Genomic DNA, 72,089 nt, shown 5'->3' with positions numbered 1-72,089 from the left:
TGGTGGCATAGTGGTTAAGCGCTATGGCTGCTAACCTACAGTTTGGCAGTTCAAATCCGCCAGGCGCTCCTTGGAAAATCTATGGGGCAGTTCTACTCTGTCCTATAGGGTTGTTATGAGTCAGAATCAGCTTCACGGCAAAGGGTTGGCCAAAAGAATGAACAAATCTGTCTTAGAAGAAGTAAAGCCAGCATGCTCCTTAGAGGCAAGGATGGCGAGACTGCGTCTTATATGCTTTGGACATGTTGTCAGGAGGGATCAGACCCTGGAAAAGGACATCATGCTTGGCAGAGTACAGGGTGAGCGGAAAAGAGGAAGACCCTCAATGAGGTGGATTGACACAGTGGCTGCAACAATGAGCTCAAGCATAATAACCATTGTAAGGATGGCTCAGTATGGGGCAATGTTTTGTTCTGTTGCGCATAGGGTCGCTATGAGTCAGAACCGACTTGACGGCACCTAACAACAAACAACAAGCCAAAAGAATGAACAAATCTATCTTGGAAGAAGTACAGCCAGAATGCTCCTTAGAAGCAAAGATGGCGAGACTACATCTCAAATACTTTAGATATACAATCTGGAGGGATCGTTCCCTGGAGAAGAAGTAGAGGATCAGCGAAAAAGAGGAACACCGTCTATGAAATGACTTGATAGTGGCTGCAACAATGGGTTCAAGCATAACAACAACTGTGAGGATGGTGGAGGACTGGGCAGTGTTTCGTTCTATTGTACCTAGGGTCTCTAGAATTCGGAATCAACTGGACAGCACCTAACAACAGCAACAAATGCCAGGTGCTCTGTTCGGTCCTTTACACACACTGCCTCACAACAACCCTGTAAGGGAACCAAAAAAATCAAACCCATTGCCGTTGAGTTAATTCTGACTCATAACAACCCTATAGTACAGAGTAGAACTGCCCCATAGGGTTTCCAAGGAGCACCAGGTGGATTTGAACTGCCCACCTTTTGGTTAGCAGCCATAGCTCTTAACCACTCCACCACCAGGGTTAGGTACTATGATTATCTCCACTTTACCGATGAGGAGACAGGAACAGGTAAAGTTACTTCCCAAGATTTTACAGGGTCAAAGTCTCTCTGACTCCAAACCCACACCCTAATTCTCTATTTTTTTATGGTTTTTGTTTGCTTTTACTTCATATCTTCATTTATGAACAAATCCAGGACCAACTATATGAAAATCACTGTGCTCACAACTGTGAGAATTACCAAAATGAGTAAGACATGGTCTTGCCTTCAATGAATTTACAATCTAGTAAGGCTAGGAGATTAAAAGAAGCACTAAAATTACTATAATTCTTAGTAAGATGTAGAAAGTATCCTAAGAGTAAGTGTGGGAATTCAGCACGGTGTATTCTACTTCTCACACTAACTGAATGGAATGGGCAGAATTCAATTCCAGTTCAGACCTGTTCAATTCTGACATCATCTAAAATGCAGTTCTTGCTCCTCTGATTCTAACCACCAAAGCTGGGTGAGATCTCACAAATTAAAAGGGCATGGTCTATCGATTACCACACCTGTCTAAGACTTCAGACTCCAATTGCAAGCTTGGGGGTCTCCAGGTCCTCTGTCTTCTGACCTGCTGGCTTACTACTCTCTGGGATCCAATAATTGGCTAGAATGATTCACAAAATCCACAAAAGCACTATAATTATAATTACAGTTTTTTTTTTTATAGCAAAAAGGGTACAAATGAAGAGACATATAGGATGAGGACTGGGAGGGTTCCCAATGTGGAGTTTCTGTGTTCCAAAAAGGGAAGTAGCACCCTCCCACATTCATGAATGTCTTTACCAACCAGAAAGTCCATGGAGCTTCTATGTCAGAGTCTTCACTGGGGCCTCACTGCATAGGCATGATTGATTGAATCATGCCTCCTTCCCTGAGGTCTGCTGATATCATGTGGTGTGTTTTTCTGGCTTGGCCAACCAAGTAGGTGAGGTCTAGAGCCCTTACAGATAACAAAACCACTTGTATCACTGGGGAAATTCCAAGGTTTTAGAGGTTATCTTTCAGGAACCAAGGACAAAGACCAAATTCATTGGGCTAACTTAATTGTTAAGTCCCACAAACTGGTAAAACATGTCCTTGTGAGTAGCCCCAGAGAGAGGGCAGTATAGCCTGAGGAGATCAAGGAAATCTCCAGTGGGAAGTAGAAGTTGCCAGAGCCTTGACCAAATGGTGGAGGTGGAGGGGTTGGGAAGAAGGGCAGGAGGAAAGGCCCAGAAGTGAATACTCATGGGTGAGCTAAGAGCAGAGAGATGTATAAGTTAGGTTGGGGGCCAGGTTGCTTAGAAACCAAAATGACCCTTCAGAGGTGCTTTCCATTCAAAATGTTCACCTTCTCTGCCATATGAATTGAAATTGTCCAACCTCTGGTCTTTAAAATGGAAAGACACTAATATCTAAAACACTTAAGATAATTAAGAACCTGTAAAATAGCCCTTACTACGTGCCAGACACTGATGTAAGCACGTTAATCTTTACAACAACCCTACAAAACAGGTATTATTATTATACCCATTCTACATATGGGAAAAGTGAAGTACAGAGAGGTTAAATAACTTGCCCAGGGTCACCCAGGTAGTCAGGGGCTAAAATGGGATTTGAACCCACCTTGTCTGGTGGTCTTATATATATACATTATCTACAGCCCTTTAAAAAAAAAAAAAAAGCTATGAAAAGAAAAAGAAAACCCCTTCTGAAAATTTTCCCTAATGCAATTGTACCTAATGGTGCTCCAGAAACTTCTCTCCTAGGCGCTCCCCAACTCCACCTCCCAGGCCTTCAGGTCCTTTCTCTCTGCTCCCTGGCACCTTGTGCTGCTTACCCGAGCTGAGGCTTCCCTGTTGTGAACTTGTCACTCCACAGACTGTCAGACCTTGAGGCTGGGCCTGCATCTTACTTATCAGCATGTATTCCATGTCTAGTGAATGCCTAGCACACGAAGAGCACCCCCAGTGTACCTCCTGAACAACCGTGTTCTCTCTAGGAAGGGATAAACATCTTAAATGGTTGCACTCAGCTCTCTATTATAAAAGATGTCACCTATAATATGATTTTGGGTTTAAGGAAACTTTTTAACCCAAATTGGGTCAGTTCTTTTAAGAGCCAAAGAAATAAAGCTGTTGGTAACACTTTTCTTGATGTGTGGTGACCTGGCTGGATTCTGCACTGTGTCTGATTTTAGTAAAACAACTATTATGTCTTTTCTGGGTGCCCAGAATAACTGATGGGAATGAGGCCAGGGGAAATGAAAGAGTTTTACTTACAAATGGGGGAGATGGGGGGAAATCAATGTAAACCGCTAGCCTCACTGCTGAGGTTTAGAGAACCTGGTGGTATAACGGAAGATGCTCTGTATTTTCTCAGTCACTGAACTGCTGTGACTGGCCTCTCATTTCCTGAGATTTCCTACAAGAGAGTTAGAACACAACATAACCCAGAAAACCAAATTGAGCAGAAAATCATCTCTTCTTGATGACTCTGAAGGCAATTTAAGATCATTTAAAACATGGTGACCATTATTATAAACATCACATAGTTTCATAAAAACTGCTCTGATTACATGAACTTTTGGGATATTTAGATTCTAGGCAAAAAGTGATTTATTGTGTTCAGGTTTTGCACAGAACTTTTAAAGATAAAGTTTACTGCAGATTTTAAGATAAAAAGGAATAAATAAGGAAAATGGTTTAGAGTTAAAAGGATGTCTAGAGATCACTTACTCTCTGCGTCCTTTTCTTTTCTAGATTCACACAGGAGAAATTGCTTGTCTAAATGAGTGGGGCTGCGTAGCTTAGGACCTAAGCCTCAGACTGTCTGTTCTGTGCTCTTTTTCAACATCCGAATATATCTACCTAAACTATCAAGGCTTTTCATCCGCTTGTATCTGCTTGGCCCTGATACTAACTCATTCTAAATGAGATGGCTTACTCTTTTCAGGTGACAAGAGACATAAAACCAAAAAACCATGCCATTTGCCATTGAGTTCATTTCGACACATGGTGACCCCATGTGTTTCAGAGTAGAACTGCTCCATAGTGTTTTCAAGGGCTGTGATCTTTTGGAAATAGATTGCCAGACCTTTCTTCTGAGGCACCTCTGGGTGGATTCAAACCTCCAACTTTTGGGTTAGCAGCTGAGTTCTTAACCATTCATGCCACCCAGGGCCTCTGGCCAAAGACTTAAAAGGCTTACTGTCATCGAGTTGATTCCGACCCATTGTCAGAATTGCCGCATAGAGTTTCCTAGGCTATAAGCCCTGTGGTGTAGTGATTAAGAGCTTGTCTGCTAACCCAAAAGATCGGCAGTTCGAATCCACCAGCCGCTCCCTCGAAACCCTGTGGGGCAATTCTATTCTGTCCCATAGGGTTGCTATGAGTCGGAAGGCAATAGGCTTGGTTTTTTTTTGGTTAACCTTGACAGAAGCAAATTGCCACATCTTTCTCCCTCAGAGAGCCTGGGTTGAACCACTGACCTTTTGGTTGCAGCTGAGAGCTTAACCACTGTGCCACTAGGGTTCCTCGACCAGAGACTTAGAGGAGACAAAACCTGACTCTATTTTCTTTAATATTCCATCTTTCCACCCTAATATCATAATGAAAAAGTGAAAAAATATGTGGATGTCAGATACACGCACAAAAAAAACCCGAACCCCAAACCCGTTACTGTTGAGTGGAGTCTGACTCATAGAGACCCTGTAGGACAGAGTAGAATTGCCCCATAGGGTTTCTAAGGAGTAACTGGATTTGAACTGGCCACCTTCTGGTTAGCAGCCAAACACTTAACCGCTGTGCCACCAGAGCCCCAATATCATAATGAAGAAGTGAAAAAATTCTTCGATGTCAGACACAATACTACTTACATTCAAATCAGGAATTAGAAAGTCATTTGCATTTTGATTTGTCCATATGCTGTGGTAAAAATGCGAAGGTTTTGGAGCTTATTTTGCATCTGTACAGCCATTCTAAATCTAAATCCAATTTTCCCTCATTGAATTAAGTTAGCAATATTTTTAGGTAAAGTTAATTTAATACATCTGAACAGAAAACCAATTAAGAGCACCATTAGCCATCTGAAGTAGACACTGGAGGGTCACAAAAATATTCTCTTGGTCACCCATGCTTGGTACCACCTAGAGATGAGAGGGCCGCCACTGAAGTCCTTTAGGCATGTGTGCAAATCAGTCCCCTTCACTGGTGACCATGACAGATCTGCCTTTCCCACCGTTCTGCTGAGTAGTCAATAGGCCACAGGAAGACTCCAGGGCACCGCAAGTGCTGCCTCACAGCTAGCTGTATTTGTTATTTTCTAATTTCTGGCCAGTACATTCAGTCTTCTCAAATGAAAGAGCAGGTAAAGGACTTCTCTCTTAGTTCAAGCAAAGGCAGGAATTAAGATTTAAATTGGGAGCCCTGGTGACACAGTAGTTAAGAACTATGGCTGCTAACCAAGAGGCCAGCAGTTGGAATCCATCAGCCACCCCTTGGAAACCTTATGGGGCAGTTCTACTCTGTCTTATGGGGTCACTAAGATTTAAATTGATGATGTGTAACTCTACTTGCAAGCTTCGATCTATCTCATACTACTCTTCTTTTGAGTGTTATTTTACCTACCAACCTAATGATCTGGTATTACGTGAACTTCAAGATCTACTCAGAAGGGAGGTAATTTAGGAATACTGGACTGACCTAACCTGAAATGTGAATCAGTTAGCTAGATCTGGTGGGCATGAGGGAGACTTAGTACCTTTTTAGTGTCCAGCGGCACTAGGCAATTTGAGAGGGAGTTTATTAAGTAACAGTTATTTCACAATCCCTTTGGCTTTATGCCAGTGCATCCATCCCACTAAATACCTAAGTGTGGCTTTTCTCTCTGGCCACTAGTTTTTGCATGGTCACCTTAGAAAGTCGATAGTTCTATGCTGGTGAATCTAAGGAAAATGTGAGCAAAATGGGAAATACTCCAACCTTACCGGTAGTTGAGAAAAAGCAGCAGAGAAAATGGTCAATGAAGAGAGAAGTACATTCAGATAAAAGAAATAGGTGTGGAGTGAAAAGACAGGCTTAAAATTCAGAGTGGAAGAGACTAGGAAAATTATATTAGTTATGGTTCTTTGAAGAACCAAAGACAGTGATTGGTTAGTTAAAAAAAAAAAAAAGTTAAATTAAAAATATATATGCATTGAAAGGATACTAGAATATGCAACTAGCATCCAAGGAAGACTTGCTTAAGACAGTTGCCTCTACTAGAACCTCTCCCTCTAATAGAAAGGATGGCTTTCCCTCTTTGCATTTCTCAGTTTTTCTTCGTGCTTTGTTCTGGATGGAACCCTGGTGGCAAAGCGGTTAAGAACTCCACTGTCAACCAAAAGGTCAGCACTCAGCATTCAAATTCATCAGCTGCTCCTTGGAAACCCTATGGGGAAGTTCTAGTTTGTCCTATGGGGTCACTGTGAGTTGGAATTGACTCGATGGCAATGAGTTTTTTTGTTTTTCTGAATGGACCCAGTTGGGTCAGGTGCCCTGGATCCATCAGTAGGGCCAAGGTGCAATAAAATCCCTAGATATGGCTGCTGAGGCCCACCTCTGCGGCCAGGGTAGATCCCCGAAAGTATCTAAGACACATCTTTTCTTGTTAGCTTGAGCTTTGAGTATTCATAGCCCTTTTCTGGAAGAGCTTATCAGTTGGGCATCAGGGACTAGAGGAAAAGGCCTGAGAGTCAGCTTCAATGATAAAGCATTGCCAGTTGCTGACTTCGTGACCTCGACTTTGCTTTGCCTCAGTTTCCTTATCTGTAAAATGTCTGTACTGCTTGCTTTACAAAGGCATCGTGAGGATGAAACAAGATAACAGATGTGAAGTGTAGCTTGTAGAGCACCCAGACAGGCCTAAGCCTTGTTATGGTGCAACTCTGTAAGGAGTGCTGGTCATCTGGGATGTCCAGCCTGGGCACTAGAAGCCTTACTTCAGTTGTCAGTGGGGTCTACCTAATTCAGGTATCTATCTAGAAAAAGGCTGAAAGGATTCTTTACATTGAAGGTTATGAAAATAAAACATTTTTATTAATTCAGAATTAATGAACCTAAGCTCTGGAGTAAGCACCATATCAAGTTTGTTAAATAGTATCTTGGATGTTGGTGCAAACAGTTAATACTCTCCTGCTAGCTGAAAGGTTAGAGGTTCGAGTCCCTCTCAGAAGAAAGGCATCTTCTATCTACTCCTGAAACATTGAAAACCCTACGAGCACAGTTCTATTCTGAAACACATGGGGTCACCATGAGTCAGAACGAACTTGAAAAAAACTGGTTTTAAATGGTATCTTAAGTATGAAGATAATGTGTACCCACCAACATGAGCGGCATGCTCCTTGGGGCTCCCTCTCATTAAGGAGATAATAAGAGTATCTTTGATTTGGTTCTGTTTATTTCCTTATGTTACCCATCATCGAGTTCACTGATGCTCTTTTCCTGTACCCCATGCCGCTCTTAAGTTCTTTTTTTTTTTTAAATTAGGGCTTTGTGTAACAACCGCAGAGAATTTTCAATTTCTTTATTTCACTGTGTAAAGTGTGGAATCTTCACGAACTTTTTGTTTTTCTAGCTGCTTCTGTGCTTAATTTCACTGGACTTAAGGAGGTTCCTGTTTCTGTGTTAAGCTTCATGAAATGTGTTGCTGATAACTCATTGTACTGGGTATGACTTCTCCGTCTGGGTGGTGTCCAGTTCTCTCTCCCAGGCTTATCTGAGCCAACTCTGATTTATATGTCTGTGAATCTCTGCTGAGCTCTGGAGGTTGAGATGGAGGAAAGTTGGAGCAGAAATGCTGTTGGAAATGGTACAGTTTGCTCTGACTTCAAACTTAAGAGAGAGTCAAATTTTGGCTGCTGTTCAATGTCAAAATTTGGGCAGAGGAGCAGAATTAGGTCTTGTGATACACAAATGTGATCCTAACTAGAATCTCTCAGTACTCATTGCAGGCTAAGTCTAAGGCTGTGACGATGGTCTCAAAGTTGGGAAGATGAAAATCTGAGCATTTTCCAGGGCCTCAGTGGCATCTCTTAGGGTTGTTGGTACAGGAATTCCCACTTTGCCTTGTTGGGGAAGTAGACAGACCACTCCCAGATGGAGAAAGAGCATTAAAAGAGCCTTCTCCTGACAATCCCTTCTGACTTTTTGCATTTAATCATTTCAGGCCCAGTGGTATTTAAATCGCAATGCCACCTTTGAGTATGTTCAATGCCTTACCAAGGGCTGTGACGCAGCAGCTTCTCCAGGAATGCTTGGATTCGTGAAGAATCAACAGCATCCACAGGCTGAAAGAAATGGGATTATGGCAAATTTTTACTGGCTTCCCACTTCTCTGCCTTTCCACATTTCCTTTGGTCACTTCCGTTCTTCACTTTCTCGCATCACTTTTGGCAACCCAGTGCTACCAATTGATATGGAACTTTGAGTCAGGCCAAAACTGAGGAATTGACATGGAGTGATGACCACAGGGAAACCCTGGTGGCGTAGAGGTTAAGAGCTAACCAAAGTTGCTAACCAAAGGGCCAGCAGTTTGAATCCACCAGGTGCTCCTTGGAAACTCTATGGGGCTGTTCTACTCTGTCCTGTAGGGTCACTATGAGTTGGAATCGACTCGACGGCACTGGGTTTGGGTTTTTTTTTTTTTTTTTTTTGATGACCATAGGTAAGATGGCGATGCAGACAACTCCATGAGAACCCTTTCTGTTGCTAGGGCTCTTGTACTAATGGAGAAAAGATAAAGCTAAAACCCTAAAATTGAGTGCTTTCAAGACAGTTTTAATGCAAATCTGCTTTTCTGCTATTTAACCCCCTTTTTAGTCTCCATGGCTTGCCACTCTGCATTCTGGAATGCTGAATGTGGGAGGAAAAGAACAAACAAGTAAAATCTTTGAGGGGTTGGGTGAGGTATATATGCCTCTTAATTTGTTTCCTCAAGACTTTCACAGCAGGGGTTATGCCTATTTTGAGTTTTAGTCGAGTGAGGCTAGGTAATTAAGAATGAAGATTCTGTGTTTTTAATACAAGAATTGATAAAAAGAGAGGTCAGAAACATAACCCAGTTGAGATAGGCTGGGTTATGCTGTGGTAACAAACATTTCTAAATCTCAGTAGTTTACTACAACAAAGGTTTATTTATTGCCCAAGCTATACATATATATCCACCATGGGTCAGCTGGGTGGTCTTCCATGTTGCCTTCATTCTGGAGCCCAAGGCTGTTGATGCAATGTGTATCTGGAAACATTGATGGTCTTGTTGCAGAGGAGAAAAAAAAACAAACATGACAGGCCAGTCTTAAAGCTTCTGATCATAAGTGATAAACGCCACTTCAGCTTGCATTTCATTGACCAAGACAAGTTATATGGTCACACCTGAGTTCAACAGGATGTATGTTGTGCTCCTACAGGAAGGGCACCACAGGGAGAGGCTCTGGAATATTTGGTAAGTATGTGGTAACACAGTCTACCATACCCAAAGGTTTTAGTTACTTAGTTACTTAATGCTGCTATAACAAAATATACCACAAGTGGGTGGCTTTTAAGAACAGGTATTTATTTTTTCACTGTCTGAGAGGCTAAGAATCCAAATCAGGGCATCAGCTTGAGGGGAGGGTCATTCTTTGACAGTACCCCCAGGAGTTACCAGGAGTTTTTAGGAGTTTCTTAGAGTTCTTTGGCATTCCTTGGGATCTGTGCTCCCTGTGTGTGTCTTTGTGTCTATTCCCCTCTTTTTGTAACTCTGATACAACCTCAGTAATGTAACGAAATAAAAGCCTTATTTCCAAACAGGGCCAAATATGGATATTTTGGGAAGATACATTTTACTCTATAACACCAAGCATATAAAAATATTTAGTATATGATGATACTGTTGTTAGTTGCTTTGAGTCGATTTTGACTCATGGCTACCCCATGATGATACATTTTAAATTATTGAAAGAATCGATAAAACAAAGTGGTCCTGGAAAATTTGATTATTTGGGAAAATAAAATGAGATCTTTTTCTCACATCAGACACAAAAGTAAATTCTAGGTGGATTAGAATTAAAGAACTAGAAGAAATATAGATCAATAATTTATAATATTGGTATGTTGAAGGCCTCTTTATGTGTAAAATCAAAGGTGGAATCTATAAAGACTAAGACTAGTAGAGCTAATTATGAAAACAAAATCCTTCTTTAACCAGAAAGAGCATAAACAGAACTAAAAGGTAACAACAAACAGGGTGAAAGTAATTGCAATTTAAATGACAAAGAGTCAATATTATTTCATTCAAAGAGTTCTTATTCTTCAGAAAGATGAAGAGGTATGTTCTGGCCAGTTGTTGTAGCTGGCTGGTCTTATGAGGGAGCTCTGAACCCAGAACCTCCCACCCTTCCCTGTCACTCAAGGCTCATTGGTTTTTCCAAAGTGCCACAAATTAAATATCCACAGAGAAAGGGACTCCTGGAGCTTCCAATCCTCATTCCTAGAAAATATTTTAATGGCAGCTTTCTAGAGACCTTGTCCACATCTCTATAATAAGACTCAGAGGAGCAATTCTAACTCAACAGGAAAGGTGGAGCCTTTACCAGAAACTTTCCTTGTTTTCTTCTCCTTTCTATTCAAGTATCTCTTTCACCCTTGAATACCCACAGGTTTTCCACTTTGTATATCTGGGATAAGTCTTTTTAATATTGGGTGGATGAGGGAGAAGAGTTTTCATGGCCCTGGAGTTCTCAGTTTCCCAACTTTCCTCCTGCTCTCCCAAGACAGACATTATTGATAAATGACCTCTAACCAACTTTTGTCCACTACCTAATAAAGAGTTCTTAAGAGCAGCCAGATTTCAGCCTGGAAGCTTCCAAAGAACATATTTTCCTTGCAATTAAATTTACTCTCCATCTCTCCCAGGCATAATAGAAGTCATAAGTAAAATGGCTTCCTGTATTAACATTAGCCTCATCTAGCAGATGGCAAGAGCTTTTCAGCCCCAGAAGAGGACAATGGCCTCAGGCAGAATTATAGCCAAATGCTACCTTTTCCAATGAAGTTCGTGAACTCCTTAGAAGTACTCCAAGCTTCTCCATAATGGCCTGAAATAATTTCCCTCTTTCTTAAATCCTTCTCTTCCTAACTGCTCCAACCTGCATGGATTCTATGTTGTGGTTTCTGTTCAGCTAGTGCATTTCTCTTCTATGCCCCAGATTTGTCACTTGAATATGTACATACATATTTTGCTTTAATTCTCTCCTTTTATGAATTTTAGCGGGTTTACTTGTTTGTATTCCCCACTAACCAGTAAGAATCATGAAGGGGAGGAGTGGCTTTTCTCCCTATCATCTCCAGTGCCTGGTACAGTGCTCATTACTTAGGTCAATATTCATTCATTGCTGAAGGAACTTGTTGCTCATGAGAGTAAACAATGCCGTGGTTAGAGCTGGGCCGTGGTTTGAATGGACCAGTGATTCCTAATTGTTGAAGCCCCCCTCTTCCCTTCTCTGTTGGGCTTTTCTGGCAGCCAGGAGAGAACAGCAATGCCTGTAGTGGGAAAGTTCACTTCCACGATGACTGCACCAGCGCTGTGGCTGTAAGTCTTACAAGAGCCCTCTCAGAATGGCTCGGGTGCCCTCATATACAGGTCATCCTTGGGTTTCTGCGTGAGGGATCAGTGGAGCCCTGGTGCTGCAGTGGTTAAGTATTCGGCTGCTAACGAAAAGTTTGGCAGTTTGGATCCACCAGCTGCTCCTTGGATACCCTTTGGGGCAGTTCTATTCTGTCCTGTAGGGTCCCTATGAGTCGGAATGGCAATTTTTTTTCTTTTTTTAATCCATATTTAGCAGAGGAAAGCCTTCAAAGTGAGAGTTCTCAGGTTCTATAACTTAGCCTCTCAGTGCCTCAGCTTCCTCATCTGCAAAATGGGGATAATAGTAGTATCTACAGTGTAGGTTATTGGGAGGGTTAAATGAGACAATAAAGATAAAAATGTTTAACGTCAGCTACATAACAAGTACTCTGTAATCTTTAGCTATTATTGGTATTAGTATTGTTATGGATATATAACTTACCAGTGTGCTCTGCAGTGTCTCCAGGGGCATGCAGCCACAGTTCATCACCAGAAAGAACATAATCTCATTGGTGGTAGATCCTGAGCCCACCCAGAGTCCAAAGAATGTAGTTTAATAGGTTTTTGCTTTTTAGATCACATTTCCCATCAACCAGTCAAGGTGGGGCCACCCTGTTGGTTTTCTTTTCTCTATTTAGTTAGGATTCCCCTCAGGTCCAGCTGCATCCTACTAATGTCATATATGATCAGGGCTGAGTGACCATTATTTCAGCCCTCATCTTGGGTAGATGAGGTTGAATTTCTACAGGCTCCTGTAGGTACAGGCCAGGGACATCTAGAGTCCAATCACATCAAATCACATCTCACCACTTGGTCCACTGCCACCGTCATCTCCCTCTGAACCATCTCAGTCACCTCCCGACAGCCTCTCTGCTTCTGTTCTTGCCTCCCACAATGCATCCTTCCCACAGCAGTAAATCAAATCTGAGCACTACTGTGTCCTGTGTAAGCTGGCCCCTACCTACCTCTCTTACTCATGACTTTCTCATGTGCTCTGCAGACTTCAGCCACACACCCTCATTCCAGTACTTCAAGTACGAGGCGATCGTTCCTCTCTCTGCAGTGCAGTCCTTCCTCCTCATGGTTCTTCTGTCTATAATGCTCTTCCCCTGCATCCTCGTGTGGCTGGAGCCTTTCTTACATTCCCATGCTTAGAAGTCTGCCCTAGCCCTCTTATTTAAGTGCCACCCCTTCCCCCATCACTCTCGAGTTCCTCGGGCCACTTTATAGTCTTCATAGTAGTTACAGCTATTCAACACTATTTTGTTTGTAGTTTTTTGCCTTTCTCCTACCACTAGAGGGTAAACTTCATGATAATAGGGCCTAGTCTGGCCCCAGGTTGTCCACTGCATCTCCAGTTCCCGGGACATCATAGGTGCCCAATAAGTATTTGCAGAGGGGATAAATTATTCAGAGAATGTCATCTGTTTCACAAACCCTTCTTTTGTTATTAGCACAACTCTGATAGATTATTTGGCCACGAAACCACTTCCTTAGGAAGATTAGAAAGAGGAGGGTGAATGAGGCAGAAAAGTTTATCATTGCCACACCTAGAAGCTGGTATTTCTGTTTTTTGTCTTATGGCATCAACTTCTGAAAAAGGTATTTTATAGGGCATGATGCTGTGTCTCCAACAAGAATGAAAGTCCTATTTCAGAGATGCCTGGAGCACAAAGGGCCCTGGTTACCTTTCAGGGATATTGTGTTTTCTCCTGGCTCAAGCCCATACCCAGAAACTTGGATAAAATTCTACACCGGACAGCCCAGGAGTTGGCGAAACTCACCAAAGTGTAAGCAAGCTGACTACAACACATGAGAAAGAGGCCTTAAAAAAAAATTTTTTTTTTTTTTAAACAAATAAATTCCAATAATCTAAAACTATACAATGGGAATATATGACACTGGAGTTAGGAAATTTAGAAGGCATTGAACATTGGACAGAGAACTGGACACAGAGAACTGTTGCTGTGTATGCAATAAATTGAGAATGCTTCAGCTAGCTAAACATATTTATTAGAACATGATTGAAACTGTAGGGATTGACAGCACTGTGGAAAAATCAGGGGACTTTGGAACCAAATCACTACCACCGCCACTAGTTGCCATCAGCCGATTCTGACTCACTGTGACTTCATGTGTGTCAGAGCAGAAACTTTTGACCGAAGCAACTAAAAGCATGGATTGCCCTTTCATGAGACGGGGTGATGAAACCGATTGGGGGCCTGAAGAGCTTGATTTTGTAAGTGTTAAGTTTGCAAATTACATTAAGATGCCTACTTAATAGAAATCTGAGTGAAGATGTAATGGAGGCAGTTGGATATAGGAAAATATATACGAATTGGTCAAGAGAGATATCCAGGCATGAGATATAGATTTGAGAACCATTAATATAGGTGAGGCAGTGATGGTTCAGTGGTAAAATTCTCACCTCCCACGCGGGAGACCAGAGTTTGATTCCAGCCAACCCACCTCGCACACAGCCACCACCCATCTGTCAGTGGGGGCTTGCATGTTGCTATGTTGCTGAATAGGTTTCAGAGAGCTTCCAGACTAAAAAGGACTGGGAAGAAATGCCGCTCGATCTACTTCCAACAATCGGCCAAAGAAAGCACTACGGATCACAACAGTCCGATCCCCAACCCATTATGGGGATGGGCAGCTTTTTATTATGTTGTGCATTGGGGTTGCCATGAGTTGGAGGCTGAGTCAAGGGCAGCTAACAACAACATACCACAGAAGAGTGGGCCCTGATCCCATCTGAGTGGTGCCCTTAAAAAGAGGTGGAGAGACACAGAGAGACAGAGAGGAAAGGTGGCTGTGCGATGATGGAGTTATGCTCCAGCTCCAAGCCAAGGAACACTTGGGGCTACTAGAAGCTGGGAGAGACGAGAAAGGATTTCCCCCTAGAGTCTTCAGAGTGAACATGGCCTTGCTAACATCCTGAATTTCGACTTCTAGATTCCAAAACTGTGAGATAACACATTTCTATTCTTCTAAACCACCCAGTTTGTGGTGGTTTGTCCCAGCAGCTGTAGGAAACTATACAGAGGGGGAAAGGAAAAGTCTGCCCTAAAGTACATATGCTTGGGGGACCCGGCATGAGCTTTGGACCTGGCACAGGAGCCAGCGAACACCCCAAACCTGGGATCCTTTGATTTAGGCAAATTTAGCTTTTTTTTGTACGTTTTATGATATATTTCTTTTTCAGTGATTTTTTTTAAGAGTGATTTCTTTTTTTCAGTTCTGGGATAAAATGTCCAATGTGAAAAAAATCTAAAAATCTGGTTAAGTTTTGGAGGTGTTCAGGAGAAATTACATAAACATATACTTACCAGCACTTATCCCCAAATTACAGTACCCAGGTTTAAAAATGACCCCACATGCAAACAGCTGACCTTGTCTGGGAGCCATTCCTTGTTCCCACCTTGGGAACCCTGTGGCTGATGACATGACAACAGCAGTGAAAAATCTCTAGGTGTTGAGAGACATTTCAAAGTTCTGAGGTAAAGGAAGGGTGAAGGCAGTGAAAATCAAGGGTAGCTTAGGACAGTTTTTTCTGGTGCAGGAGGGGTAGTTAGCTCCCTGGAGCACACCCTCATATGTCTCTGCCCACACTGCTGAAGGTGTTCTCTCACTTGCAGCCTTCTGGAAATATCACTCCTACTACTGTTTAAAGAGCCAGCCATGTTCTCACCTCGGTGTAATTAAGTAGGTTAGATATGACTTTTTCTTACGGCTTAGTTGAGGTCAGCAGCCCTGATGGATGGGATTGGGGAAGGCGGAAGGAAAGAAGAAGGTCTTTTTTAAACAAGGTGCTCTGGATAAGCCAGGCCTGGTTGGGGGATACAGACTTGAGGCCTCGGGGCAGCATGGAGGTACACAGGGTGTTTGGAGGATGCAAGCTTCTCAGAGGTGAGAAAGACCTACGGGATGGAGTAGGTGAAGGGGGTAAAGATGAATTTCATATTTCTTAAATTTATTCTAAGGGCAGGATCTGTGGCAAAAAAAGAAAAACATGTGTGTATGGGGCTGGCAGTGAGTGGGCGGGGAGGAACGAAGGAGTTTGGGATAAAGAGAGAAGACTTACATTCCAGTACAGAATTAATAAATAATATAATGACAGATTGTGATGATGTTCTGAAGGGAGTCATCAGAGAGTATGGCAGAGGGAGAAGCCCTGGCGGCACAGTGGTTAAGAGCTCAGCTGCTAACCAAAAGTTGGCAGTGTGAATCCACCAGCCGCTTCTTGGAACCCTTGTGGGGCAGTTGTACTCTGTCTTATAGGGTCACTATGAGTCGGAATGGGTTTGGGTGTTTTGGTTTACTGCAGAGGAAGGGGTACAGGCACTTCAGATAAGATGGTCAAGAAAGCCTCTTAGGGGTGAACTAAAATCTAAAGGATAAGAACCATCAGATTAGGGGAAGAGTTGGGGGTGGGCCTTTCCAACCTAAGAGAACAGCGTGTACAAAAGTCCTGTGGAGGGAGGAAGCACTTCTCCTTTGATGAACTGAAGGAAGCCAGTGTTACTGGAGCAATGAAAGCAAGGGCAAGGTTCTTACAAGATGTGCCCAGAGGGCTGAGGTAGGGGTTAAACCACACAGACCTCTCTAGGCAAGTATAAGGGTTTTTTCTCTTGTCTAAGAGGGCTGGGAGGTCATTGGGGCTTGTGACTTGGTCAGACTGGTGTTTGAGAAGATTCACTCTGGTTACACTTCAGAGAGGAAGAAGTAAAGGCAGGGAGATGCTTAGGAGGCTATTGGAGCGTAGAGGTGATAATTTGGACTAGGGTTGGCAATGGAGATGGAGAGAAGTGGAGAGACTTGAAATGTTTAAGAAGTCCCATCCATAGGCCAGGTGATCCAGACGTGGGGGATGTGGGACTAGGCAGTGCCATGACTCATGGGTGTCTGAACTGGGTAACTGAAGGGAAATGGCTGTACATCTCTAGCCACACTTAATCTCTCTTTTCAGGTGTGTTCGGTCCCTTTGTTTTTAATGTCTGAAACATTTTGCTTCAGTATCCCAAGTGGTTCTACATCCATCATTCAGCAGGTCTGGCTGTTCCTAACACCATTCCCAGTGCCACTCTTTGGCTGGGGTAAAACTGAGGAGGGGTTGAGGCAACAGTCAGTCATACTCTGATGACCTTCCCTGAGCATTTTTATGAGAATAAACATCAAGGGCAGAATAAGCAGAAGGGTATTGAATGAGGGTGGAAATCCCATGTGTACTTCCTAAAGGGAAGGAGTTTCCATTTTTATGCGTATGAACCATAGCCTTTATAAAGAGTTTCTTTGTTTTATTCCCACTTCCTCTGTGCTAACCCATCATTTTCTCCCAGCTGGTAAGAAGAAGGAAGAAGACAAAATTCATGACCATATATACTCTGACCATTCCTAATATTCTGACTCGAGGGCACTGGGTTTTTTTTTTTTTTTTTAATATTCAGGCTAAACCTTCCACATAACCCACATAACCCTCCTATTACCTCCATACATGCCCTCCATATCATATAAGGAAACCTGGTGGCATAGTGGTTGAGAATTTGGCTGCTAACCAAAAGGTCAGCAGTTCAAATTCACGAGGGGGAAAGACCATGGCTCGGGTCTGGCACACCTTAGTTATTAAAATGATATCTTTGCTTTTTAACACTTTGAAGAGCTCTCTTACTGCAGATTTACCCAATGCAATACATCATTTGATTTCTTGACTGCTGCTTCCATGGGCATTGTTGATTTTTGATCCAAGAAGAATGAGTTCCTTGACAACTTCAATTTCTTTGCTGGTTATCATGTTGCTTATTGGTCCAGTTGTAAGGATGTTTGTTTTCTTTATATTCAGATGTAATCTATATATCTAAGTCCTTATCAGATCTTCCCTATGGCTTCTGTCCAAGCCACCTCCCACAGGAATGGGGCCATGAATCCTGTGACCTCTCAGGGTGCTCAGGGATGTGGGCCCTTGCAAAGATCTGGCCTGGGATCCCCAAAATCTAGCCCATATGGCCTGGTATTCATCAGTGCTCTGGTACTGGTTTCTTGTCTCTGCTAGTCTTCCAACTTCCTGAAATGCCAACACAGGCAATGGTGTGCTGGAACCAGTTGGTAAGAGCTCTCGAGAGCTGATGTGGCATCCCTTCCCAACTCTGTGTTCAGTGATGTTATATGGTCAGTTGAAATCGGCCATGGTGCAAGTATTTACACCAGAGTGGTTTTTCTATTTTTGGTTTTTCTACCATTAACGATAGTTAATAGAGACCCACTGGGTCTGATTTAATGCTACCACACCACTGGCATTATCTGCTTGTAGCCCATAAAAGCAAAATTCTGGGATTCTTCAACATGGAAAGCATCTCACTTTTAGGCATACTCTCTTGGCTGGTAAGTGAAGTAGTATGTGAGGAGATGAGAGAAGAAGGGCAGTGAAGGGTACTGAGTACCAAGACAGCAGTGTCTTGGGCATCTCTTTCAACCAGCATTTATCAAGCATCCTTCATGGAGACAGGTTCTTGTTAGCTTTTAAAGGGTGAAGGAAAAATGTTTCATACGAACCTGACCTTCAGAGGATTTATAGTTGAGTTGAGCAGCTATTTGAAACAATCCTGTCTCTATCTCTTTCCTGGTTCTTGAGGAGCATACTCATAGCGTTCTGGGCCCTGCCACAGAACTGTGTGGTGTGCTGCAGGTGCTATGAGCATCGATCTCAGAACGCCCGAGGAAGATTGGCAGGCCAGGTCCGGGAGACTGCCCAGAGGTGCCTGCCTTCTCCACAGCCAGAGTCCACAGAAAGCTGACAAGTTTGTCCTTCCCCAGGCAAGAAACTATATGCTGCTTAGAAAGTTGATGCTAGTGTCACAGCAACCCCAGATAATGTTAATCAGGTTTCACACTCAACAAAGAAGTGGGATAAGAGGCTGTGACTGACAGAAAACCCTACTTAATAAGGCAGCTGCTTTATTTATTTATTTTTTACTGCAAAAGTAGGATAGCATCAATATGGGTGGGCATCAATATATTTTGCATCATCGTAAGACTGCAGAGGTAACCTGTACCCTGAGCCCCACTTATTATTCCCACCTGGTATTTATTTTAGGTATAACCTATATGTATATACATACATACATACATATATATATATATATATGAAACAAAAAAACCTGTTGCCGTCTAGTTGATTCCGACTCATAGTGACCCTAAAAGACAGAGTAGAACTGTTCCATAGGATTTCCAAGGAGTGCCTGGTGGATTCAAATTGCTGACCTTTTGGTTAGCAGCCGTAGATCTTAACCATTAAACCACCAGGGTTTCCATGTATATATATACACACACACACACACACACACATATTGTTGCTGTGTGCCATTGAGTCAATTCTGACTCCTATATGACAGACTAGAATTGCCCCATTGGGTGTCTTAGGCTGTAATCTTTATGGGAGTAGAACACCAGTTCTTTTCACCAGAGGAGTGGCTGGTAGGTTCCAACAGACTTTTCTGTTAGTGGCTGAAAACTTAATAATTCCACCACCAGGGCCCCTTCATTTTATATATAATTACTTTTAATTTGGACATTCATAGGCAGGGGGACCAAAGAAAAAAACAAAGTGCTACTTTTCTATCTCCCTACCTGTTCCTCTAAGTGCTTGCAGGTATCATTTAAAAATAACCAGAGACTCTATAGCAGGAATCTGCAAGCTCTATCCTACATGCCAAACCTGGACCATCACCTATTTTTGCAAATAAAATTTTATTGGAACAAACCATGCACATGTGTTAATGTATTGTCTAGGACTACTTTCATGCTGAGGTGAGTAATTGTAGTGGAGACTTGTATGACCTGCAAAGTCTAACATTTTTACTATCTGGTCCTTTACAGAATAAAGTTTGTCAACCCCTACTCTTTAGAAATGTAATTTCTTGGTGCAATAATTCAACTCCAATTAAAAACAAGATCTTCCCTCTTAAAAGTCAGCTTTCTAATTCCTCACTATTTCTTGGCAAAAAAAAAAAAAAAAAAAAGCCTCTTTGACATTGATTTTGACCAGACTTGGGTTCTGATCACAGACTTTCATAGACCATCTGACAACAGGTGAACAAAATTTAAAAATAGAATTTTTACTTGTAGAATCTACAGTGCTACTTCCCCCAATGTGTGCTGACTATTGAGATTTTAAGTGTGTTGAATTTTTAACTCACAAGGAGATGAATCAGAGTAATTCTAAACCAAAGAAATGGTAGTTATGTCACATGTAAATCTTATATACATGACCGAGTCACAATGGAAAGAATTCATTTCACAGCAGGGAACATGACTCCAAATTGTAATTAAGCTAATTGATTATTTCAAATGTTTAGTCTACTCTGCTTGATACAAATAGTAATGGGGAAGATTATCTAGCAGATTTGTAAGTTAATCATAAACATCTTCTAGCTTCCTATTTTCTAAGGGCCAAATGTGTCTTTCTGGTCTGAGTACGGAAGGACTCTGTGATTTCTTCCAATCTGCAGCCAGAACATGTAGATCTCTTCTGAGAACATGCAAGCATAAAGTGCCTTTCTGTTTGAAAGCTAGCCCAATGCTGTCGCATAGACACTAGCCCCAAGGGGTATTTTGTGACAGCGGGGTAGGTGGACGTGGCCCACGCGTGTTCTGACCCTGCAGTATCTGTGGCCTCATTTCCCACCACTCTCTCCGTGACTCACTGTAGCCACTGCTCTCCATGGTGTTCCTCAAACTCTACCCAGTATGCTGATGTCTTTGCTTAGAATTCCCACTGCTTGTTACTTCCTTTCCCTAAATATCTACTTGGCTTCTGTATTAGTTTCCTAGGGTGCTGTAAAAAAATACCACAAGCTGGGTGACTTATAAGAAAAACTTATTGTCCCACAGTCTGAAAGGTAGGAGTCTAAATTCAGGGTGTTGGCCATGTTGATTCCTTCTGAAGGCTCTGACGGAGAATCTGTTCCCTGCCTCTCTCTCAGCTTCTGGTGACAGCTGGCGATCCTTGGTTTGCAGCTCTGCCTCCAGAAATCTCTGCCTCCATTGTCACATGACCATCTTCCCTTGGTGTCCGTGTCTTTGATCATATTTTCGATCAAAGTCATGTTCATAGGCATCAGGGGTTAGCACTTGAACATACCTTTTTTGGGGACACGTTTCAAACTAGTAACAGCTCTCTAACTTGCTTCAGGGATCTACTTAAATGGCACCTTAACAGAAAAGCTTTTCCTAACCATCTTTTATAACAGAGCACCACCATACCTTAGCTCCATCGCTCTCTATTCTTCTTAATTTCTTATTTTAAAATAATTGCATTTATTGCTGCCTGGCACATTATGGGAAACCCTGGTGGCTTAGTGGTTAAGTGGTACCTCTGCTAACCAAAGGGTCAGCAGTTCAAATCTGCCAGGTGCTCCTTGGAAACTCTATGGGGCAGCTCTACTCTGTCCTATAGGGTTGCTATGAGTTGGAATTGACTTGACGGCACTGGGTTTGGTTTTTTCGTTTTGGTTGGCACATTATGTATTTATTTGTTTTGGGCTGTCTCTTTCCACCTTAGAGGGCAGGCACTTTAACACTTTGATTTATTCACTGCCGGATTCCCACCTCCTACAACTGATGCCTGGCATACACAGTAGGCAGGTGGTCAATAAAGGCTTTGAGTAGATGAATGTGTATTTGTGTATGTAGTGAAGTTTGCTTTTCATATAGAAGGGGGAAACCATAGGAAGCGTTTTGGCTAGGCTTAGTAAGCCTTCCAAATGTACCTTATGTCTCCATTTCATTAACAGCAGTGAAATGAAGCCATTAAGAATACATATTTAGTTCACAAACAAAATGGAGTTCGTGTCTTAACTTCCATTTAATAGCTATGTTTGTACCACTTCTCCAACCCTCAATTTCTTCATCTGAAAATGGATATAATAGTACTTATTTCACAGACCTGTTAAAAGTAAATGAGACAATAAATGTAAAACACTTAACTTGGCATATAATGTGTACTTAAAAAATATTATCTTTGTTATTTTGAAAATATTTCAATAATGTACATGTTTCAGTCCAAGGTGACTATCATCAGATTCCTGAACCTGGACCAGCATGCAACTAACTGCTGTCCTAGAACTTTTGCTGGGATTCAGGATAAATGATTAAAGTGGGTAAATGGTACACAGGAAATTAGGTTGTAGTAATGCTAGGAGAAAACTGGAGATCAGTTCAGTTGAAGAGACATGTGTTTGGTATTTTTGCTATACAGAGACTTTTAAAAATTTTATTTAGTCAAATTAATGAGTCTTTTCCAGTATGGTTTTTAGGTTTTTGTACCACTCTTCGGAAGGCTTTTTTCACCCCAAGGAAAATACATTAATACATCACTTTCTTCTAAAATTTTTATGGTTTATTTTTCACATCCAAATCTTTGATCTGTTTAGAATTTACTTTGATATAAGGGTGATTTTTTTCAAAAATATTTATCCATGTATTCTTAACTAAATAACCCATTTTTTCCCCAACTAATCTGAAATACTATCTTATACTAATTTTTGTTGTTGCTGTTGTTCTTGGGTTTTGTCTTTCTTTTCCAGTATTACAGTGTTGATAACTTATGGCACCATAATACTGTTTAATATGTAGTAGAGCTCTGGTGGCCCAGTGCTAAGAACTCAGGCTGCTTACCAAAATGCTGGCAGTTCAAATCCACAGCCATTCCTTGGAAACCCTATGGGGCAGTTCTATTCTGTCTTATAGGGTCACTATGAGGCCAAACCGACTTGACGACAGTGGGTTTGGTTTTAGAATTATTCTCTGTCTTATTAGTCTTTTTCAGAAATTTCATGAATTTCTCACTTGTTATTCTAGTGGAATGAAGTCTTTTGATGGTTTAATCATTATCACATTGAGTTTATAGACAAAAATGTCATGATCATACCAAATCTTTCTGCCTATGAACAAGGTATATATTTCTTTTTATTTAAAACTCACAGCCATCGAGTCACTTATGATTCATAGTGACCCCATAAGGTTCCTGAGGCTGTAAATCTCTACGGAAGCTGACTGCCACATCTATCTTGGAGCTGCTGGTAGTTTCGAACTGCCAACCTTGCGGTTAACAGTCCATCACTTTAACCTCTTTTTATTTGGCTACTTTTATGTGCTTCAGTAAAATGTAAAATTGTAAAGCCTTAAAAGTATGTATTTCATTAAGTTTATCCCTAGATGTTTTATCTTTTTTTCCCAGATGTTATCATAAATGAGGTGTTGTCTTCTATTACATTTTTGTAACTGGTTATTATTTTTATTTAGAAAAGTTTTTTATTTCTAAAGTATTTATTAAACTTAATTATCTTATTACCAACAACAGTTATTTCAGTTTATTCTTTTGCATTTTCTGGCATGGAAAAAAAAATTCCTACTTCTTTTTCATTTCTACAGTGGATAGTGTTTTCAGAAAAATTAAATAATCTTGGGAATACTGGATATACTTGTTATGTTTCCAACCTAAATGTTTCTACTTCTTCCCCATTAGGCATGAGGTTTCTTATGTGTACTTTACTAAGACTTTGTATTTTAAAAAATCAGAAACTGACTTTGAATCTTGCCGAATGTTTTTTTTAATATCTAGGGTATTCAGCTTTTTATTTTATTTCTTATTTGATGTATAAATATGACAAATTATATATCTTAATATGGCAGTTTTTTGAATAGACCAAGGGAATACTGCATGGTTTAAAGTCAGTGAAGGCGTGCTTCAGGGTTATATCCTTTCACCATACCTATTCGATCTGTATCTGAGCAAATAATCTGAGAAGCTGGACTCTATGAAGAAGAATGGGGCATCAGGATTGAAGGAAGACTCATTAACAACCTTCGTTATGCGGATGACACAACCTTGCTCGCTGAAAGCGAAGAGGGGCTGAAGCACTTACTGATGAAGATCAAAGACCACAGCCTTCAGTATGGATTATACTTCAACATAAAGAAAACGAAAATCCTCACAACTAGAGAAAAGATTGAAGTTGTCAAGGATTTCATTTTACTTGGAGCCATGGTTAACACCTATGAAAGCAGCAGTCAAGAAATCAAAAGATGCGTTGCATTGGGCAAATCTGCTGCAAAAGACTTCTTTAAAGTGTTGAAAAGCAAGGATGTCACCTTGAGGACTAGGGGGCACCTGGTGTTTTTCATAGCCTTGTATGCATACAAAAGCTGGACGATGAATAAGGAAGACCAAAGAAGAATTGATGCCTTTGAATTGTGGTGTTGATGATGAATATCGACTATACCATGGACTGCCAAAAGAATGAACAAATCTGTCTCAGAAAAAGTACAACCAGAATGCTCCTTAGAAGCAGAGATGGTGAGACTACGTCTCACATACCCTGGACTGTAATCAGGAGAGATCAGTCCCTGGAGAAGGACATCATGCTTGGTAATGTAGAGTGTCAGCAAAAAAGAGGGAAGCCCTCAATCAGATGGATTGACACAGTGGCTGCAACAATGGGCTCAACTGTAACAACAATTGTGAGAATGTCGCAGGACTGGGCAGTGTTTTGTTTTGTTGTGCATAGGGTCGCTATGAGTTGGAACTGACTTGATGGCACCTAACAACAACAATAATATCTTAATACTGAACCATCTTTGTATTCTGGAATATTCTCCACTTGGTTATGATGCAGTGCTCTTTATATTATTTTATTTTATTTTATTTTTTTTCTATATTTAGTTTATATTTTATTTGATCCAAAAATGTGATAAATCAATTTGCAAATATTCATGTAGAAAGAATAAAATATTAGAAAACACCATTCAATAAGTGATACCACATTTTTTTGTACACAATAAGCTAAAAAAAGTTTCAAAATGAGCAGAAACCTAACAGACAATATGTAAAACACCATAATAAATCAAATTAGAAATTATAAAATTTCATGCCTATCCCCCCAAAAAAGCCTTTTCAAGCCCCCAAGCTTGTATACTTAAGCATATTTTCATTTTAATAACTCATATATATTTAAGGTTTGCGTTTAAACCAAAACCCAGTGCTGTTGAGTCGATTCCAACTCACAGCAACCCTATTAGAGGCTGTAAAACCAAAAACCAAACCAAACCTATTGCTTTTCAGTCAATTCTGACTCATAGCAACACTATAGGACAGAGTAGAAGGGCATCACAGGGTTTCCAAGGAACAGTGGTGAAATCAAACAGCCAGCATTTTGGTTAACTTAGCATCCTAAAAAAAGCTTCCTCCCACCCAATACTTCTTTTTAGAGAATAATTATTGAGATTTTAACCATAACATTAGCTGAAAAATGTTTTCACTACCTGATTATTATTTTTTATTTTATTTTATTTTTACTTCATTTTATTATTTACTATTTCCAAAGTTGTATAGATTATGGACATGTATATTATAGGTAAAAGGTCATTTCTATCTTAAAAAATAAAGTTAACAAACAAAAAAAGCAAACTGCTGTCGAATCAATTCCGACTCATAGCAATGCTATAGGACAGAGTAGAACTGCCTCATAGGGTTTCCAAGGAGCAGCTGGTAGATTCAAACTGCTGACCTTTTGGTTAGCAGCCAAGCTCTTAACCACTGTACCACCAGGGAACCCTAAAAATTTGACTATTACCCCAAAAAACTATAAGTATAAAAATGACATTAATTGATACAATAATTTAGATTTTTTTTCAGTTTTTTTTAGTGTACTTTAGATGAAGGTTTACAGAACAAACTAGTTTCTCATTAAGCAGTTAGTACACATATTGTTCTATGACATTGGTTAACAACCCCACACTCTCCTTTCTCAATCTTGGGTTCCCCATTACCAGCTTTGCTGTCCCGTCCGGCCTCCTAGCCCTTGCTCCTGGGTTGGTGTGCCCCTTCAATCTCATTTTGTTTTTTGTTTTTTTAATAACTTTTATTAAGCTTCAAGTGAACGTTTACAAATCCAATCAGTCTGTCACATATAAGTTTACATACATCTCACTCCCTACTCCCACTTGCTCTCCCCTTCTTGAGTCAGCCCTTTCACTCTCTCCTTTCTTGACAATTTTGCCTGCTTCCCTCTCTCTCTATCCTCCCATCCCCCCTCCAGACAAGAGTTGCCAACACAATCTCAAGTGTCCACCTGATATAATTAGCTCACTCTTCATCAGCGTCTCTCTCCCACCCGCTGACCAGTCCCTTTCATGTCTGATGAGTTGTCTTCGGGGATGGTTCCTGTCCTGTGCCAACAGAAGGTCTGGGGAGCATGGCCGCCGGGATTCCTCCAGTCTCAGTCAGACCATTAAGTTTGGTCTTTTTATGAGAATTTGGGGTCTGTATCCCACTGATCTCCTGCTCCCTCAGGGGTCCTCTGCTGTGCTCCCTGTCAGGGCAGTCATCGATTGTGGCCGGGCACCAACTAGTTCATCTGGTCTCAGGATAATGTAGGTCTCTGGTTCATGTGGCCCTTTCTGTCTCTTGGGCTCTTAGTTGTCGTGTGGCCTTGGTGTTCTTCATTTTCCTTTGCTCCAGGTGGGTTGAGACCAATTGATGCATCTTAGATGGCCGCTTGTTAGCATTTAAGACCCCAGATGCCACATTTCAAAGTGGGATGCAGAATGATTTCATGATAGAATTATTTTGCCAATTGACTTAGAAGTCCCCGCAAACCATGTTCCTTCCCCAGACCCCTGTGCTTGCTCCGCTGACCTTTGAAGCATTCATTTTATCCCGGAAACTTCTTTGCTTTTGGTCCAGTCCAACTGAGCTGACCTTCCATGTATTGAGTGTTGTCTTTCCCTTCACCTAAAGCAGTTCTTATCTACTGATTAATCAATAAAAAACCCTCTCCCACCCTCCCTCCCTCCCCCCCTCATAACCACAAAAGTATGTGTTCTTCTCAGGTTTACTATTTCTCAAGATCTTATAATAGTGGTCTTATACAATATTTGTCCTTTTGCCTCTGACTCATTTCGCTCAGCATAATGCCTTCCAGGTTCCTCCATGTTATGAAATGTTTCACAGATTGTCACTGTTCTTTATCGATGTGTAGTATTCCATTGTGTGAATATACCACAATTTATTTACCCATTCATCCGTTGATGGACACCTTGGTTGCTTCCAACTTTTTGCTATTGTATACAGAGCTCCAATAAACATGGGTGTGCATATATCTGTTTGTATGAAGGCTCTTGTATCTCTAGGGTATATTCCCAGGAGTGGGATTTCTGAGTTGTATGGTAGTTCTATTTCTAACTGTTTAAGATAACGCCAGATAGATTTCCAAAGTGGTTGTACCATTTTACATTCCCACCAGCAGTGTATGAGAGTTCCAATCTCTCCACAGCCTCTCCAACATTTATTATTTTGTGTTTTTTGGATTAATGCCAGCCTTGCTGGTGTGAGATGGAATCTCATCGTAGTTTTAATTTGCATTTCTCTAATGGCTAATGATCGAGAGCATTTTCTCATGTATCTGTTAGCTGCCTGAATATCTTCTTTAGTGAAATGTGTGTTCATATCCTTTGCCCACTTCTTCATGGGGTTGTTTGTATTTTTGTGGTTGAGTTTTGACAGAATCATGTAGATTTTAGAGATCAGGCGCTGGTCGGAGATGTCATAGCTGAAAATTCTTTCCCAGTCTGTAGGTGGTCTTTTTACTCTTTTGGAGAAGTCTTTAGATGAGCATAGGTGTTTGATTTTTAGGAGCTCCCAGTTATCGGGTTTCTCTTCATCATTTTTGGTAATGTTTTGTATTCTGTTTATGCCTTGTATTAGGGCTCCTAGGGTTCTCCCAATTTTTTCTTCCATGATCTTTATCGTTTTAGTCTTTATGTTTAGGTCTTTGATCCACTTGGAGTTAGTTTTTGTGCATGGTGTGAGGTATGGGTTCTGTTTCATTTTTTTGCAAATGGATATCCAGTTATGCCAGCACCATTTGTTAAAAAGGCTATCTTTTCCCCAATTAATTGACACTGGTCCTTTGTCAAATATCAGCTGCTCATACATGGATGGATCTATGTCTGGGTTCTCAATTCTGTTCCATTGGTCTATGTGCCTGTTGTTCTACCAGTACCAGGCTGTTTTGACTACTGTGGCTGTATAATAGGTTCTGAAGTCAGGTAAAGTGAGGCCTCCCACTTTCTTCTTCTTTTTCAGTAGTGCTTTGCTTATCCGGGGCTTCTTTCCCTTCCATATGAAATTGGTGATTTGTTTCTCTATCCCCTTAAAATATGACATTGGAATTTGGATCGGAAGTGCGTTAAATGTATAGATGGCTTTTGGTAGAATAGACATTTTTACTATGTTAAGTCTTCCTATCCATGAGCAAGGTATGTTTTTCCACTTAAGTATGTCCTTTTGAATTTCTTGTAGTAGAGCTTCGTAGTTTTCTTTTTATAGGTCTTGTACATCCTTGGTAAGATTTATTCCTAAGTATCTTATCTTCTTGGGGGCTACTGTGAATGGTATTGATTTGGTTATTTCCTCTTCGGTGTTCTTTTTGTTGATGTAGAGGAATCCAAGTGATTTTTGTATGTTTATTTTATAACCTGAGACTCTGCCAAACTCTTCTATTAGTTTCAGTAGTTTTCTGGAGGATTCCTTAGGGTTTTCTGTGTATATAATCATGTCATCTGCAAATAGTGATAACTTTACTTCTTCCTTGCCAATCCGGATACCTTTTATTTCTTTGTCTAGCCTAATTGCCCTGGCTAGGACTTCCAGCACGATGTTGAATAAGAGTGGTGATAAAGGGCATCCTTGTCTGGTTCCCGTTCTCAAGGGAAATGCTTTCAGGTTCTCTCCATTTAGAGTGATATTGGCTGTTGGCTTTGCATAGATGCCCTTTATTATGTTGAGGAATTTTCCTTCAATTCCTATTTTGGTAAGAGTTTTTATCATAAATGGGTGTTGGACTTTGTCAAATGCCTTTTCTGCATCAATTGATAAGATCATGTGGTTTTTGTCTTTTGTTTTATTTATGTGGTGGATTACATTAATGGTTTTTCTGATATTAAACCAGCCTTGCATACCTGGTATAAACCCCACTTGATCAGGGTGAATTATTTTTTTGATGTGTTGTTGGATTCTATTGGCTAGAATTTTGTTGAGGATTTTTGCATCAATGTTCATGAGGGATATAGGTCTATAATTTTCTTTTTTTGTAATGTCTTTACCTGGTTTTGGTATCAGGGAGATAGTGGCTTCATAGAATGAGTTGGGTAGTATTCCGTCATTTTCTATGCTTTGGAATACCTTCAGAAGTAGTGGTGTTAACTCTTCTCTGAAAGTTTGGTAGAACTCTGCAGTGAAGCCGTCCGGGCCAGGGCTTTTTTTTGTTGGGAGTTTTTTGATTACCGTTTCAATCTCTTTTTTTGTTATGGGTCTATTTAGTTGTTCTGCTTCTGAATGTGTTAGTTTAGGTAGGTAGTGTTTTTCCAGGAATTCATCCATTTCTTCTAGGTTTTCAAATTTGTTAGAGTACAATTTTTCATAATAATCTGAAATGATTCTTTTAATTTCATTTGGTTCTGTTGTGATGTGGTCCTTCTCGTTTCTTATTCGGGTTATTTGTTTCCTTTCCTGTATTTCTTTAGTCAGTCTAGCCAATGGTTTATCAATTTTGTTAATTTTTTCAAAGAACCAGCTTTTGGCTTTGTTAATTCTTTCAATTGTTTTTCTGTTCTCTAATTCATTTAGTTCAGCTCTAATTTTTATTATTTGTTTTCTTCTGGTGCCTGATGGATTCTTTTGTTGCTCATTTTCTATTTGTTCAAGTTGTCGGGACAGTTCTCTGCTTTTGGCTCTTTCTTCTTTTTGTATGTGTGCATTTATCGATATAAATTGGCCTCTGAGCACTGCTTTTGCTGTGTCCCAGAGGTTTTGATAGGAAGTATTTTCATTCTCGTTGCTTTCTATGAATTTCCTTATTCCCTCCTTGATGTCTTCTATAACCCAGTCTTTTTTCAGGAGGGTATTGTTCATTTTCCAAGTATTTGATTTCTTTTCCCTAGTTTTTCTGTTATTGATCTCTAGTTTTATTGCCTTGTGGTCTGAGAAGATGCTTTGTAATATTTCGATGTTTTGGACTCTGCAAAGGTTTTTTTTATGACCTAATATGTGGTCTATTCTAGAGAATGTTCCATGTGCGCTAGAAAAAAAAGTATATTTTGCAGCAGTTGGGTGGAGAGTTCTGTATAAGTCAATGAGGTCAAGTTGGTTGATTGTTGTAATTAGATCTTCCGTGTCTCTATTGAGCTTCTTACTGGATGTCCTGTCCTTCTCCGAAAGTGGCATGTTGAAGTCTCCTACTATAATTGTGGAGGTATCTATCTCACTTTTCAGTTCTGTTAAAATTTGATTTATGTATCTTGCAGCCCTGTCATTGGGTGCATAAATATTTAATATGGTTATGTCTTCCTGATCAATTGTCCCTTTTATCATTATATAGTGTCCTTCTTTATCCTTTGTGGTGGATTTAAGTCTAAAGTCTATTTTGTCAGAAATTAATATTGCTACTCCTCTTCTTTTTTGCTTATTGTTTGCTTGATATACTTTTTTCCATCCTTTGAGTTTTAGTTTGTTTGTGTCTCTAAGTCTAAGGTGTGTCTCTTGTAGGCAGCATATAGATGGATCGTGTTTCTTTATCCAGTCTGTGACTCTCTGTCTCTTTATGGGTGCATTTAGTCCATTTACATTCAGGGTAATTATAGATAAATAAGTTTTTAGTGCTGTCGTTTTGATGCCTTTTTATGTGTGTTATTGACGATTTCATTTTTCCACATACTTTTTTGTGCTGAGGCGTTTTTCTTAGTGAATTGTGAGATCCTCAGTTTCATAGTGTTTGACTTTATGCTAGTTGAGTCGTTACGTTTTTCTTGGCTTTTATCTTGAGTTATAGAGTTGTTATACCTTTTTGTGGTTACCTTATTATTTACCCCTATTTTTTCTAAGTAAAAATCTAACTTGTATTATTCTATATCGCTTTGTATCACTCTCCATATGGCAGTTCGATGCCTCCTGTATTTAGTCCCTCTTTTTGATTATTGTGATCTTTTACCTGTTGAGTTCCATGATTCCCTGTTATGTGTATTTTTTTTTTTAATTAATCTTAATTTGTTTGTTTTTGTGATTTCTCTATTTGAGTTGATATCAGGACGTTCTGTTTTGTGACCTTGTGTTGTGTTGATATCTGATATTATTGGTTCTCTGACCAAACAATATCCTTCAGTATTTCTTGTAGCTTTGGTTTGGTTTTTGCAAATTCTCTAAACTTGTGTTTGTCTGTAAATATCTTAATTTCGCCTTCATATTTCAGAGAGAGTTTTGCTGGATATATGATCCTTGGCTGGCAGTTTTTCTTCTTCAGTGTTCTGTATATGTCGTCACATTCCCTTCTTGCCTGCATGGTTTCTGCTGAGTAGTCTGAACTTATTCTTATTGATTCTCCCTTGAAGGAAACCTTTCTTTTCTCCCTGGCTGCTTTTAAAATTTTCTGTTTATCTTTGGTTTTGGTGAGTTTGATGATAATATGTCTTGGTGTTTTTCTTTTTGGATCGATCTTAAATGGGGTTCAGTGAGCATCTTGGATGGATATCCTTTCGTCTTTCATGATGTCAGGGAAGTTTTGTGTCAGGAGTTCTTCAACTATTTTCTCTGTGTTTTCTGTCCCCCCTCCCTGTTCTGGGACTCCAATCATCCGCAGGTTATCCTTCTTGATAGAGTCCCACATAATTCTTAGGGTTTCTTCATTTTTTTTAATTCTTTTATCTGATTTTTTTTCAGCTATGTTGGTGTTGATTCCCTGGTCGTCCAGATGTCCCAGTCTGCATTCTAATTGCTCGAGTCTGCTCCTCTGACTTCCTATTGCGTTGTCTAATTCTGTAATTTTATTGTTAATCTTTTGGATTTCTACATGCTGTCTCTCTGTGGATTCTTGCAACTTATTAATTTTTCCACTATGTTTTTGAATAATCTTTTTGAGTTCTTCAACAGTTTTATTGGTGTGTTCCTTGGCTTTTTCTGCAGTTATCCTAATTTCATTTGTGATATCTTTAAGCATTCTGTAAATTAGTTTTTTATATTCTGTATCTGATAATTCCAGGATTGTATCTTCATTTGGGAAAGATTTTGATTCTTTTGTTTGAGGGGTTGGAGAAGCTGTCATGGTCTGCTTCTTTAAGTGGTTTGACATGGATTGTTGTCTCCGAGCCATCACTGGGAAACTAGTTTTTCCAGAAAATCCGCTAAAAAAAAAAAGTGCAGTTAGACCCCTATCAGAGTTCTCCCTCTGGTTCAGGCTATTCAGATGTTAATGAAGCCGCCTGGGGAGGGTGGGGGTGGGAACAGAGAGATAGGAGAGTAGCACCTCAGAATATAGCCAGAGTTGCTTGTCTTGCTTGTAATGACTATTATATCTGAGATTCCCGCGGGCACGTCGCCTATGTGTGCTGGCTGTGTGGAGATTGCCCCCGGGGGGTCTGGCCCGCTGGAGTCACGGTCAGATCCTCCGCTTCCAGCCCCACGCCCAGCGTCAAGGCTCTCCTACTGGGACGGTGCACTCTCGACTCCAAAATCAGTCGCTGCCTCCCGGGGACTTCTCGTCCCTCCAGCCGCGTGGCTGTGCCGCCCCCGAGAACCAGTTGGGCTGCCTCCCGGGGTTAGTTCAGATGGGTGGAGCAGCTCCCCGTGCTTGTGCTGTGACCGAGTGTCCCGGCTGGGATGCTGATCTCCCCGCTCCAATACCAGTCGCTGCCTCCCGGGGACTTCTCCTATCGGCTGCGTCCCACGCCGCCCACGCGACCCGGCTGGGCCCCTTCCCGGGGTTAGTTCAGGGGGGTGGAGCAGTTCTCCGTGTTTATGCCGTACCTGCGTCCAGTCCAAATCCCGGCGGGACGGTTGCCCGGCTGGGACACTGCTCTGCCTGCTCCGAGACCAGTCACTGCCTCCTGGGGACTTCTCCTACCGGCTGCGTCCCACGCCGCCCGCGGAACTGGCTGGTCCCACTCCCGGGGTTAGTTCATGGGGGTGGAGCAGCTCTCTGTGCTCGTGCCGTACCTGACTGGTGCGCTGGCTCCAGGCTCTGGAAACAATCGCTGCTTCCCCGTATTAGTTTGTTCTCCGTCTCTAAATCTGTGTTTGTTGTTCAGGGTTCATAGATTGTTATGTATGTGATCAATTCACTTGTTTTTCCGTGTCTTTGTTGTGAGAGGGATGATGCAGTGCTCTTTAATATACTATCTCATTACATTTGCTAAAGTTACACTTCAGATTTTTATGTCAATAGTCATAAGTGATGTTGGTCTTTAATTTTCTTTTAGGTGTTTATCTGGGTCACATTTGTGTATAGGTATTATGCTGACTTTATAAAAGAAATCTGGCAGCCTTTTATTCTTTTTCTATTCTGTTGGAAAGGTTAAATAGTATTGAAATTTATTCCTCAAAGTTTTAAGAATTACCTTTTGAAACCAGCTGAGGATGATGCATTTAGGGAACTTAGCTTTTTGATAACCTTCTCAATTTTTTCCATGGTTATTCAGGTTCCGTTTTGGTTATTTTTTCAGAAAATCATTTATGTTTTCAAATTGCGCTAAATGTTGCAAAGAACTTGTTAGCCTTACTTTAGCACAAGCAAAGTTTCAAAGCCTTTTCAAGGCTTTAAAACTTGCACATGCAGCAAGTAAAGGCGATTGGGATAGTGATAAAGAATTTGTTGCTTGGAGTTGGTTCAATCATGGCAGAAGGCAAATTTACATAACATTAAAGGGCAAGTAAAAAGTTGTCAGTAAATCAGATGCTCCTGACCTGAGGGTTTATTGTAATTCATTAACGTATTCACTTCCTTAGCAAATGCATATTGAACCGTTATTGTGTGACACTGTGGTTGGAAGGACACAGATCTAGTGGTAGAGAGACAGCTGCTGATTTTATTCAAGACATATTATTGAACAACTACTATGTGTCACATACTATTCCTGGATTGGTATGGAAAGCCTATGGAAAACTGTTATATCTTGTGAATTTGCCCAACCTACTTTGGAGCCCTGGTGATGCAGTGGTTAAGCACTGGGCTGCTTGCGGAAAGGTTGGTGGTTCGAACCCACCGGCCACTCTACAGGGGAAAGATATGGCAATCTGCTTCTGTAAAGATTTACAGTCTTAGAAACCCTGTGGGGCAGTTCAGCTTGTTTTATAGGATCACTATGAGTCAGAATCAACTCTACGGCAATGGGTTTGGTTTTTTATTCTTTGGATGGGGTCCAGCTCTTTGCCTGAGAGAGGTACATCTCTAAAACCAGACATTTTGCTCATTCAGGCTTCTTTTTGTTGTTTCAGCCAAGATCTATCTGACATCAGCAATGGTATTCCTCATTCCATGTCCTCTTCTGAACCCAGCTTGAATTTCTGTAAGTTCCCTGTCAATGTACTACTGGAACCACTCTTGAATTATCTTCCTCAAAATTTTGCTTGCATGTAATATTAATGATATAGTTTGATAATTTCTGCATTCTATTGGATCACCTTTGTTTGGAATAGGCACAAATATAGATCTCTTCCAGTCGGTTGACCAGGTAGCTGTCTTCCAAATTTCTTTGCATACGTGGAATGCACTTATGGCAATGAGTTACATGAACATAGTTGCCTGAAACTTTCTGAGACATTGAAATTATTGAGGCAATTTACTAAAGAAATGCTGTATAATATAACAGCAGGAGAAGTGAGAATGGAAAGAGATTTCTAGGAAGGAATTATAATAAGTGACGGAAGTGTTAGTTTTGTTCAGAGGGTGATTGGAAGCGCAGATTATATGAAAGACTTGCTGCTATCTACAAAGCAGCAACAGATTAAAGGATGCAAAGCAAAGAACAGACTGTTGGAGGGATGGTTTAGTCCATTGTCTGAAAATCACTGCCCGCATAGGCACTTCCTCCCTCCTCAAGAGTCATGCCCACCTGGAACTTAAGCTTCTTTGACTCTGCACACAGGAACAACCCAAGTCATAATTCTTTGTAGTTGGATTCACACCTTTGCAGGAGGCCCAAGAACAGCACAGCTATCACAGGGTGATCAGAGCAATGATCTTACTTTGATCATTTTAATCAATTTTGGTCTTTCTTTATATTCAGTATGGTTTTAATAATATATATATACATAAATTCTGCTTTCTCTATTTGCCAATTTATTGGGAATACTCCAATATACCATTGCTATTAATAAGTTTATTGAATTATGCACATGGAACCAAGTTCTAATGACAACTCCCCACTCTCCAACCTTTAAAAAATCTGCTATGGTAGGCAGAATGATAAATAAAAAAAACCAGACCCACTGCGGTCGAGTTGATTCCGACTCATAGCGACCCTATAGGACAGAGTAGAACTGCCCCATAGAGTTTCCAAGGAGTGCCTGGCGGATTCGAACTGCTGACCTTTTGGGTAGCAGCTGTAGCACTTAACCACTACTCCACCAGGGTTTCCGGCAGAATGATAGCCCCACAAAAATGTCTGCATTTGAACCTCTGGAAACTGAATATGGTATGTTACATGGCAAAGGGGAATTAAGGTTGCTAATCTGCTGACTTTAAAATAGAAAGATTATCCTGGATTGTCCAGGGTCCTTAAATGTGGAAGACGGAGGCAGAAGAGACAGTGTCAGAGTGCTGCAACATGAGAAGGACTCCACCAACCATTGCTGGCTTTGAAGATGAAAGGGAGCCACACCCAAGGAATGTAGGCAATCTCTAACCCAAACCCAGTGCCTTAGAGTCGATTCCTAGTTGCTGGAAATGAATTTGCCCCTAGAGCCTCTACAAAGGAATGCAGCCCTGCCAGGACCTTGATTTTAGCCCACAAAGACTGCTATAAAATTTATAAACCTCAAAACTGTAAGATAATATTTTTTGTTATTTTAAGCCATTAAGTTTCTGGTAATTACTTATAGCAGTCATAGGAAACTAGTATACCCACCATACAAATTTTGACTTACAATAGCTAAATGGTTAGAACAATTAGGCAATTCTAGAACACGGTTATGTACCTCCTGAGGATCCTGGTCAAAGACATGCAGAAATACAACACAAAAAGTTACATCTTTCTGAATACCAGTATTTAAATCAGAAGGAATTTTGATTATTCGTGTCATGATTGGAATAAAAGTCACAGAGACTGATGAAGGAAATGTCTTTTTCTTCGAATGTAGAACACCTGAACAGCATGTTTAAATTAATATTTTTAATTTAAATTTCTTCAGGATGAATTAACACTTTGAATCATTTTAATTTTACCAGCCTGGAGGACATCTTAAGTGAAGCATGAGGGAAGTCCACCTAGGAAAACAGATCGTCTGAAATTGTAATAGTAATTCTCCCCAATCCCTAATTGTTATGCAAAATTCTAATGAATGTTTTTGGTGACTGGAGAATGATGTTTCCTGTGTACCCAAAGCATGAGTCATGCTTATTGGGAATAATTGCGATGACAATCATTCATTACTGCTCACTCTTTTCTGTGTCTCTAGATGAGCTTGGCTTGCCCACACAGTCGTGTGCCCGGGATGTACAAAAATTGCTACGGGAGATAGTTTCTCATCTCGGGCTTTGGAAAACAAAAGCTCTTGTCTGTTGCCCTTGTTGCCTCTTTTCCATTTTCCTCAGCTCCTTGGTGGGCTGTAAACCTCAGCTTTTATAACTTGCCCTTGCTCCCTACCCCTTGTCCCTATGACAAAGATCTGCGCCATACCCATGATAGTTTGGGGATTGGACAGTTGTGATCCATAGGTTTTCATTCGCTGATTTTCTTCCCAGTCTGTCTTAGTCCGGAAGCTCTGCTGAAGCCTATTTAGTTCACAGAAACAGAAGGATGGTGGCTGTGCATGAGATGCCTTGGCCAAGAATCGAACCTGGGTCTCTTGCATGGAAGGGAAGAATTCTTCCACTGAACCATCACTGCCCCTTAGTTGGAGGTCAAAGGCAACCTGCCTGCTTTCCACGCTATCTTCCACCTCCCGTGAACATGCCTACCGGGAGGGCCGACCCTCCTCTTGGGAGCAGCGCCTTCATCCATACCCGCCATACCTCTTTTGAAGACAGAAGCCAAATACTCTGCATATCATCACAAATTTAAAATGCTAAAAGGGTCATCAGCTCATTGATGCTATCTTTACTGAGTGTGCTGTCTTTATTGTTTTATTCAAACGGAAGGAAACGTATTTCTAAGGACTTTTTAAGCTTCACTGTGAACCCCAGCTCTGGTAATCCTGTTTTTCCTGGAAGATCTTTTATTTCTTAACTATGAATTCTTCTATCACAGGGATTTTCAGAAGCCAAATTCCACAGCTGGCGAGCAACCACTGTATTGAAAATGTGCATTGCTTATATTAAATAATATTTGAGATTTTAGCTAGGTGGCCTTTCCTAAAACTTCATGTGAATATTCATTGCCTTTTTTTTTTTTTTCTTCAATACGAATCATTTTTAAAATAGAAGTATGGAGCAAATTTTGAGGAAAATGCTCTCAAGCAGTATAACACAGATCAGGTGCAGTTTGTGGTTTTATTAAACTAGAGCGTGAGCTATCTTTAACATCCGGTGGAAACAGATTGAAGGAATTTGAGTTGAGATACAGATACAAGTCTGTCAAAACAGAAAACCGTACCCTGACTTAGAAGCATGGTTTTGCTACAGTTTCATCTGTTCTGGGCTGGAAGAGATATGGGGATTTCAACCTGGACCTACAGAAGTTTATGAACATAAAAGTCTCTGGGTAATGTGGGAGGAAGGGCCTGTCAGTGGAGGCCTGTGTGTTGCTGTGATGCTGAGCAGGTTTCAGTGGAACTTTGAGACTAACACAGGCTAGGAAGAAAGGACTGGCAATCTAGTTCTGAAAATCAGCCATTGAAAACTCTATGAATCACAGCAGTCTAATCTATAACTGATCATGGGATGGCACAGGGCTGGGTAGCATTTGTTCCATTGTACATGGGGTTGCCATGAGTCAAGGTCTGACTCGATGGCACCATGGAAAGTGGCCCCAGTAGCTTCTCCCTCCTGAATTTGGCTATTACGGTAAATGTCAGGAAATCAGGCAGCATTCTTGGGAATGATGAAGAGGATCCTTGATAAATAAGAATTACGTGGAGTAAGCATTGCCTGCAAGCTGTCATTCTTTGGTCAGGTGCCAAGGAGAACAATCAGGTCTTCCTACAGTATAATTTGCACCTTGAAGTGGGGTGATCAAGACCCCAAAAGGACTGCAGTAATAAAATAACATTTACATAGCAATTTATACTTTACAAAGAAACTTCATGGGCGTGTCTTTATTTGATCCTGGTAAAAACACTGTGAAGTAAGCAGGGCAGGAAAAAGTCCCATCTTTTTACAGATGAAGCTTTAGAGATAGCTGCCTTGCTCCTAATCACACAACTCCTTGTGGTAGAACCCAGGTCTCCTGGACTCATCCTTTCCACCATACCTCACTCCCCCGAGGAGAGGGAAAAGCCCTTAGCTCTTCACACCTACATCAAAAGTGAACCCATCAAAAGTGCAATCCGCTGCAACGGTGTGTAAGTGCACGTCTGTCTGCTGCTGTGCTGCTAACAGGAATTATTAGGGTGAAAGATGCTTTTTTTTTTTTTTATGTGGGGGTGCCAAGGGGCAAAACAGAGAGAGGGAAAAATTAGGAGAGAGAGGGAGAGAAAGCAGGAGATAGAGAGTGAGAGGAGAGAGGGAGAAAGAGATGAAAATGAGAATTGTGCAACAAAAACTGAAAACCAAAACAAATCAAAAAGTTTTCCAAGGAAGCAAAATTAAGAGGGAGAGAATCCATAGAATTGGGACAGCTTATGCCTCCCTAGTCTTGCCCTAGTCTAGCACAAGCAAAAAACTACTATTAAAACAACAACAACATCAAAAAACAAAAACCTCAAGAAACAGGAGGCGTGAACTCACAGACTCTGTATTAGGAAAGTGCATACGGTCCAAAGGATGAACAATGTCCATAAAGTATGCTGCAGGCCTCCTCAAGGTTTCCAGGATCAGTGGGTCGCTGGAGGCAAGTACAGATGACAAAGCTGGTGGACAGTCATCTCCAGGATGCAGGGGTCATGCTTCTGCTTTTCATTATTGGGTAAACTCCCTAGCTTGGTGACATGGCCACAGACTCAGCCTCAGCAGCTGGGCCTGTGCTGAGATTTGCCACAATCTTTTTGAGCAATTCACTCAAACAATTGAGTGAAAGTTCACAATCTCCCAAATGTTTAGTGCAACACAAGAATGGTTAATGAGCGGGAGACTAAAAAGATTTTCAGGTACCTGGTCCCTCGTTCCCTCTGACTCAGCCACTTCACTGTAGACCTCTCCTTGTTGCAGGGTTTTGCCTAGAGTCCCTTTTATGGCCTGACCATGCAGAGGATCCCAGAGAAGTAAGAATCAGCTGGGTTAGGCATTGCCTAGTATCTGTATGAGTCACTTCATGAAGAAGTTTTCTCTGACTCCCAGGGGTGCAAAGAGTCTTGTGTGAGGCTGAGTGCAAATGAAGCCCATAGGCAGATATTCTGTTTATTGCTCTTTCTGATTGCAACTCATTCAACCAGTGTATAGAGTTTGGGCGTTAACCAAGACCTGGGAGGGCAAGTACTTGGCATGCTCCTCGCACACCTGATATTGCTTGCTAATCGCTGCCTTTTTCCACTAAGCCTGGACCTAGTCTCAGAATCCTCAGCACAGCACTCCAAGCTACCATCGTGAATCGGCCAATCTGAATCGGAATGACAAGTGACACCTCTTTTCCAACTTTCTTGTAGATATTTGGGTAACTTTGTATGCGTGTTATTCTTTTGCCAGAGACAAAGGAAGGGGGACCATGCAACTTTATGGGAAGCTGGGACAAGCTCAGGTCCTCCAGGTGAATATTTGCCCCTATTTACCGTGAGCCCAGTGTCATTAAAGACTATTTTGACAGATGTTAAAATGAGGATAGGGAAGGTAAGGACATGCATCACTCAGGTATGGAACACTGAAATGGTACAGGGAAATAGGTGCCCTTGAAAGCACACCTGGTGACTGTGAATAAAAACAAATGGGCAGAACCAACTACTCCTAGGATAACATATCATTACAATTGAAAAAAAAAAAAAAAAAAAGCAGTGAAAGAAAATAAACAAGGTAAGGAAAAATCATGGGTCCCTCGGTACTTACATTTTTCAAAGAAAAGTATCTTGCTTACACAATTTTTACATGTCTCTGGCATATTCCTAAGGCCACAAAATAATTTGGCAGTGATTTACTGACTTCAGAACACAATTTGTAGCTGTTTTTGTATATTAAACTGAATCTCAGTTTAGTAGTGAATTAAAATGCAAACTTCAATTTAGCATTGAGCTGGAGCTGAAAGTCCAAACAACCACTTGTTTATTAATTCAATCCAGTAACTGGTCCCTGCAGGGAAGAAGAAAACAATTGTTTGAGTGAATCAGTCAAAAAGGTTGTGGCAGATCTCAGCGTAGGTCTAGCTGCTGAGCTGAGTCTGTGGCCATGTCACTGAGCTTCCTTTTTTCCCCTACAGACTGTGCTCTCTCAATGGCACCAATGTATTGTGATTATCTGATGAGACCACTAGAAGCCGTGAATGGCTCAGTTGTCTCTCCAGCCAGTCTCCTTTCCTCATAACTAAGGCTTATTATGTGTGAAAGAAAAAAAAAAAAATACATTAAGTGGGAAAGCGATAGAATTGAAAAGAGAAAGAACAGCTTAATTTAAATCCATCTTTTCAATTCGGTTCTTGATTTAAGGGTTTCGACTCAGAGCCTAAAAATATTGTGTTTTCTTGAGCCATGCACGAAATCATATCAGTTACAAGAAGGTTGACTCACTTGAGCCACTTATTTGCATGAGCATTTAATGGAGCAGATAAAAGGCTACATCAGGCTTCACTACTTTTCCTTAGAGGGACTCCACCACAATTCTCTTCTGTCAACCACCCTATTTTTTTTTTCCCCAAAAGACCCATTGACTACAGAAAGGGCTCTTTTTCCCCCAAATGCATTTGGTTAAATGTACAAAAGAAAAATACTTAAATATCAGAAACCACTGTCTAAGCTAATTGCCCATTAAGTACAAAGTAATAAAGCTGAAAATCTATGGCAAAATTAGAAATGCTTCCGATAGGACAGTTTTAACCTTGAATTAAGGTCAAATTACTTACAATTATCCATAAATGAAATTTTTTTTCTACTTTCACTATTTAAAATTGTAGAGCACGTTGAATAATTATATAAATACTCCGAATATACATCTGACATAGGGATCATGTTTGTCTTGCTCGCCTGTGGCTCCCCAGAGACTATTAAAGTGTCTCGAACTGAATAGGCACTCCATAAATATTTGTTCAACAAATAAACGTGTGAAGAAAAAGGAGAGCAAAAATGTATAAGCAAAGGTGTGGAGATGTGAGTGTGTGTGGCACGCTGTGAGGTTCTTGATTTCTCATAGCATGGCTGTGTTGCGTGGACCAGCGGGAGAGGTGGTTGAAATGGTAGGTTGGGTCTCTAATGTCAGTAAAGAGTTAAGTCTTTTCCAATTGGACATGCAGAGTCATTGAAAGTTTTGCAGTGTGGGAAGGAAGTGTTGAAAGTGAGATTTAAGACATTTAAATAGTTTGTATTACACAGATGAGTTTGATGGGGAAGAGGGTTTTGAGGCACTCTGAGTCTTTAATTGTTACAGAAATGGTTCTGTCTCTCAAGAACCTGGTATACAAGCTGGTTTATCAAAGAGTGACAATGTTTCCAAACTAGACACAATGATAATGGTCTCATTCCTATATATCAGAAAACCAACCCCGTTGCCATAGAGCTGATTCCAACTCATAGCAACCCTATAGGACAAAGTAGAACTGCCCCATAGGGTTTCCAAGGAGCACCTGGTGGATTCAAACTGCCAGCCTTTTGGTTAGCAGCCGTAGCTCTTAACCACTATGCCACCAGGGTTTCCCATTCCTATGTAAGTGAAGTAAAATCCTCTCCTCTCTTCCTATCAGGGGAACCCTGGTCGCACAGTGGTTAAGAGCTTGGCTACTAGCCAAAAGTTTGGCAGTTTGAATCCACCAGCTGCTCCTTGGAAACCCTATGGGGCAGTTCTGCTCTGTCCTATAGGGTTGCTGTGAGGTCGCTATGAGTCAGAATCAGCTCAATGGCAATGGGGTTTTTTTTTTTTTTTTTTGCTTTTCTTCCTATCAGGTTGCATAACCCATAAGTAGATAACATACCAGTCAGCCAACCCTGATTGCATTTGGGTAGTTGCACAATGAAGATTATATCAGATTTTGAAGAATAAAGTTTAGTTCTTTCCAGGGGTTCTACTGAACTGAAATGTCCTTGAGACCTTCTCAGATTGCAGTATCCTCCCCTTACTGTACAAATCCTTCATTCCTTTCTCTTCTCCAGTTTTCTCAGGTCTGGCTCACATGTGAGGAATTGATTTCGTTCTAAGACCTCCCAAGTGTTCATAAAAAGAATGTCCTAGAGGCAGAATGGAGCCATATGACCCTGGACACTGTGATCATGGCTCCCACCACCCTGTGGGACACCTCTCATTTCCCTTGGGTGGACCTTCAACTACACTGTAAGTTCCTTAAAGGCAAGATCCAAATGTAATTCGTCTTTGTATTCCCAATTCCCAGTCTGAAATTTGTGCAGAATAGGTTCTCAGTGTATTTGCTAAATGATTTAGAAGTTTGAATGCAGTTTGCTGGCTTTCATATAGAAATAGAAAGCTTCATGGGGACCCTCCAGAACCAGGACTCTTGGATCTAGAGTAGAATCAGTCCCACTGAAGGTATGAAAACACCTCTAAGACCTGTGAATTGTCCAGGTTACTTGTTAATAGTGGGGGAGTTCTGAAAAGGTTACTTTATTCACAATCTCATCTTCTCCCTCTTCTGCTGTTGACAGCTAGTCAGAGATGCTCCTGGATTCTGATTTCGCTTTAGGCAGATTAGCTACCTGTACTTTTAGTTTTCTAACCAACTGAATATTGCCAATAGGGTCACATTTCTTACTTCATAGGTGGCCAGGCAAATGCTCGTGATTCTAAGTCAGGATTGCAGTAGAGTTGAGAAGGATGAGAAATAAAAATGTACGATTCCCATTTTGTGATGTGAAAATTATCTTGTACGTCTATTAAGATTCTAAAAATGACAATGTGGAATTGTTCACACGTATGTGTGTTATACACACATGTACAACAAACACATGAATGATGTGTTTGTTGATTATCTAACCCTGCCTTGTAAATATATTTTAGATTATTGGAAGAATTGGTAGAACAGAGGGGAGGGAATTAGAATCAGGTTCTATCCTCCCAGTAATTTAACAGGCTTCACTCTTCTCATCTGTGAAATGAAGAGTTGGGCTAGAACAGCTCTTAAGAATACTTCTAGCTCTTGAATTCCATTACTCATCAGCCTGGCAAAAAATACATAATCATTTGTCAAATATGGATCCAGTGCCCCACACATTACAGAAGCTCCGCCAGATAGCCCTCCGTTCCTCCATGACCCCAGTCTCCTACCCCCAAGCCTCCTCTAAGGTGTTCTTACCCACTATCATTAGCTCCCACCTAAAAAGTTGACTTTCTCCTCTGAACTTCACCTTTTATCAGCCCTTTCTCTTTCTACTTCCTCTTGTTGCATTTAAATCATACTGGTCTCCTTTTTTTTTCTTTCCCAGTCTGATTTCCTTTAGGAATATATTCTTATGAATTTCATTTCAGTCATGCTTCAAACATATATTAAGCACCAAATGTTTTCCAGACCTCATATTGGGCCATGAGTTTACGAACACAGAAAAACGTGGTTCTTATGCATAGTGAACTCACAGCCTAATGGAGATTGTCTGTAGTATGACTTTTATGGGCTCCTTCCTTGATTAAAAAAAATATTAAAAATTATATCTTATAACTGCATTGGTATAAAGATGAATATATTGTTATATGTTAAACCATTTTCTTCAACCTCAAAGTTATTTTTTTTTTTTCTTCAGTGCCTACTACGCCTAATGAATAGGTTGGATCTGGAGGAGACAGACAAGTAAATGATTATAGAATGGGCAACATGAACACACTCTGGAAATCAGCAATTCACTGCAGAAAGATGTCCAAGCTGCACTGATGGCATTGGTGAAAAACAAGGCTTCAGGAATTGACTGAATATCAATTGAGATGTTTCAATAAATGAATGCAACACTGGAAGCGCTCACCCATTTATGCCAAGAAATTTGGAAAAACCTGGCTGACCGACTGGAAGAGACCCATCTTTGCACCCTTTCCAAAGAAAGGTGATCCAACAGAACGCAGAAGCTATTGAACAATGTCATTAATATTGCACATGAGTAAAATTTTGCTGCAGATCAATCAAAAATGGCTGCAGAACTCATTGACAAGGAACTTCCAGAAATTTAACCTGGATTCAGAAGAGGAACGAGGAATATCATTGCTGATGTCAGATGGATCTTGGCTAAAATCAGAAAATATCAGAAAGATGTTTACCTGTGTTTGATTGACTATGCAAAGGCATTCAACTCTGTGGCTCATAACAAGTTATGGGTAACATTGTGAAGAATGGGAATTCCAGAATACTTCATTGTGGGAACTGTAAATAGACCAAGAGGCAGTTGTTCAGACAGAACAAGAGGATACTAAAAAAGGTGTGTGTCAGTGTTGTATCCTTTCACCATAATTATTCAATCCGTGTGCCGAGCAAATAATCCAAGAAGCTGGAGTGCATAAAGAAGAATGTGACATCAGGACTAGAGGAAGACCCATTAACAATCTGCAATATGTGAATGACACAACCTTCCTTGCTGACAGTGAAGAGGACTTGAAGCACTTGCTGATAAAGATCAAAGACTACAGCCTTCAATATGGATTATGTCTCAACATAAGGGTAACAAAAATCCTCACAACTGGAACAATAAGCAACATCATGATAAATGGAGAAAATATTGAAATCGTCAATGTTTTCATTTTACTTGAATCCACAATCAACATCCATGGAAGCAACAGTCAAGAAATCAAATGACGTATTGCACTGGGCAAATCTGCTGCAAAAGACCTCTTTAAAGTGTTAAAAATTAAAGATGTCACTTTTAGGACTACGGTGCACCTGACCCAAGCCAGGGTATTTTCAGTCGCCTCATATGCAAGTGAAAGCTGAACAATGAATAATGAAGACTGATGGAGAATTGATGCCTTTGAATTATGGCGTTGGTGAAGAATACTGAATATACTGCCAGAAGAATGGACAAGCCTGTCTTGGAAGAAGTACTGGCAGAATGCTCCTTAGAAGTGACTATGGCAAGACTTAGTTTCATGTACTTTGAACATGTTATCAGGAGGGACCAGTCCCTGGAAAAGGACATCATGCTCGGCAAAGTGAAGTGTCAGTGAAAAAGAGGAAGACCCTCAATGAGATGCATCGACACAGTGGGTGCAACAATGGGCTGTAACATAACAATGACTGTGAGAATGTCACAGGACTGGGCAATATTTTGTTTTGTTGTACACAGGGTCGCTATGAGTCAGAACCAACTCAATGGCACCTAACAAACACAACACCCTTACACCTGCATTCAAGAAAAATTTTGTCTTCTGAGGAGAGAGAAGGACAGGCCAGAAACAACCCAGGGAACCTAGAAATGGTAGTTTAGGGTCCAGGGAAATTGCTCTTTATATTATTGATCTTTTATGATCTTGAAAGTCTTTTCTCTGGTAGCCTACCTATTCCATATATCATCAATTCATTCACTCACTCATTGAAAGTCGTTTATGTCCCAGTCAGAAATAGTGTCCTAGGTGCTTGGGATACATTAGTAGACAAACAGACAAAATATTCTATGCTAACCCACCTGTCACAGAAATCTGAATCTGAAGATACGGCTTTTTTATATGCATTTTTTTTTCCCACTTTGTGCTTTGGGAGCAAGAAGCTGATGTGTTTCCCATTGGTTTGAGGGTAAGTGCACACCAGTGCTCAGAGCTTCCTGACACTGCTCAGTACGGAATGTTCCAGGCTACCGAGAAGGTGGTACCTGAGGAGTCACTTACCGGCAGGTTATATGATAACTGAAAGATAATCTTTCTGAACTTGAATTACTGTTCTGAAGTGTGTTTGGAAAGAGTTCTTTTGGTCCTTTAATTCTTTAGGAGTTTCATGTTAAATATACATGTTTGATATTGATGCAACTATTGCAACATAAATATTTTGACTTAAAATAGAAATCCTGGTTCCATTTATGTTTTTATGAGAAAATGGATGACCTGATTTTTTTTTCAGGTAACAGGTGGAAGGTTCCAAATTTTTGGCATGGGAGAAAGAAAAAAAGAACAAATCTTAACGTTCTGTGTTTACAGGGAAAACTCAAAGCATAGCTAATTCAAGTAATACCATTTATGAGTGTGTCACAAGTAGGAGATGAAAGAAGGACTCCTGAAGAAAAGACTAATAATTTCCCATTAGCTGTGGTCCATTAAGCTGGCCATTTTTTTCCAGATGTTCTTGTTTTTTTTTAATTGGCAGAAAACTTTAGTGTTATTTCCTGTTAATTTAGTCTCTGGTCTGGCTGATTGCATTGTCTCTAATGCTGTAGACGAAATTGCTGGCTCTCTATAGGAAAGAAAGTAGGACAGTGGATGCTACCCTGGTGAGGGAGCTGCCTCTTTTCCCCAGAATGATGCATAGAAATCAATTAGATAGAGCATAATCAAATGTGACGCCAGTCACTATTCCTAGTCATCTCTATTGCCAAGTGCTTACCATGGTCCACAGACACCAGTGTCCACAAGTATTCATTTCTTCAGGGTTCATTTTCAGTGTTGAATGTACTGATGAGATTTAAGCAACAAATAGTCATCAGCTATTGGGCACTTATGACATGAGCTGTGACAGGACAGGAAGGCATTCTTTGACAAATAAGCTACTTAAGTAAGTCTAAGTATCTCCTTCTTATAGTAAGAGACTTATGAACAGCAAGCCAACTTTTAGAAGCAGAAACCTGCCACTGAGGTCTTAGTCTGAACTGCAGTGTAGATGGTTTGAAGCCTTACACCATGAAACAATAAAGTCTGTATAATTTAGTCTTAATTGCAAGATCACTTCCATGACTTCCTATTTCTCTCTGATTTATTATTCTACATAGGGTGATTCATTAGGGGTTGAAAAGAAAAGAAATACAGACTCTCAGGTAGGGTTAAAAGGAATCAGTCATTACATTCAATACTGAGCCTAAAAATGTGGGATGTGCTTTCCTCCTGGTCTCTTGTTTTCCTTTGGGTTAGTGTTAGCTGGAATCCTGGGAGAGATTTGGCAAGAAGAACAATATTGAAATGAAAATTCTCTGGGTGCTCTCAGCCCACTGAGCTTAGAAGCAGCAAAGAAAGCAAAATGGGCCAATACAGGTAGGTGAAATGCAGCCTTTGCTGTTTACCATTTAGTCGCTGAGATTCTCAAGTTGTGGGTTCCCATAGGTCCCAAGAGGGTTGTAAACAGTAGGATCAGGCAAATGCAGTGGAGCAAAGGCAATAGGGAACATTAAATGCATTTGCCATTGGGTAGTTGAGGGGAAGAGAGTTTTTAGGAAGGTTTTAAAAGAGCTGACAAAAAAAAAAGATATTACCACAACTCTTCACCCTCCCTCTCTGAGGAGATACCATGAAAGATACAAGGAGCTACATTGGCAATAGTTAGAGGCACAGCATAGTCTATACAGAAATATTTTACATTTCAGCCCATGTAATAAGCTTGTCATGCATATCAAGATGGAAGGAATGGAATTGAATGACTACACTGAAAATCCTGACACCAAGGAAATCGCAAAAGACAGTGTGAACGATTCTGACAAGAAGATTGATTTTTAAGCCTTTTGAAAACCACATGAAATGAAAGAGGAAAAGAAAAAAAAAAAACCTCTATCCAAAGCATCAGGTTTTACAAATCATCATATGTGATTAGAGAGAGAAATTGCATGTTATGTGGCAAAATAAGATTGTGCAAACGTGGACACAGAGTTCAATCTGGGTACGTGTTATACATGCTTTCACTAGAGAGAAAAGATAGCTTTTTCCCCCATGGCTTTCCCTGTGGAAAGAAAAATCTAAGACTTATGGCAAACGAGCCTTTGCTTCTTCTACTCATTACTGATACACAACTGAATTTGATTCAAGACACTGAATCTTATTTTCAAAGCGCTGAATATATTAGATCTGGGCTATCTTTCTAGTGAAGAATGATAATGAAACCACCAAAGTTTTAGACATTATAATCTTATTTGGTACAGTTTTTCAAGCCCTGGAGGCCTGAGGTTTTCATGGTTTGGAATCAGGACAGAGAATGACGGTGCTTACACATAATTGTGTTCACAATGACAATGCCTTCTAGGTTTACAAACAAATGTATGATGATGATGATGATGATATCATGATGATGAAGAAGATGATGATGTCTTCTAGAGCCCAAGATTGCAGTTTGCATACTAGCGTCCTTGACTTTGCTTCCACATAGGCATTAAACAAAGTTTTTTTGGCCAAAACCCCATACTACCCTGGACAAAAACCTATAGTTCGATATTGCTCAAGGAAAAATGTCTTACTTTTTCATTATCAGATCGAGCAAATCTTGCACGTCAGTTGGGCTTTACAGAAAGATATTTTAAGTGGTGATAATTGCGTCTCGGTAGTCTGGATAAAAACTTTGCATGTATCACTTTATATTGTAATTTAAATGCATTATCTATTCCAATATTAGAGTCTGATAAATTCTAAGAGTGTGTTAAGTATTATGTGCTCATTGATTCTCCAGAATCTTAAGTCAATATTAGAAAAACAAGGTAGATTTTATCCTTGACCAAATATTATGGTAAATCGAGGATTTGTAAATACAACAACCATCTATTACCTGCAGTTCCAATTGTTAAAATTTCTGAAAACTAACTAATTTAGTGGCAAAATCTAAACTATCTTGAACTCATTTGGCAGCACAACCTGGCCTGAATTGACATAAGGCTATGTAAGTTCTTTAAATCGTTTGATTTAAATACTTGTAAATGTTTCTATAGAAATATCAGTGGGTTTGATTACAGGGTGCTGCATTGGGGTTGCCAGGTAATACAAAGAACACGCACTGTAATATCTTTCAAAAATCTACTAAGTTCTGAATCCGGAAATATATCTGGCCAAGAAGTTTTGCTAAGGGATAGAGGACCTGTATTAACCTGCGTCTTAGGATGAATCTCAGTTCCCAAGTTATAGTATGTGAAAAACGTTACTTCCTTTCTTTCCTTTAAAACAACTTCAGGTTGTATCTGAGTCCCGAAGCACTAAATCATGGTCAGAACACCCTTTTCCTCCGTACTCCCAGTTGCCATGGAGTCTGCTCCAATTCCTGGTGACTCTGATGTGTGTCAAAGTAGAGCTGTGCTCCACAGGGTTTTCAAAGGCTGCTTTTTCACCATCCCCACCCCTCCCCTCCCTTGTAACCATCAAAGATTGTTTCTTTTTTATATATAAACCATTTCATGAGTATTTACGGTAGGGGTCTCAGCCAATATGTGTCCTTTTGTGATTGACTTATTTCACCCAGCATAATGCCCTTCAGATTCATCTATGTTATGAGATGCTTCACAGATTCATCGTTGTTCTTTATTATTCCATAACACTCCATTGTGTGTATGTACCACAGTTTGTTTATCCATTCACCCGTTGATGGGCATCTAGGCTGTTTCCATCTTTTGGCTATTGTGAACAATGCTGCAGTGAACATGGGTGTGCGTATGTCTATTCCTGTGATGACTCTTATTTCTCTAGGACATATTCCTAAAAGTGGGATTGCTGGATCATGTGGTATTTCTATTTCTAGCTTTCTATGGAAGCGCCATGTCATTTTCCAAACACTTGCAACACTTTGCATTCCCACCAGCAGTGCATGAGTTCCAATCTCCCCGCAGCCTCTTCAACATTTGTAATTTCCCGTTTTATTGATTTGTGCCAGTAATGCCGGGGTGAGATGGTACCTCACTGTGGTTTTGATCTGCATTTCTCTAATGGCAAGAGATGGTGAGCATTTCTTCATGTGTCTATTGGCCACTTGGCATGCCTTCTTTGGTGAAGTGTCTGTTCATTTCCTTTGTCCATTTTTTAATTGGATTCTCTTTTTCTTGTAGAGGTGTTGGATTTTAGTAGATTTATTGGATTTTGTAGATTTTAGAGATTAGACCTTTGTCTGATTTGTAATAGCCAAATTTTTTTCCCCAGTCTGTAGGTTCTCTTTTTACTCTTTTGGTGAAGTCTTTTGAATAGCACAAGTGTTTAATTTCCAGAAGATTCCCGTTATCTAGCTTATCCTCTGGAGTTGTGTGTTGTTGGTTGTGGTTTGTATCCTGTTAATGTCATGTACTAGGGCCTCTAGCATTGATCCTATTTTTTCTTTTATGAACATCGTGGTTTTTGGCTTTCTTTTTAGGTCTTTGATCCATTTTGAGTTAGTTTTTGTATATGGTGTGAGGTATGGGTCCTGTTTCATTTTTTTGCAGATGGACATCCAGTTTTGCCAGCCCCGTTTGTTAAAAACACTGTGTTTTCCGCATTTGATGGGCTTTGGGCCCTTGTGGAAGATCAGGTGACCATAAGTGGATGGATTTACATCTGGGTTCTCCGCTCTGTTCCACTGATCAATGTATCTGTCATTCTACCAGTATCAGGCTGTTTTGACTACTGTAGCTGTATAGTAGTTTCTGAGATCAGATAGTGCAAGTCCTTCTACTTTATTTTTGTTCTTCAGTAGTGTTTTACTTATCCGGGGCTTCCTCCCTTTCCGTATAAAGTTAATGACAAGTTTTTCCATCTCTTTAAAGAATGCTGTTGGTATTTGGATCAGTATTGCATTGTATTTTTAAATCGCTTTGGGTAGAACGGGGCAGTTCTACTCTGTCCTCTAGGGTCGCTATGAGTTGGAATCGACTCGACGGCACTGAGTTTGTTGTGAGTTTTTTGGGTAAAATTGTCATTTTCACAATGTTTAATCTACCTATCCATGAGCATGGTATATTTTTCCATTTATGTAGATCTCTTTTGGTTTCTTGCAGTAGTGTTTTGTAATTTTCTTTGTATAGGTCTTTTACATCCCTGGTTAGATTTATTTCTAAGTGTTTTTAGGGGCTATTATAAGTGGTATGGTTTTCCTGATTTCCTTTTCGTCATTCTCTTTATTGGTGTATAGGAATCCAACTAATTTTTGTATGTTTATCTTGTATCCTGCTATCTGCTGAATCTATCAGTTTCAGTAGTTTTCTGGTGGAGTCTTTGGGTTTTCTGTGTATAGTATCATATCATCTGCAAATAGGGAGAGTTTAACTTCTTCATTACCAATATGGATGCCCTTTATTTCTGTTTCTTGCCTTAATGCCCTAGCTAGGGCTTTCAAAACAGTGTTAAATAGGAGTGGTGATAAAGGGCATCCTTGTCTTGTTCCTGTTCTCAAGGGAAATCTTCTCAGCCTCTTTCCATTAAGAATGATGTTGGCTGTTGGTTTTGCATAGATACCCTTTATTATGTTGAGAAATTTCCCTTGTATACCTATTTTATTGAGAGTTTTTATCAAGAATGGGTGTTGGACTTTGTTGAATGCCTTTTCTGCATCGAGATGATCATGTGATTCTTTCTTTTTATTTATGTGTTGGATTATATTGACTGATTTTCTAATGATGAACCATCCTTGCATACCTGGTATGAATCCTACTTGGTCATGGTGTATTATTTTTTTGATATGATGCTGAATTCTATTGGCTAGAATTTTGTTGAGAATTTTTGCGTCTATATTCATGAGAGATATTGGTCTATAATTTTCTTTTTTTGTGGTGTCTTTGCCTGGTTTTGCTATCAGGGTTATGCTGGCTTCATAAAACGAGTTTGGAAGTATCACTTCCTTTTGCATGTTCTGAAATAGTTTGAGTAGTACTGGTGTAAGCTCTTCTCTGAATGTTTGGTAGAAATCTCCAGGAAAGCCATCTGGGCCAGGGTTTTTTTTTTGTTGGGAGTTTTTTGCTTTATTTTTTCAATCTCTTCTCTTGTTATGGGCCTGCTCAGATTTTCAACATAGTTTTGTGTTAGCTTGAGTAGGCAGTGTATTTCTAGAAATGTGTCCATTTCCTCTAGGTTTTCAAATTAGTTGGAGTATCATTTTTCATAATACTCTATTATGATCCTTTTTATTTCAGTTGAGTCTGTTGTAATGTCCCCAATTTCACTTCTCATTTGGGTTATTTGTGTCCTCTCCCATTTTTCCTTTTGTCAATTTGGCCAGTGGTTTGTCAGTCCTTTCAAAGAAACAACTTTTGGTTTTGTTGATGCTTTCTATTGTTTTTCTGTTCTCTGTTTCATGTATTTCTGCTCCGATCTTTATTATTTTCTTTCTTCTGGTGGCTGTGGGCTCTTGTTGCTGTTCTCTTTTTATTTGTTCAAGTTGTGTAACTAATGTTTTGATTTTGTCCCTGTCTTCTTTTTTGATGTGTGCATCTAGTGCTATAAATTGACCCCAGATGACTGCCTTCGCTGTGTCCCAAAGGATTTGGTATGATATGTTTTCATTCTCATTTGATTCTAGGAATTTTTTGATTCCATCTCTGATTTCTTCTATTACCCAGGAGTTTTTAAGCAAGGTGTTATTCAGTTTCCATGTAATTGATTTTTTTTCTTTACTCTTCCTATTGTTAATTTCTACTTTGACGGTATTGTGGTCACAGAAGATACTTTCTATTATCTCAATGTTTTGGATTTTGTTGAGGGTTTCTCTGTGGCCTAAGACATGGTCTATTCTGGAGAACGTTCCATGTGCATTGGAAAAGAATGTGTAAATTGCAGTCGTTGGGTGGAGTGTTCTATATGTCTATAAGGTCAAGTTGGCTGATTGTGTTCTTTAGCTTTTCTGTATCTTTGTTGAGTTTCTTTCTAGATGTTCTGTCCTTTACCGACAGTGGTGTGTTGAAGTGTCCTACTATGATTATGGAACTGTCTATTTCTCTTTTCAGTGCTGTTAGAGTTTGTTTTATGTATTCGGGAGCCCTGTCATTGGGTGTATAAATGTTTACTATGGTTAAGTCTTCGTGATGGATTGTCCCTTTAATCATTATATAGTGCCCTTCTTTGTCTTTTATGGTGCATTTTGTTTTAAAGTCTATTTTATCTGAGATTAGTATTGCCTCTTCTGCTCTTTTTTGGTAGTTATTTGCTTGATATATTTTTTTCCATCCTTTGATTTTTAATAAATACACGTCTTTGTTCCTAAGGTGTGTCTCTTGTAGACAGCATACTCATGGGTCCTGTTTTTTATCCATTCTGTCACTCTTTGTCTCTTTATGTGTATGTTTAGGCCATTTACATTCAGTGTAATTATTGATAGGTGTCAGTTTATTGCTGTCATTTTGTATTGCTTTTTTTGTTGTGCTAACATTTTCATTTTTCCTCTTACTCTCCTGCGCTGAGTTCCTTTGTTTGTGGATTTCTGTTTCAATACTTTTGTTTTTGTAGATTTTGTTTTTATTGAGCCTTTATGTTTTTCTTGTTTATTTTGATGAGTAGGTTCGTTAACTTTCTTTATGGTTACCTTGAAATTTACCCTTAACTTCCTAGGTTTGAACCAGTCTATTATTACTTGATATTGCCTTGCCTTCCTCTCCATTACAAAGTTCTATACCTACACCGTTTACTCCCTCTTTTATTGTTCTGACATTGTCGTCATTTACAGATTAACCTCTCTGGTTCCCTGTTGCAATTCTTTTGGTTTTGGATAGTCCTTGAGAGTTCATTTCCTGTGTTGGTATCTGGCTGGTACAACCTTGTGTCCTAGGTTGTGGTCTGATGTTGTTTGTTCTCAGACTGAAGGACTCCCTTTAATAATTCTTGTAAGTTTAGATTGGTTTTTACATATTCCCTTAATTTCTGTTTATCTGGAAATGTCCTAATTTCACCATCACATCTGAACGAAAGTTTTGCAGAGTATATTATTTGTGGTTGGCAATGTTTTTCTTTTTAAGGTTTTATATATATCATCCCTTTGCCTTCTGGCCTGCATGGTTTCTGCCAAATAAACAGAGCTTCGTCTTATTGTTTCTCCTCTGGATGTGGCTTTTTTTCTCGAGCTGCTCTCAGGATTTTTTCTTTGTCTTTGGTTTTAGCAAGTGTGATTATGATATGCCTTGGTGTTTTTCTTTTGGGGTCTATCCTATATGGGGTTCGTTGAGCTTCTTGGATGGTCAGCTTTTCATCATTCATGATATTAGGGAAGTTTTCTGTCAGAATTCTTCAATGATCTTCTCTGTTTTCTGTTTTCGCTCCCTGTTCTGGAACTCTGATCACTCCTAAATTTTTGCTTTTGACTGTATCCCACATAATTCTCAGGGTTTCCTCATTTTCCTTCATTCTTTTTTCTGATTTTTCCTCAAACAGAGTTGTATCCAAGTGTTTGTCTTCAGTTTCATTGATCCTGTCTTCCATCATTTCAAACCTGCTCCTCGGCCCTTCTATGACACTGTCCATTTATTTCTGAAATCCTTTTATTTAGCTTTTGTATTTCTAATTGTTGTTTTTGTAAGATTTCTAGTTGTGAATTTATTTCGGCATTTTGTTCCTGTATTATTTTCCTGAATGCTTCCATTTTTTTTGTCTGTATTTTCCATGAATTTGTCTGCCTCTTCCATAAATTGGTCTATTTTTTCCACATTTTTGTCTGCTTTTTGCTTCAACTCTTGCATAGCTCTGAAAATTCAAGATTTGAATTCCCTGTCAGATAGTTCTAGTACCTTTTCTTCTACTGGAAAGTTATCTGGTGTTTTATTTTGGATGCCTATTGGAACCATCCTGTCTTGTTTTTTTTTTTTAAATATGTTTTGATATTGTCTGCTGGCTTCAGGACATTCAGTAGTTATTTTCTTTGTGTCTTGATTGTAGATTTGTTTGTTTCATCCTGCTTTTTTGCTTTATTTGGTTATGTCTGAGCAGACAGGCTGTGGATTCTTTTTTGTTTGCTCATCTGTAATCACGATATTTTTCACTTCCTTGTCCAGTGGACAGGGCCACTCACTCAGCTATGATGCAGCAGGGCAGGTCCAGCTGAAGGGGAGGGGCTCGAATGGGTTGTTTGTGGCATGTACTAGGGTCAACAGGGCGGGCCAGAAATCAGTGCTGGGCAGGTTCCTGTAGGCCATGCCTGTGCTGCTTGGAGGAGTGATGTTCAGTGCATGGTGCACATAGACAGGAAAAACGGGAGAGGTTGTGATGTATAGAGCTAGTAAGAGTATGGAAAAGAGAAGACAGAAACAGGAGCCAAAAACAAACAAAGGAAAAAAAGGAAAGATTTCAAAGGGAGCTTGCCATTGGAGTGGAGAGATAAGAACCTGAGAAATGGATAGAAGCAAAAATAATAATAATAACTAGATAAAAATTTGGAAAAGAAGAAGAAAAGAAAAGTCCCCAGGGGTCCCACCAGTGTAGCCATGAAGACCAGAGAAGCCTCCCAGGTTGGGCAGTATAGCTTGGCCAGAGGGGGGTATAGATGTCACATTGCACCAGGTATTCAGGAGACTAGAAAAGAAGGTAAGTATAGATAGATGAGAACTGAGAAATGAAGAAAGACAGAAAGGGAAAGATTGTGGGGAGTGGCTCCTTGTCTACAGTGCAGCCCAGCTAGAAGGGACTCCCAAGTATGAAAAGAGAAAGAAAACAAACAGAACAAAGAAAAACAAAACAACAAAAAAAATCCAAACCCAGTGCCATCAAGTGGATTCTGACTCATAGCAACAAAACAAGCAAAAAAAAAAAAAAAAAAAAAAGCCCCAGGGATCCCACCAGTGTGGTGTCACCGGGCCGGGGGAGTGCATCCCCAGTCAAGCAAGGCTTCATACCCTTTCAAGAAGAAGCAAAGGTGGCATATGGAGCCAGGTGTTCAAGAGAAAGGAGGGGGAGGCAGTGGGAGGCCCTGAAGAAACCAGAAGAAATGGAAAGAAGTAACACTGCCTCAGGGACTCAGCCTGTGTGGACGAGGCGAATCCAAGTGGCCTAGGGTGGAAGCAGTGGCCTCCTGGCCAAGAAACTGTGGCTGAAAGGAAGTAGAGGAGGCCGAAGAGAGAGAGGAAGAAGGGTGGGGATTAGGAAAGCGTATATCACTCATTACTGAGTGCTCCGTCTCCTGCTGGGAACTTCGTAAAGCTCCTTTCCCATACTCCTTGTCTGCAATGTGGGTGAGGCGAATGGAAGCGGCATGGACTCTCCACTTCCCAGCTGGCCGAGCCCCTGCAGCAAGCCACGAAGCTCGGAGGAAGGGCAGCTAGGAGGGGATCTGGGGTAGGAAAGCGTGTATGGCTGGTTACCAGGTGCTCTGTCTCCTGCTTTCCCATGCTCCTGGTCAGTCAATTTCCGACAGGAGTCCAAGATGGCGAATCCATGCTGCGTTAGCTGATAAGGAATATGGGCAAGTATCTCTCCTGATCTCAGTCTTCTGTCAGTTTCTTATTCCTTTCGGTGTTTGGCTGAGTTCTTTATCTCTTCATTTGACACTTCTGGTTCCAAGAATGACACATATCTCTGTTTTACTTAGTTGTTTGGGTCTTCGCTGTGGAGGGACAGTGTGCTGCTTCTGTCTATGGTGCCATGTTGGCTGGAAGTCCAAAGGCTGATTTTTGGAAGTGGATCACCATGCCTTTCCTCTGAGAAGCCTCTGGGTGGACTTGAACTTCCAGCATTTCAGTTAGGAGCCAAGTTAGGAGTTAACCTTTTACACCACGAAGGGACTCCCTCCCACCTGTAGATAACCCCAACCAGAGGAGACTCATGTTGTTGTAGTTACTAGGTGCCATCGAGTTGGTTCCGACTCATACTGACCCTACGTACAATGGAACAAACACTGCCCAGTCTTGTGCCATCCTCACAATCGTTGTTATGCTTGAGCCCATTGCTGCAGCCCCTGTGTCAACCCATCTTGTTGAGGGTCTTCCTCTTTTTCCCTGACTCTCTACTTTACCAAGCACAAAGTCCTTTTCCAGGGACTGATTCCTCCTGATAACATGTCCAAAGTATGTGAGACGTACTTGTTTCTAAGGAGCATTCTGGTTGTACTTCTTCCAAGATACATTTGTTTGTTCTTTTGGCAGTCCATGGTATGTTTAATATTCTTCACCAGCATCACAATTAGCATGACCTAATCAGGAAAACCCTGGTAGCCTAGTGGTTAAGTGCTACGGCTGCTAACCAAAAGGTCAGCAGTTCAAATTCACCAGGTGCTCCTTGGAAACTCTATGGGGCAGTTCTACTCTGTCATATGGGGTCACTATGAGTCAGAATCAACTTGACGGCAATGGGTAATCAGGAGAAGGTCTTCTAATCTCCAGTTCATTATGATTGCCAGTAGTGCCCCCTACTCATCTTTGTATGCCTGGGACTTTTCTGGGTTTTAGCATTGAAGGTCCTGCATCCCAGGGACCATTCTAGGCAACCTGGGACAGCGGTCTCCTTTGCCCTTACTCAAGCTTGTGGTGGTCCTGGAAGGTTTGCTGACTACTTTTGTTCTAGTATCTTGCTCTTTTGAGGTATACCATGCAGCTATCCCCTTTGAGGGTTTTGGCCAAGGAGTGGTTCCAAATCTCAGGTGCTCATGGGATCCATAGACCTTTTCCCCCTTGCCACTGTTTCCTCTCTCCTTGTCTTCAAAAACATTCACTTTCTCCCCGCCTTCACCAAGATCCTTACATTGTCTCTTCAATGAGCTCATGTTTTGACAAACAACAGGAAGAGAACTGAACTTCAGGCTGCCTCTGCTTTCTTCCCAGCGAAAATCTCTGAGGCACAGAAAGGCCTGCTTAAAACGGGGGAGGAGGAAGATAAGGAGAGCAAGTCCAAATGAACACATTAATGAATTGCCTTGCTGTATGTAGGTCTATGCTATAGAGGTGCTCTTCTTTTTCTCTCTGACAAAATTTAAAGCCTCTAGAGGAAGCGCTTTTGTTCTCATAAATCCTTTGTTTGGACAGTGAGGTACTGGCTGTGCTAACATCTAACACCTCTAGTTGTTTTACTCTTTACAGTGCTCTTTTGCATATGTTATCTCATGGCAGGGTATTATTATTCCTATATCTATATGGACAGATAAAAACATTAAATGATGTTTTCACAAAGGTAGAGATACCAGCACCCCTGAATTAGTTTTCTTGACAAATTCATGAAAATAGCCTTAAAAAGTCTTAAACAGCAAAATATTTCCATCCATATATCTTCTTTGGTTATCCTAAATTCAGAGGGTTTAAAAAATTTTGAAGTATTCTCTCAGAAGCGATATCCCCAAATATATATGGATACAGATACAAAAAATGAATGAAAGCAATCTGCTCATCTGCTTTTGTCAGAGCACAACAAAATCTTAAATGAAACTAGCCACAAACATTTTCAATACACAGCTCAGAGAAATGTTACCCAGATACAGGAACCAGCGTCTGGCAGAAGAATAGATTCTTTGATATGGAAGGAAGTGCACAGGTACTTGGATAGCTGCCCAGCATCCATTTCCACTTTTTTTTTTTCTTAACGGACTCTCACATCTTCCATGAACCCTAGAAGAAGCTGAGCTCCAGGAGTAATATAATCGGTCAAAAATCAGTGTCATCCTCTTTCCCAAGGATTAGTTCAGAAATGTTATGTGTTCCAGTTGTGGCTGATAGGACATGAAGAAAGATTTGCTGAAGGATTGTGGGCAAGCTATTTTATACACTTAAGAGAGGTCCAGAGGCAGTCAATTTTTCATTTCTACCTGCTGGGACTGAAGAAGGAGGTAGCTCTGAACACTACTGGCAGCCATTCCACAACCCTAAAGGAACCAGCTCTAGATGATATTGATGACAGAATAAAGAGACAAAGGTACCCAGGTCTTTGATGAAATTATTGAACCACTGAACCAGCAAATTCTGAAGACTGTCCTACCTCTTGACTTTTTTAAAAAATTTTTTTTTAAAAACGAATACCTGTCCTTAAGAAATAATGTATCTAAATATATATTAAGTACATTAAGTACATTTTATTCTTTTTATGAAGTATAATAATATGCATAATATATAAGTCCATTAAATATGCTTAAGTGTATCAAAGACAGAGTTGGGTTTTCTGTTCCTTGCAGCCAAAAGCATTCTAACAAATACGGAGACCTATTTTTTTTCTCTCCTTCGGTCTTCATTTTAAGGATGAAGAAACAAAGGCCCAGACAGCGCACATAATGTACCAAGGTCATAGGACTAGGATTAAATTTCAATTTATAAATCCTAGATCAGTTCTAAAGAAAATTTCAGAGATGACTTTTAACATGGCTTGGGTAACTGATTTATAACAGTTCAGGCTGATACCTAGAACAGTAGAAAGCTTTAAACTAGAGTTTACCATGGATACCTCCAAGGGATCCCTTGGGGTCCTGGAGTTTCAATTCAGGAATTTCTTACCCTCTGGAATTCTGTCTGCCAAGCTCATGTATTAGAGAAATGTAGGACCTGGGATGTTCCAGACAACTGAGACGCTCCATTTAATTACTTTCTCTTAAGCCAAGGGCCGGGACTAAGAAATCAGCTTCCTGTTCTATCTCGTCAAGACTCTACCCTGGTGCTTCAAGAATATCAGAATGAGGGCCCTCCCCAAAGCAGAAAGCAGCAGCCCTATTTGGAGAGAGTTGGGGCCCCAAAGACCTCAACATCTCAAAGATTTCCTCAATGATATCTGTCTGCAGATCACAACGATTCTGTAAAGTTCAGTGTTAAAATGACTCAAACCTCTCTTTGTTTACAATTTATGTTTTTCTTTCTGCTAGTGTCTTCTACGCCACCCATCTGTCAGTTTGTCATGCTGTTGTTGCATGTCTGGTGCTATGATGTTGGAAGCTGTACCACCTGTGTTTCAAATGCCAGCAGGGTCACCCATGGTGGGCAGGTTTCAGTAGAGCCTTCAGACTAAGACAGACTAGGAAGAAGGAAAAATTAGTCAATGAAAAACTTTATGAGTCACAACATAACATTGCCTGACATGCTTGATTTGGACACAGAATCAGGAGGGATCAAGTGCTAGAGGAGGACATCATGTTTGGGGAAGTAGAGGGCCAGCAAGGGGAAGGGAGACCCTTGGAGAGGTGGATTGGCACAATAGCTACAACAATGTGGCAGCCAGCAATTGTAAGGATGATGCAGGACTAGCAAATTTTTGCTCTGTTGTATATACAGTCGCCATGAGTTTGAATCGACTTGATAGCAGCTAACAACAACGATGTCTCCTCTCATACACTCCACACTTCCACCATGTCCAGCCTTGTACTTGCTACAGCTGTGGAGGGTAGAGGAAAAGCTGAGTGATGTACCAGCTCTTCCCCAAGTCTCTCACCAGGATGGGGTACTCTTCCATTCCCTAATCTTTGCATTTCTGCTGTGCTTCCGGACTCTAAACTCTCCATGTTTCCCCCCATGGTGGTTCTTGATGATACCAGGGTCTCTCTGAAAGAAAAAAAAAGAGGGGGCAGGTAAATGGGGCCAGTAAGCCCTCCACCCACTGCCACAATGAGCTCTGCTTACAGCCAATTACTCTGATGCCTTAGAGTTCATGGCTGGGGCCTGAGATATTTGCCACCTGCCTTTGGGAGTCGCAGGTGTCCTTCAGGATCTGTCTGCTTCAGTTTATCATTTGGATTTTTTTGTAATTTTTAATGTTGATAAATTGACAGTTTTAAATAAAAATAACTTACTGCATTATTTCCCAACCTCTTTCTTTTTTTAGTTTGTGGTAATATGTTGCCAGTAACGTGCAGTAAATGTGGAGGGAGGGAGTATATTCCTTTTAAGGTGCTTACAGGAGCTCTTTGGTGTGCAAGCCACCACCAAAGGAAGAAGTAGTGATTATTTTTCATTGATGGTGCTTTGGAACTCTTTCTGCAAGGCTTAAAAGGAGATGTTTCTCTCTGAGGGATGCTGGCTGAATCAGAGGCATGTGCTGTGCTCAGCAGAGTACGTTTAGAGCGCCTTTGTTTCAGCACACACAAAATGATGCTAATGCTACTTCTTGCTATTCTGTTCCTATCCTTCTTGCCCTTAGGTCTTTAAAGTCAGCGTGATGGAGAACAAGAGAGAAAGAGTCGTGCCCTGGCAACCACTGCCGGGAAACAGGCTTCTCCGAAGCTATAAATTAGAGAGATAACCCACTTATAGGAGGTGTGTTCATATGCAACGTGGAAAAATTTGACAGTGCAGAGACTATTGCTACTTTTACTTTCAACTGTTTTTGTTTGTTTGTTTGTTTGTTTAATAACATCATTGATGTTTGCTAAATGCAGAAAAGTGTAAAGAAGAAAACCATGGCACATAATCCTATCATCACGTAATCCCTGTTAATTTTTTTCTCGAAAAACTGTCTTCTTATATAAAAATAATAAATGGAACCTGTTGTTGTTGTTACATGCCACTGAGTCAGTTTCAACACATAGCAACTCTATGTACAAGAGAACGAAACACTGCCCGGTCCTGCGCCATCCTCACAATCATTGTTATGCTTGAGCTTATTGTTGCAGCCACTGTGTCAGTCCACCTCGTTGAGGGTCTTCCTCTTTTCCACTGACCCTGTACTTTGCCAAGCATGATGTGCTTCTCCAGGGACTGATCCCTCCTGACAGCATGTCCAAAGTATGTAAGACGCAGTCTCACCATCCTTGCTTCTCTGGAGCATTCCTGGTTGCACTTCCTCCATGACAGATTTGTTCATTCTTTTGGCAGCCCATGGTATATTCAATATTCTTTGCCAACACCACAATTGAAAGGCATGAATTCTTCTCTGGTCTTTCTTATTCAGTGTCCAGCTTTCACATGCATATGAGGCAATTGAAAATACCATGACTTGGGTCAGGCGCACCTTAGTCTTCTAGGTGACATCTTTGCTTTTCAACACTTTAAAGATGTACTTTGCAGGAGATTTACTCAATGCAATGAGTCGTTTGATTTCTTGACTGCTGCTTCCCTGGCTGTTGATTGTGGATCCAAGTAAAATGAAATCCTTGACAACTTCAATCTTTTCTCAGTTTATCATGATGTTGTTTATTGGTCCAGTTGTGAGGATTTTGATTTTCTTTATGTTGACATGCAATCCTTCACTATGGAAGGCTGTGGTCTTTGATCTTCATCAGTAAGTGCTTCAAATCCTCTTCACTTTCAGCAAGCAAGGTTGTGTCATCTGCATAATGCAGGTTGTTAATGAGTCTTCCTCCAATCCTGATTCCTTGTTCTTCTTCATGTCGTCCAGCTTCTCGGAGTCTTTGAATAGGTATGGTGAAAGGGATACAACCCTGATGCACACCTTTCCTGACTTTAAACCAATGAGTATCCCCTTGTTCTGTCAGAATGACTGCCTCTTGGTCTATGTACAGGTTTTTCATGAGCACAATTAAGTGTTTTGGAATTCCCATTCTTCGCAATGTTATCCATTATTTGTTATGAGCCACACAGTCGAATGCCTTTGCATAGTCAATAAAACACAGGTAAACATCCTTCTGGTATTCTCTGCTAATAGTGCATGGTAAAACAAAAATTAAACAGAAAAGGAAAAAGGCTGCTTACATCTGCTTCAGAAAACTTCTATGCATATAGATATGCATGTGGTGTTCTTGTTTTATTCATTTACATATAATAGAGACTGCTGCTCACATTTGTTTTTAATTTCATCTGAAGTTTTTAGTTTCTTGGAGCTCTTCAATATTTTAATTCTACTCTATGGATGGGCCATGTTTTATTGAACAAATTTCCTCTTGCAAACGTATTGGTGGACATTGTTTTCAATTAATGATTACAGGATTTTAATACTTTAGAATTAAGTATGGATAAAAATAAGATCACCTCAATTATCATTAATTAATTGAATTGAATTCATTTGTCAATACGCATTTATTGAACACCTAGTATGTGCCAGACATTTTGTTAGGCTTCAGCAAATCAAGTAGGGTAACTTTGTCCCTGCACCAAATGGGTCACTGCTTTAATGGAGGGGGATAGCTCAGTAAATCAATCATTACTGTCACTGCTACGATAGATAAAAACAGAGCACGCTGCCGCAACAGAGACGAAACACCCATACACCACACATACCTGTTGCAGTTGAGTCGTTCCAACTCGTGACAACCCCATGTGTGTTGAAGTAAAACAGTGCTCTCTAGGAAATTCAATGGCTAATTTTTGGAAGCAGATAGCCAGACCTTTCTTCCAACATGGCTTTTGGTGGACTTGAACCTTCAGCCTTTGGGTTAGCAGCCAAGTACATTAACCATTGTACCCCCAGGGACTCCTAGAATGAAGGAGTTGATGAGGAGGAAATCTCCACAGAGCAGACCATATGTGCGAAAGCTCAGAGATATGAGACAGTATGGCATACTCGGGGAGATGCAAGATTTTGGAATGGTCAGAGTGAAAATTTCATGATGGAAGATTGGTGGGACTTTAAGCTAAAGACAGAGGTTGGGGCCAAAGCCATACCACAGAGACCTTGGAATTTTGAACTTTCTCCTAAAAATCATGTGGAAATACTTGAAGTTTTAATATTGAGGGGAAAGGGAATTGGGAAATGATATGATGGGTTATGATAATTTTTAGACAGTCTAAGAAAAAAAGAGCAAAAACAAAGATAAAAACAGGGGAAAGATTTTTGGCAATTAATTAGGTCTCAACATAGAGAAAGGGAATAAGAGCTAGCTAAAAAGGAACAGACTTCAAATAAAAAATGGGCATGGTGGAGTAGCAAAAGTATGAATAAGTTACCAAATTACTAAAGAGTGGTTAAGAAGGATAAGTAAAACTTTTGATGTAGCGTTCTAACTTAAATTATTTTGGAGACTTTTGATGCTTAATAAATATATTTCATAACATTCTCCAGGTAAGATTGCCCTTGGCAAAGGAAAGCTTGGCTCCCGCCCAGCTGTGTGCTGAAGCCAACTAAATTGGTCATGTTGGGAGTATTTACACTGTGGAAATCAGCAAACTCTACAAATTAAGTTTTGGCTTTTGTTGCCCAGAGTGCCTGTTGTTAAACATTTGTCAGCACACCATTAATCACTCCACCAGTGAAAGGCCTAGGAATTATTGAAAACATTCACAGTTTAATTCCTTCCAGAGATACCAGACGGTTACTGTGCCCCTCCCCAGTTCCCTAAAGTTCTAAGACCCATTTCATTGTCAAGATTATCAGCATTTCAAAATATGCACTATGAAACACTTTATTATATTTCAAAGGGATTAAAAAAAAAATAGCATAAGCATAAAGACTGATCCTTTGACTCTTATGCGAAGCCCTGGTGAAGACCAAGAAACTGATGACTGGTGGTGGTGGCAGATTTCCATTATGAAAGCCTGTTTCCCACAGGTGAGAGGGACCCCGGGGGTACATGGACACCAGCCCATCACAGGTCTGCTGTAATTCTAAGGATTCACAGGAAAGCAATCCAGCCTGTTTGGCTAGTTTGGGAATTGTTTTCCTAACAGTCACTAATTGATTTGGAGCTACTGAAGTCTCCCCTGGTCACCCAAAGTTTTGCTTCTTCCATGAGACCCAAAGAAAGATGTTTCTTCTATTGCTACCATTTTGGGCATAATTTTATGCCTTGTCTTTCCATAAACTGCTCTGCTAAAGCCAAAGTAATGAGACTGGATCTGCCTTTTTCTTCTTTCTCTCTCTCTTTTTAAGTGTCCACGAGTATACCACAGAGACACCCAAAGCCTGCAAGTTCCAGAACCAAAAGACAACAGGCCTTTTTGATTAGGCTCTATCTACAGCCATGCTAGAGGTCTCCAGATGCAGGGGCAGGTGCCTGACCACACCACCCCTTTTCACTCTCCTGAGGTTGGGTTGTGAGAAGGGAGAGTGTGGGTTGGAATTGACCAGCTCAAAGCTGGTTGGAGGCCTGGAGTTAAGAGAGGGATACTTGCTTTATTGGCTTTTGTTTAAAAAAAAAAAAAAAAAAGTGGCCATCTTACATCATCTCAGCAAGACTGAAAATTTCACGTGATTGTGAAAGTGCAAGAAATGTCTCACAGATTCTTGGATGTCAGTGAGGAAAGGGAGGAGAAAGATGACAGAGCGGAGCTGCATGACAGCAGGTTCTGGACTCAGGTAGATTCTCACCTTCTAACCAAAAGAGAAAACCAGGACCTTCTGAGGGGCACAGAAAGGAGAGTCACCCTGGTTTCAGGATAGTATCCTGAGGACCCACCAGCCCTCAGGTTCCTTATTAATAATAGGTCACAAGATCCCAGCTATAGTGGCTGCTAGGAGCCCTGGTGGTGGAACTATTCAGCACTCGGCTGTTAACTGAAAGGTCAGTGTTCAAACTTACCCAGCAGCTCTGCGGAACAAAGACTGTTCCCATAAAGATTACAGCCTAGAATATACTATGAGGCAGTTCTACCCTGTCACTAGGGTCACTATGAGTCAAAATGAAATGCAACTGCACATAACAACAATAATGACAACTAGTTCAAACCAATAAGCCACATCATGATTAACAGAAAAGATTGAAGTTGTCAAGGATTTTATTTTAATTGGATCCACAATCAACACCCATGGAAGCAGCGGTCAAGAAAACACACAATGCATTGCATTGGACAAATCTGTTGCAAAAGGCCTGTTTAAAGTGTTAATAAGCAAAGATGTCACCTTGAAGACTAAGGTGCACCTGACCCAAGCCAAAGTGTTTTCAATGGCCTCATACGCGTGCGAAAGCTGGACAACGAATAAGGAAGACCAAAGAATAGATGCCCTTGAATTATGGTGTTGGAGAAGAATATTGACGACACCATGGACTGCCAAAGGAATGAACAAATCTGTCTTGGACGAAGTATAGCCAGAATGCTCCTTAGAAGCAAATATGGCGAGACTATGTCTCACAGACTTTGGACATGTTATCAGGAGGGACCAGTCCCTGGAGAAAGACATCATGCTTGGTAAAATAAATAGAGGGTCACTGAAAAAGAGGGAGACCCTCAATGAGATTAACTGACACAGTGGCTGCAAAAATGGGCTCAAGCATACCAATCATGAGGATGGTGCAGGACAGGGCAGTGTTTCGCTCTGTTGTACACAGAGTTGCTATGAGTTGAAACTGACTCAACGGCACCTAACAACAACAACAGTCCAGCACAGAATAAATGTTCATAGTGCAAGGAGCATCCTATGCCTTTCCTTCCTGGACCTGTGGGCGCACCAAGATTTTCAAGGGCCAATCTGAAAAAATCTGCAGTGAAATGAGACAATATGAAAGGGCCTTTTATAAAATATAATTAATTCAATTTATAAGATCGTTCTTGATTCTGAGATTATAACCTACTTCCAGCACCCCCTGTATTAAAATCCCCTTTCTTTTACGAAGATGATAGATCCCACTATTGTTCTGGGAAGAAAGTTGCTGTTATTTTTTTATTTTAATGTTAACGTATAAAAATTTATAACAGATAGAAAAGCAAATCCATGTTATTTTCTCCTCTCCCCACCTCCCACCTTTTTAAAAATTAGACTACTCTGGTAAAGAGTTCTCCCAGTATACGTAAGACAAGTCCAAAAAAAAAAAAAACTTTACATCTCTAAGTCAATTTAACAAATCTTTAGTGAGTACTAACTACTGACTAACATTGTAGGAGGCTTTATTCGGGAATGTTAAACACATACACAAATCCACAAGGACAGGAGATCCTCAGGGAGCTGATAGTGCAGGCAGGAGCAAGGCATCTGGATGAGACAGAGGACAAAGCAGAGCAGCAGAGCAGGTACGGGTTTTATTTTGCAATGTTCGGGTGCAAGAAACACCACTTGCTTTTTTTATGTAATATAATTTGATTAAAGTCCCCATATGTGTGGTTGCATGAAATTCCATCTCAGTCATTCCAAGAGCTCCTGCCTCACTCCTTAAGACTAAGGAGAATCCTAAGTTTATGTAGCATCACAGAGATGGGCAGCAGCTGAGACCTCGGTGTGAGGCAGCATCTCTCATTGCCACTGCCCCCTCTGGCCACAGAGTCCTCTGCTCTGGGTGGAGCACTCCACACCCCCAGCCCTCACCCTCAGAGACCCTTCCAGCTGCTCTGGAGGCAAGAGTGCATGGAACCCCCCCCACCCCCTGTGCAGATTCACCTCAGCAATCCCTCACCTGGGGCTCTGAGTGTGTAAGGCAGGTTCAGCTTAATTTCTACTTCTTCTTGGGTAACTACATTTTGCTTCCTTAACCTCAAGTACTCACCTCCATCCTTGTCCCCTCAGTGACTGCATTTCTACTTTCTTTGCTTTAGGGGTGTTTATGTGAGCACAGTTCAAGCCTATGGAGATACCTTGCCATCCTCTTTCCTGGGGAGGAGGTGAAAGGAGACGTTGTTAGCACCAGTCAGGTTTTTCTTATCAATAACTTCATTATGAAGTATGCTACAACTGGTTAACATGCTGGGCTACTAACGGAAAGGTTATTGGTTCAAATCTACCTGGAGGCACCTTGGAAGAAAGGCCTGGTGATCTACTTCTGGACAACCAGTCATTGAAAATCCTACAGAGAACATTTCTACTCTGACACCCACGGGGTCGCCATGAGTAGGAATCAACTCAACAGCAGCTGGTTTATGGGCAGCTCATCTGTATTGCTGAATCATCCTTTGCTTATCTCTATAGCAGTGACAGTAAGGATTGATTTACTGGGCTGTCTTCCTCTATTTCACCCAAGGACAAAGCTATCCTACTTGATATTCTTGGCACCTAACAAAATGCCTGGAACATAACAGAGGCTCTTAACTTCATTATAACTGAGGCAACTAACCACCCTGGTTTGCCCAGGATTGAAGGTTTTCCTGGGGCACAGGACTTTCAGTGCTAAGACCAGGGAAGTCTCTGGCAAACTGGATGAGTGGGTCACCTTAATTTAAAGCAGTACCTGATTAGGAGCCAAGGGAGTACGAGAAGCTTTAAGTACTGTTGAAGGTTGAAATAAGTGACATCATAGGAGTCTGGATTTTCCTGTATTTTACAATGCCCTTTCACAGGCTTATCTCGTTTTAACCTTATAACAAATGAAGGAAGGCAGGGGTGTTATTATTATCCCTTCATGCTGATAAAAATTGAGCCACAAAGATTAGTGATTTGCTCAATGACAAACAGCTATTTAGTGACAAAGGACACAGGTTTTGCCTCCAAATTTGTGTGGAGGGAATGGGGTGCAATTAAATGGCTACAAGCCCAGTGTTCTTTTCTATGGTATTGTACTCCCAGCCTAGTCACAGGCCAAGTGAAATTATTTTTTCTCTCATTACATAGTTCCTTTGGCATGATTCTCTGTTGTAGAGTGACAGCCTTGCAGTGAAGAAGAATTAAATGAGAATTCATGACCATTAATTCCCCTCCCTTCCCAGTCACCACCCAACAGGAAGCACAGACCCAAGGACACTCGCTGTGACTTCCACCCAGAGGAAAGGTAAAATGCCCTCGCCAAAGATTACGTTCAACTGACCTGGGATGGCTTCCTGGTGGAGGGAAGAACTGAAGGCAGTGCTGCTCCAGCAGAGAATGCTGAGTGGAGAATGTCAGAAGGTGAAAAGACTGAGAGCCCTCCCTGCATCTTAAGGCAAGGGGAAAGACCCAGAAGCAAACTGGCCAGAGGCCTAAAAATTTGGCGAAGCACCCAGGATTCTGCGATGAGAATCATGACTCAGCATTTATCAGTTCCCATAAAACACAGCAGTGTATTAAGGCTGCATTTGAAAATGTTTGCTCTAAGATCAGGGACAGTATTTAAACCATGGCTGTGACATTCAAACCTTGATACCAGGTGCAAGGGAAACGCTTCTTAAAATTTGGCAAGATGGAACCAAACGTAAGTCTATCATTTTTGTATATATTTTTCAGTGATAGTCACAAAAGTGTAAATATCCGTGAGGGGAAAAGTCATGAATCTACAGTCTCTCCATCCAGTTGTATATACAATTTCAGAACTTAAAGCAATATTCTCCATGATGGCTCAGTTTTTCAAACATAAATTCAAGTTGTGTACTGTCTTTTAAAGCAGGAGAAAGTTTTCTGGAGAATGATATAATCACAATCTGCAATATAAATTAAATGTTTTATACTAGTGAAATAAAGACTGAGATGGAGTAGAAGCAATATAGTATACTGGTATATATGGAATAGAGAAAAGAGTATAGGCATCATAATCATAATCAGACTGATTTTGAGTTCGAACCCCAGTTGTGCTGGGTATATGACCTTGGGTGTCAAGTCTCAATTTTTTTTTGTCTGTAAAATGAGAAAAATAATGCCTATATCTCAGAGATTTGCTGTGCTCCTTAAATGGGATAATGTATACACAGTGCTGAGCATAGAGCCTGGCATGTAGAAGTGTTTAGTCTATGTCGTTCCCTGTCTCCCTTCTCTCTTGCAGTAACTGCTGCCCCATATTCTACCCTTGATATTCCTCTTCGCCCAAGTCTGGATGTAGAAACTGAGTCCCCTCAACCTCCTGCTGCCTTGCAGTCCAAAAGGACAAGCATTCAGAACATAGAACAAGGAAGTTTTAAATAAGTTAAAAATCTCAATTTTCTCAAAGGAGAATGAAGAACACCAAGGACAAAAGGTAATTATAAGCCCAAGAGACAGAAAGGGCCACATAAACCAGAGACTACGTCAGCCTGAGACCAGAAGAACCAGCTACATCCGATGACTGCCCTGACAGGGAACACATCAGAGAACCCCTGAGGGAGCAGGAGAGCAGTGGGATGCAGACCCCAAATTCTCATAAGACCAGACTTAATGGTCTGACTGAGACTAGAAGGACCCCGGTGGTCATGGCCCCAGACCTTCTGTTAGCCCAGGACAGGAACCATTCCTAAAGCCAACTCTTCAGACAGGTATTGGACTGGACAATGGGATGGAGAGGGATGCTGGTGAGGAGTGAGCTTCTTGGATCAGGTGGACACTTGAGACTATGTTGGCATCTCCTGTTTGGAGGGGAAATGAGAGGGTAGAGGGGGTTAGAAGCTGGCGAAATGGACAAGAAAAGACAGAGTGGAGGGAGGGAGCAGGCTGTATCATTGGAGGAGAGCAATTGGATGTAGCAAGGTGTATATAAGTTTTTGTTTGAGAGTCTGACTTGGTTTGTAAACTTTCACTTAAAGGACAATAAAAATTAAAAAAAAAAAATCTTAGTTTTCCCCAGTCATGATTCCGACTAGAGTTCCTGACATATCTGAGATGATACATGTTAAACCCTTTCCACTGTTCAGCACCACTTCTCCTACACCTGGATGGATTAAGCCATAATATATGCTTTACAAATTGTAATGCTTAAACTCTTTTGAAGCAATTGGAATGCTTAGAGTATAGAAAAACCTCTCCACCCCACCTTAGAAAAAGCTACATGGACCTTTTCTTTCTTCATATAAAACTAATGACTCACCTAGGTACATTAAGAGGTACATGAAATAGGCAATTCAGCTCTCCTGGCCTTTCACACGAAACTCCTGGTTGTGTGGTGCTTAAGCACTACAGCTGCTAACCAAGAGATTGGTGGTTCGAATCCCACAGGCACTCCTTGGAAACTCTATGGGGCAGTTCTACTCTGTCCTGTAGGGTGACTATGAGTCGGAATCGACTCGATGGCAGTGTTTTGTTTTTTTTTTATTTTGACCCTTCACACTGGGAATGCCACTACCCACTTTAACGCCCCAGTTGAGACATTTTCTCATTCACAAGGATGCTGCAAGAGTTTAAATGGCTTTATGTACGTAAAAGTTCCTAGAAGGATACTTGGCTCCAAAAAAAAAAAAAAAAACCCAAAACCAAAACAAACAAAACCCCTGCAGTTGTCTTCCTTCAAGCTATTTTTTTCTCAGTTCTAAAATTGTTGAGACGTTTTATCTTTGATATAACGCTACCCATTTTCCAATGTAAAAAGTGGGGTGAATTTTGATGGGTCTTAAGGAGACAGTTTTTGTTTGTTCTAAGTTACCTAAAATTCTCATCACATAAAGTAAAATAAAGTTTCACTTATTAGAAAATGGGATATAGATAAGAAGAAATTTGGATTTTGTTGCTTCTAGTCATCTCCTGTCATCCTTCATGTAGTGGTGATTTTATTTTAATATTAATTTAATAGTGTGTTATATCACACTGTTATGATTTTTTTACATGGTAGAAATGGTCGTGTTGCTGTCTCCTCTAAAGAGAGTAAAATAGAAATCACGTATAAACGAAGTTGCAAGCGCCTTTAATCATGAAGAAGGAAACCTCAGAATGCTTAGATATAAAAATGCTGAGATTTACGTGGTTATACCAAAAAAAAAAAAAAAGCCCACTGCCATTGAGTTGATTTTGACTCAGAGGGACCCTATAGGACAGAGTAGAACTGCCCCATAGGGTTTCTGAGGCTGTAAATCTTTACAGAAGCAGACTGCCACATCTTTCTCCCGCAGAGCAGCTGGTGGGTTCAAACCATCAACCTTTTGGTTAGCAGCCAAGTGCTTAACAACTGTGCCACCAGGGCTCCTGTGTAGTTAAACAAATGACTGAAAAATCTTCAGAATTTTAAAGATTTAAAAGAGAGAGAGAGACTTGTTATTGATAGGAAGGAATGGTCACATATCATTGGATCCAAATGTAGTGGAATGTCCCCCAGGAAAATTTAACTTATATTTTATTTATTTAAAGAATTTTTTTTTTTTTTTTTTTTGCTCCTAAGTCATCCTTGGGATGGTAAATCACCATTGGCAGGAACATAACTTCGTCCCCAGAAAGAATGTACAGAATGTAGGTTTTCTGGAAGTAATCAAGGTCAATATCATGAAAAGCAGGGGACGGTAAGGAGACATTTAGTGCTGTGAGGGTTAGGACCCTAAGAGGCAATAAAAGCCTATTGCAGATGAGGGTCCGCTAACATAAGCCTGTCAGCCTCACTCTTGGTATTTAAATGCCCAGGAAGAAAAAAGGGATATTGGTTGGGGATCCTGAAATGGTGGGCTTGAGCCACTTCTGACACAGCACTCCTGGGGCAGCTGGTGCCCTGTTGAACACGAAACTGTGAAGTTGGAAACTCAAGGGAGAGGGATCCTTGCCAAAGCTTGGGCCTGAAGGAGGAATTGTCCTTGTTCAAGGATGCAAAATGGTAGAACCAGCTTCCTCAAAGACATAGCTCCCCTCTCGCATTCGCCCATTTTACCACTCTCCCCTCCCAATCCCACCCTCCCCACCACCCCCTTACCAGACCTAGGCAGAAATATTCCACACTGGTCTTTAGACCCTATGGGACAACTTTTCTTCACTGACATCACATGTTGGTGAGAAGCTATGACAATAAACAGCCGATCCCTGCTTGGGTGTGGAAACCAGACCGAATCCCACTACAGG

At 40.6% G+C, this 72,089-nt stretch overlaps 1 long non-coding RNA gene across 1 annotated transcript; it reads right to left on the bottom strand.

The window, feature by feature from the left end:
- Positions 1 to 59,672: 59,672 nt before the first annotated feature.
- LOC135231349 (uncharacterized) lies at positions 59,673 to 68,296 on the bottom strand. The gene is made up of 3 exons (XR_010321994.1): positions 68,203 to 68,296; positions 66,952 to 67,055; positions 59,673 to 60,187 (listed from the first exon to the last, which is right to left on the bottom strand). It is a non-coding gene; the product is annotated as an uncharacterized LOC135231349 (long non-coding RNA).
- Between the last annotated feature and the right edge of the window lie 3,793 nt (positions 68,297 to 72,089).

Source organism: Loxodonta africana, chromosome 4, assembly GCF_030014295.1.
Source record: "Loxodonta africana isolate mLoxAfr1 chromosome 4, mLoxAfr1.hap2, whole genome shotgun sequence".
Classification (NCBI taxonomy): Eukaryota; Metazoa; Chordata; class Mammalia; order Proboscidea; family Elephantidae; genus Loxodonta; species Loxodonta africana.
The sequence above is the reverse complement of the archived record's forward strand: the minus strand, read 5'-3'. Positions and strand labels throughout refer to the sequence as shown.